We start from the raw sequence: 72,089 nt of genomic DNA on the forward strand, positions 1-72,089 counted from the left end.
CATATTAGTTTATTTTTTAAACCTTTATCATTATAAGAAGTCGTCGTGGTTTTCAACCTCTTATCTATAACTTATTCTGACCAAAAATTACAAATACACACTGAAAATAAAATAAAAGGTAAAATTTACCGAGAAGCAGCGGTGATTTTTTTTCACCCATCTTTCGAGGAAAATTTTCCCTTTTTCTCATTCAGCTAAGAAAAACATGAATTGTAACTTTTTTCGATTCACCTAAAAAAATAGGTAAATTTTACGTTTTCGGGATTCCCTGAGCAAAAAGGTAGATTGTACCGTTTTCCTATTCACTGACTAAAATGACTATGTTTCCGCTGGTTTCATCAACCTATCTTTATATGAAACACTTGGGATCAGAGGGGTGCAAGTGACTTTTTTTTTATCAAAACTGAGATAAACTGTTTTTTGGGGATTTAAAGTATAGATTAACATTCTGTAGAAGACGCAGGTGAAAAAATTATTTCGATATTTTTAAACTGTTTAGAAAATAACGTGTTAATGAAAATCCTGTTTCGTTTGGTGCCAGAAGGGTGCAGGTGCAGGCTGAATTCATTAGAACGTGTACATTTTTGTCAGTTGAAAACAAGTAGTGGAAAAACAAACATAGAATCAGGGTTGGTCGGCTCTTCTCAAACATCAAAGAGCCGGGAGAAAACAACACTGTTTTCAGTTCGGCTTCAGAGTGTAATCCTCTTTCGTCGATCGTGCTCCACTCGTTACCCGAGTTTACACGAGCTGTAAGTGACTCGGCAAGAGAATTCTAAACAAAGAGGGCCTGGGGTTCAGTCATACACCTCATTGTAAATGAAGAAAAAAATTATTTAGACACACAACGTAGAACAAATAACAACAATTTCTCCAGGTGGTTTCGTCAAAAAATCAGGACACCACGAAGAACAAAAAACAGGATTTTTCAGGACACCAGTAGATTGGTGGGAATGAAATGCAGCTCTTTCTTAGATTGCATAAATTAAGGTGAAATAGCGGTGCAGTATACGCCTTAATTTATTGTAGTTTATACCGAAATACACCGTCCTAATCTTAACCGTATAATCTTAACCGAAGATTACCATTGGTTTAAAAGGTTAAACTGTTTTTATTACAAAATCAATTGCAATTAAGATCAGAGGGCTTCAAAAAAAATCAGGACACCTCTGGGACCTTTGATTCGGAGAGCAGCATCTTTCCTCGTGAACGTACCAAGAATAAACTGAGTTAGCTCTCAGATTTCTCCTCAACACAATGCGCAACAGATTTTTCCGGAGAAGGGAGTTCTCTTCATCAGCGGATGTGAATGCTCTCGCTCATTCTTATGTGTTGACAATTTCACTCTTGATTTCAGTGCGATTTATCTCTCCCCGCACAGATTGGGGGAGCAGACGAAAAAAATTACGCTCTCTTTCACTGGACAAGCCGATCTGAAGAGTTTTGTCATCCATACATAGAATCATCATCTAGCTCCGACATTTTTAATTTTTTACTGGTTCTGACCAAAATAATCCAAAGTCCCCTGATTGAGAAGTGATTAAGGTTCAGGTGAAACTTCGTCGGCAGGCTAATAACACAGAGAACAGACGTACAAGCTCGAACAAAAAGTCGTCAAAAAAGTGTGTAAAATTTCAAATGCTATCACCCAAAAAATACGTTAGAAATTGACTACAAACAGTGCCATCTATTGCGCCGTTCAAAAGTTACAAATCAACTTTAAAGTGCCCAGTTTTCAAAAAGGCGTAATCGTATATGAACTCACAAAAAATGAATCCAATGTCTCAGTAAAATGGACTGTTTTAATGTATTGCTAAATAAATGAAATCAGAATTACTTTGTACTGGGCGAAATTTCACTTTCTTTAATTTTGCACTACTATGACAGTTAAGATAACTAACAGCTTCGGTTTAAGTTTTCGCACTTCTTGAACAGTAATTTATGTAAGAAAATGCATCACCTATATCCAGTCAAATACAAGAACATTCTTGATGATCAGTCTTACCCAGCAGTATTGATTCTGGGCATTTCAAAGCGGGTTACTTTCACATATCACTTTAGCATCCAGCTGTTTAAAACTATGTATTTCTAACAAATTTGAAGGAAAAAGATAATATCTAACTTTTATGATTTTTTTTTTATGCAACATGGTGAACGTTCGTTCATCAAGTTTCTAACGAAACTTCAACAGCGATTTTCTTGAAGCATGCTAAGCAGCAGATACGACCTATAGAAAACTGACTGAAACTTAGTCAGCTTTGTTTTGACAATTCTCTTTGGTGTGTTTGGAGACATCTGGTGGCCCAGCCAAAAGACAAAAATTGGTTCAAAAAGGGTGTTGGGATTTTTACACAACTTTCGTGGGCTAGCTTGTATGTCTGTTCTCTGTGCTAATAAGCATGAAAAATCTCATTGTTATGTATACGAAAATACTCGATACCTGGGGCAGGTAGACTGAATAAAAAAAGTAAAAAATCGTTCAAACGTCACATCTCCCATCAATCTACCAATTAGTGCAAAGGTTCAAAATCTACTTTCTTATTTAGTGATTTTCAATAAAACTTTTTGGATGCTGAAAAGCATTTGTTTTGCATCAAACAATTATTTAATTAGGTTTTGTTTTGTTCTGGAGAATTTTTGACAATAAGCATGCGTGAGACGTCAGTTGTGAGACGTGAGAAGGTAAGGTAGACATAATTTATGAAAAAAGGCATGCACCGCCAGATGTTTTATGTGAGACGCAAGATTCGAGATGTGAGACGTTCTGTTACGTCTTCATCTCACGGTGTATGTCTCAACTCACCTTCTCACGACTTACCTATGTTTCACCGTGTCACCTCACTTCCTTACGTATCTTATTTGGCATCTCGCGTATCTCGACGCAATCCAGGCGAGGTGAACGACCTTTTAAAATCGATCAAATGGACTTATTTCATAATGAGAGAGTGAAAACTGATTAGACCAAGTTCACTCCATTGCCGATCACCTTTTTGGAAACCTGTATGCAATTTCAAATCGAAGGTCTTCCTGGGAAGATGTTTTTCATCACAACTAATGTCAAGATGAGAGTTTTACTATTTCACAAAATTTAACCATTTTTCCCTCTTTACTCTACTTACAGTACACGCCAGAGGAATATACTCACGAAAGTCCAGTGTCCGGAGGTCCCCCGGGTGGGCCGGGTTCGGCTGCCGGACAAAGGTACACCTCCCCGAAGGCCGGAGGTGCCCTCTACCAGCCGGAAGCATACTACGACAGCCCCGGAGGTTCCTGGTACCCGTCGGCGTCGCCCAGTGGGCCCTACGGCGGTCATCCGGGGCCGGGCAGTTCTGCAGGTGGTGGCTACCACAACGTAACTCACGCATCACATCTGGCCGGTGCCGGACCACAGCACAGCCATGACCAGTACGCAATGTCGCCGGTCGGCGTTGCCCACATGGAGGGACACCTAAGCCAAGTGAGTTATCTTTTTTTTGGATCTTTTTATGGTAGATTCACTAATTTTTTCCTCTTTTGTTCTAGAATCAAACACAAGCACTTCCACCGATGAGCACGTTCCGTGGAAATACCAACCAGATACCGTCGATCGGTCCCCAAGGCCAAAACTCACCCGCAATCTACAACGCCCTCGCAGGCCACCACAATCAGCATGCACAACATAGTCCAATTGTACAAAGTGATACCCTCGTTGGCAATGCACTTAAAACGGTAAGTTATTCCCTACCCTAGAAATTCTCTAGAACCGTTACTTGATACTAACATTCCTCATCCGGTTGGTCGCGTAATCTCCCCTTAGATGTATCCCACTGATCAGAGCATCAGCAGTTATGGCTCGAACCCCACAACACCAGTGAACTCACCTCCTCCACTAACATCACAACAGCAGCAGCAGCAGGCCGCCGGTGTCAGTATACCCGGGTCCTCGCGAGGTTCCGCGGCCACAGACTCCTCGGCGGCTGCAGCAGCGGCGGCGGCAGCAGCAGCAGCAGCGGCAGCCGCCGCAGCCGGGACCCCCTGGCAACAAATCAACCCTGTGATCAACCCTAACGGTGGCTCCGTGGCGGCGGGCTCCTCGGCAGCTGCGGTGGCCGCGGCCGCTGCCCTCAACGGGCTACCGAACGGTTCCTACGCGCCCGAGCTGGTGCATCGAGGCCTACAGCACATGGTAATTTGATGCAATTGATGTTCTGTTCTTGTGATCCCTGTTTTCGGTGTCCCGTCGTCATTTGTCCCCAGAAAGCTTTCTTTCATTTCTTGATTTTGTTATTTTACTAAGAAAAAAAAATTGTATTTTTTTTTAAATCCCTTTGCAATATTCGACTCCTACTTGTTCAATTAACCTTTGCGCCCTGCGATTATGTTGAAGATGTTTTTCTCAAAATTCCTTTTTTTCGTTTGGTTGCGCACAGTTATTTAATTTTCCAAAAATATTTGTTGATTTTTTTGCTATCGAAGCTTCTCATGTGTCAGTGAAAAAAATTCAATACAAAACAAAAGATTCTTCTCCCACCTATTTAGTGTATCTACGTATTTACTCTAACCTCTAAAATATTGTTGTATTTTTATTTCCCCGTCTTGCACAAGAGTTGACCCTTATTTTTGATATGCATGTTTGTTTATTTTCTTTTTTTTCTTTTCTCTTATGTTTTTCCCACATCCCAAATTGTCACGAATGTACAGGCGAACTCGCCCGAGATCCAACCGCTGGATGATGCGATTGTATCGTTGCTCCGAGAACATTCGGAAAATGGAACGGTAAGTTTGTATTTTTTTAAGCTAGGGCCCAATCGGTCCTGTTGGTTGAGCCGTCGGATTAGACCTCGGAGATTGTAGGGATACTAGATTAGAATAGTGTGTATAGTTGGTGATTTATGTTTATTCCAAATTTTAGACACCTTTTGACGAAAGTTCAAAATTGTTCTAGCCCTTGAAATCTTCTAAATATTTTGAATTAGGATGCATACCAGTTTATTTTAGATCATTCTCGGAATAGTTGAAGTAGTATTCGTCGTCAACGATACAACGAATATCAACACTCGTCCTCCACACAGGCATTCGCAGTACGCCTTCATCTCGAGGGAGGACTCCAATTCCCTTTTTTCGGCTTCCTTTCCCGCGGCTCGACGACTTCTCAGCTGCTTCTTGGCTAGACGCCCTTCCAGTGGCTTACAGTCCGGTGACCTTTCAGTGGCTTTGAAAGAGCCGTGGACTGTATTTTGCTAGAATTTCGGGACCGTTCAAAAAGTTCGAAGACACACTTTACCGGATATCAAATGGGGGGAAAATTTAACTAAGAACGAGACACTAAATTGTTCTCTATTTACAGTTTTATTCACACTATTCACACTTGAACTTAATTGGAGGATTCATAACTCAATGAGAAAGGAAAACTTAACTTGGAAGGAACTTACATCAACTTGTAGGAAGGAATCTTAACTTGCAAAGAGAAATTCTTAACTTTTTAAAGAGCCACGTCTTGACTGGCCGGAAACCTTAATGGATCTGAATGGAAAGCCAAACACGCCGGTTGCTTGGATGGATGACCGATTCATTCACACGCACACATATATCTGTGTGCGCAACGGACATTTCCACTGCCTACTGGGTGACGCAACAGCAAGCAATTGTTGTTATACGCAGGGTTGCTAACATTTTTGTTTTTAAAACCAGGGACTGGTGAAATAAAAATCAGGATACGTCAAAGTATCGGAAAAAGGCCTCGAAAAATCAGTCAAATCCTGAAAAATCAGGCACATTGGTATCATTGGTTGTACGCCGACGCCGGTTGTACGCGGCGTTTATTATGCATGGCCTAGAATAGACAAACAAGTAGCAGGCGGTGATCGGTGATGATTTTTTCGTTGGTGGCTCAATTGCGACGTTGCCAATTCTTCGAGTTTGAATCGAACAGGCTTTGTCCCTTCGCCCTTCGATGGCTGCGGACCGACGAATTTCAAGTGGATCCGTCCTGACGGTTTCTATCTGACAACTTCTCACAACTTTTGTCCGAAAACCGTTTATGGATCCAGCCTGAAGATCACCTTCCTCCGGTAGCTCACCGATCCCTCTTATTTGGGTCAAAAATCCATTGGAAGGTCGTCGAACCGAAGATATTTGACCAGGTGCCATAGAAGGTCGTGGAGACGGAATTTCTAGGAGATTGTCAGATCATAATCATGGAAGATCCTCGAGCCAGAACCACTAGTCCAAAGCCACAATACCAAAGCCATGAAAGGTATTCTAGCTGGAGCCAGGTGGAGGTAATTGGATTGGGAATTACTGGAAAGTTGTCGACCTGAAAGAGAGTTGTCGTCGAAAACCTAACAAAGGTCTACCACGTACCTGTACTTAACTTTCTAGTCATCTGACGTCCGCTTTGAACGTCATGACAGATTATATCTCGACGCTCTGGGGTGAACATACTTCTTGATACACACGCCAGATCGCTCTGGAGTCCCAGATTTGAGTATGAGGTTATTTGCGTCATTAAATACCGAAAATAAACTGAACTTGAACTTTAAAATAAGCCAACAGAACGCAACGTCAGTCTCTGGCTAAAAATTATGCAGATTCAAACCACTGTATCTTTATTTACCGTAGCTGATTGACTGTCGCCATTTTTAATGTTATCTGGAAATTGAACAGGCCAGTTGTGCTAGCGATTCCTAGTCGCGAACTGGATTTGGGTACATACATTCTTTTGAAAGCTGTATTCCCAAGACAAAAACAAGGTCGGCCAACTAAACTCTAGAGCCAGCCTATGGTTCAATTATGTTTCGATAATCCTCTGTTTAGCTCTACTAAATGTCACCGGTTGCAAAGATTACCCAGCAAACATAACATCGCATTAGAAATGTCAGCTCAACTCGTTAACAATGTTAATGCGAATCGTAAATCCTACCAAACCAAGTAAATGATCGTAAAAATTGCGCCATGTTTGCAAATTTGTCTCCCGCGTGCGGGATTCAAGTGAGAAAACAACCTTGTTGTTCTCTCTGCGATTAGCAGTGCAACCAGATTTCTAAGATTTCTAAGTCCATTTGGTTAAACTGTCCAATGAGAGAAGCAGCAAATATTGTCGCTGGCAGCGGTTTGCATGCATTGAGAGCAAAACTTGCGCTCTCTCGCATACTGTCAGGATGTACGGTAAAAAGTGTTGTATATCGTCCAATTTTTACAACACTTATCGCATAAGCCAGAAGTTGTTTGCTGGGTACTTGCTTTATACATCGCGATTTAAGTACCTTCTAGCCCTAAGGCCTTTAAAAGTCACGTGTGTTATGACTTTATGACAGGCGTGAGTCTAGGTTAAGCGACACTAGACGTACAGAAGAACTGCGGGGTCAAAATCCCAGAGTTATCAAAGGGAATGGAGAAGACCGGACAACGGTCGGATTAGACTGGTCCCTTTGGCGGGGGACTGTCAGATAGTGTACGTCCTATTCCACGTTTTGAAGCTACAAGGATAAGACTAGACCTTCTGCGTAGTGAATGCCGTAGGTTCGCCGCGTTTAAACTCCACCTTTCGAGGGTATCTGAATGGAGCGTTTATCAATGATCTAACTTGTCGGATAACACTCAACCTTCTTCGTAGTGAAGGTTGTTGGAAAAACGTTATTCTACAGACGGGGAATACCCGATGAGTAGAGTGACTCTCGACTCCTAGTGAGTTATTTTAGTCGGTGAAGCATGACGTATTCGTGATAAGAAGTCGGATCTCGAGTCGTTAAAAAAGAAGTCAGGCCTCGAGTCGCCAAGAGTAGATGTGTGTGTTTAACTCCGAGTCTTAATGAGGAGAGGTCTTGATTCGCAAGAGGAGAGCTCAGGCCTTGATTCAACAAGAGGAGGGGAGGGGGGGGTATGCGTGTTAACCTCGAGTTGTTACGAGAAAATGTTATTTCTCGAGTCGTTAAAGGAGAGATCAGGTTTTAGTCGTGTAAAGGAGAAGTATGTGTGTGTTAACCTCGAGTCATTGCGAAAGGTGGTCGGATCACGAGTCATCAGAGAAAAGATGAGGCCTCGAGTCGCCAAGAGGAGAGGTTTATTTGCAAATTTATAAGTCATTACGATGAGACGTCGGTTCTCGAGCCGTTAGAGGAGAGTTCAGGCTCCGAATGGTAATGAGAAAAGATATTGAGTATGCTGTGTATGACCTTTCACCATTAAACTTACTTACTCATGGGTCCGGCGCCCTTTGTTTAACCAAGGCTGAACCACGTTACACAGAAGAACTGCGGAGTTAAATTCACAGGGTTACCAAAGGAAAAGAAGAAGTGTGCGTTCGATCCCACGTTTTGAAGCTACAAGGATAAGACTAGATCTTCGAGACCACGTTCGAGAGAAGGATAACTCCACCTCTCGAGGGTATCTGAGTGGTGCGTTTATCAACGATCTAACTTGTCGTATAAAACTCAACCTTCTTCGTAGTGGAGGTTGTTGGAAAAACGTTATTCTACTGGCGGAGAATATCCGAGGAGTAAAGTCGCTCTTGACACTGGACGAATCATTTGAGTTGGTGTAGGATTGTCGTATTCGTCGACACACGACGGGCAAAAGATGTCAAACCACAAATCTTGATGATAAGAGGGCGGATCTCGTGTCGTTAGAAAAGATGTCAGCCCTCAAGTCGCCAAGAGTAGAAGTGTGTTTGTTTAACCCCGATTCTTTATGAAGAGAGGTTTCGAGTCGCAAGAAGAGATATCAGGTCTTAAGTCAAGAAGAGTTGTGGTATGCTTGTTACCCTCGAGTTGTTACGAGAAAGGGTCAGTTCTCGAGTCGTGTAAAGGAGAAGTATGTGTACGTTAACCTCGAGTCATGGCGAAGAGGGATCGGATCTCGAATCGTCAGAAAAAAAGGTGAGGCCTCGAGGCGCCAAGAGGAGAGTTTTCTGTGGGAGCTACGAGTCATCAGGCTTAGAGTAGTCATGAGAAAAGACATTTAGTTTGTTGTGGAGCGCGCTAGCACGCGTATGTCCTTCCACTATTTCACCATTGATTCTTTTTTTAAATTTAGTTGGTAACCACAGGTGGTAAATCCCGGTTTACGGATGGTATTCCAAAGGCAAGGCGTACCCTTCGGCGTCTCCCCAGTTTGCTCTGGGTCTATGGGTCCCTCTACTTCGTAAACTCCACCTGGGACCGCAGACCTAGTTTCCACCTCGAACTGTTAAACACTATCCTTCAATAGTGGGAGGTCTATTCGCGGTAGTGCGCTCCAAGGCAATACTCTTAGACGAGACCACTTTCAGCAAAACCTGTCATCATTACGACTCAAAATCTGAACTCTCCTCTCACGACTTGATAAACGATATATCCTCGCAATGACTCGAGATTCCCACATAAACCTCTCCTCTTCGCGACTCGAGGCCTGATCTCTCCTTTTACGACTCAAGGCCCGATCTGATCTCTTCTCGTAATGACTTTAGGTAGCCAGTTATAACCCTCCTCTTGTTGATTAAAGACCTGATCTCTCCTCTTGAGGCTCGAGACCCGACCTCATGTCGTAACAAAGACTCGAGATTGACCACACAAACCACTCCTCCTGAAGACTTGACGCCTGACCTCATCATTGATTCTCATTAAACTAAACCGTAAGGTATAATGGTATCAGCACGTTTCACCTTCCATTGAATTTTTATTTTAGTAGAAAGGCGCTAAGTCGCTCCAACATTTGCATCAGTTCTTAATACCTATTGTAAAAGTCTTACTAACGAAATGAACCTGAATTTCTAAAGGTAAAACGGCACCAATAAGGTTCCCACTTTTGTCCCTATGTTGAGCCATTCAGTACCCACATCGAATCAGAAGTCTCCTGGAGAACTGTAACGTTGGATTGGTAAGGACTCGTACTACAGGACGTTTCAAAAGTTCAGTGGATCATTCCAAAACTATGTAATACGATTTTACCAAGATCATTAACCACGGTCTTTTAGAAGCATGTATGTGTGGTAGCTACCTTGGGTGTACGGTCGTTACGCAGTTATGGCTAAGGCCTCAGGTACCATAAATAACGAAGGTTTTCAAGGTTTTTGGAATTGGGAAGATATACTTAGTTTTTTCGATAATCATCTAAATGGATTTTAGGCAGAGTAGTTTTAACTAGCGATATAATTACTCATTTTCATTTTTCTGGAAAACGTAGGCCCGAATTTTTCTATTTGTTTCTCAAAATTTTAAGTGTCTACTGTCTATACAGCCTTGTTCGAAATAGCTGTTCTAGTTTTGATAAGCCTTGCATATATCCAGAAAAGCATACGAAATAATTTAATTATGTGTAGCTCTCAATTCAAGGAATGTTAACTTACCTACATGATCAAACATTCTTTTTTAGGATTTAGTAACGTTTTTTTATCCACTTCTGAAGTTATAACCCCGTTGCCCTTACAATAAAGATCGTTCCGTTACTGTATAGATTGAATACCTCCAAGACGTAACTTGCTTTAACTCGATTCTCTCTCAATTTTTCCATTCCAGGGCACCCGCATGGAGGAACGGCTGGACGACGCGATCAACATCCTGCGGAATCACTGCGAGCCCCAGGTCGGCGTGTCGCTGTCCTCCCTGGACGGGGCCGGTCCCTACGGTAGCAGTGTGGCGGCAGCGGCAGCAGCAGCAGTGGCCGCAGCATCCGGCGTATCGATCATTCCACCTCCCGGTGCCGGCGGAAGCAGCAGCAGTGGTCCCGGAAGCGGTGGCCCCAGCAGTTCTCAGCACCTTCACCCATCGCAGCAGCAGCACCACCCGCAGAACTCGTCAACCAGTGATCACCTAGCGACGGCCGGTTCCGGGATCGTGCCCGGCGGCGGTCTGGTCCCAGTGAAAACGGAACGGCTCCCTAGCACCCCCGGTGGCGGCAGTACCAGTAAGTTATTTATGATATTTTAGAGACACTAAAAATATTCAAATATTTGGCTTTTATTTTTTAGAAAAGCGCAAAGAACCCCCAGATTCGGACACCAAACCAAGCAGCTCTGTACCCGGATCAGCAAAAGGTGCCAAAAGGCCACGGAAATAGTAAGTTCAATCCTTTCGTTTTGTTCGGTTTTACTTCCTACGATTCTTTTTATGGGTTCTATAATTTACGAGTTAATTTCAGTTGGAATAGTCAAAGTAATTCCGATTTTTCCTTTTTCTTTCTTTTTCATTTCACAACTCCTGTGGTATGATTTTGTCGTTTGTTTGTTGTGTGATCGGATTTCCTTTCCTGTTACGATTTTGATTTCGTTTTATTTGCGAACACCATCTACTTGTCCCCCACCACCCCGTACATACTAACATCTCTAGTAAAAATTCGCGCAGCTGTTCCAGTGCTGACGACGACGACGATGACGATGACGATCTGGACCCGATGGAGAAGGACCGCAAGGAGAAGGAACGGAGACAGGCCAACAATGCGAGGGAAAGGTGAGTGATGAACAATTGTCTTTCTTTTCTACAAAAATTTTTGTTCATATTTAAGTTTATGGCACATCGGCAAATTCTAATTCTAATTAGAGAGTACCTAATGAGGACAGAAATGAATGTATTGATAGGTGGAAAGGTCAAAACTAGAGCACGTTGGGTAGAATAAACGAAAAGATGTTGAAAAATTTGAGTTATTGTACATTCCACAAACTTAAATAAGAAAATATCCCAGCGGCGACCTAAATAGGATCACAAATTTTTGTTCATTATAAAATCGTTAATATATTCGAGAAACTATTCCCAATTTCGGTAGCAAATCAATTGATGGTTTGAGGTTTGAAACACAACAACATAAAGCCATGTAGAAGAGAGTGCGAAAATTTGATTTACAGCTAAATACAAGTATGTTCTAGAAAAATATGCCAAATGGAGTCAAACAACAATGCTGTTTGGCCGCAACCAAGGTTGCCGAAAAAAATTCTGTGTTTTGGCGAAAAAAATTCTGACTTTCTGTGATTTTACCCATAAATTCTGTGTCGGTTTTCTGTGATGCTTTTCCAATAAATTTCATTCAAAAGTCATGTCAACATCACCAATTTAATCATAATTTTTCAATTCAAAGATAAATATACAAAATTAATATTGACACGAAAAATTGATTTTTGAAAAAACGTCTCTAATTTCAAAATTCTGTGAATATTCTAAAAATTCTGTGTTCTGTGACACAGATTCTGTGACGAAAATTGCCTCAAAATTCTGTGAAATTATAGATTTTTCGGCAACCTTGGCCGCAACAACTATAAATATTTTTTTTTTTGAATATTTCAACCTTGGTTGATATATTTTCTAAAATGTAGCTAAATCTTATTTAAACTTTTTCACATGTTCCGGGATCGACACTTTGGGTGCTGAAATTTTTTCTTGGCTTGCCAAAAGGCTCCACGCTAAATTGGAGCCCATTTTGATCAACTATAAGGGGTCGCTCAAGGATCCCTAAGTTAAGTTTGTATGAAAATTTGACTCCATTAATTGATCCAGCGAAACTGCAAAATCAAGTTTATCGCTCTAATTTTTATGCACATGAACCGACTGCTCTACAGATTTGGTTTCCTTAAAGAAGAAGTCATTTCCCATATTTCTTCCGAGAACCGCCAGTTAATACGAGTAAAGATAAAAAAGTTATTATGGGTACCATAAATGTATGTACTGCCCATTTCAAACATTCTCCTAATAATAGTTTTAATAAAACCGTCTTAAAGGAGATTTCAATATTTTAAATTATCAGTAACGCGAATCTATGCATTTTGTTTGTGTTTTAAGCTTTGTCTTATTTTCCTTATTTTATTTAAATTGTTTGAAATTTGAATTTCGTATTTGCACAATTTTCTATGTGTCCAGTGAATTTTGTTTTCCTTTTTTTTTTTTAAACAAACTAAGCATCTGTTCTGTATGAAAAAAACCGTAAAACAATTGTTAGTTAGAAATTTAACTCTTTTGATATTAACGGAAAAAAAATTTGTTTGAGTTCGAGATCTGTGGTTTGCTAAATGGAAAATCCCAATCTATTTAATAAGTTTTAAAGAAAAAATATCTTGCAAAAGGACAGGCTTCATCTATTTTGAAAAGTTATTATTTATTGATAGCTTGCAAGGAAATGTTAAAATTTTAATAATTTCGCTCAATAGGATGTTCATTGATTTTCTGATACACAGTAAATTTTATTGTGCTGGTTTTTATCCCGCTGGTTTTCCACTGAATTTCCCGCAGTTTTGATGGCTGGAAAATCCAGCAAACTTAATTGCTGGAATTCAACATATTCTTTAAAAAAAACTACCGGAAATTTTTGGATTCCAAATTAGATTAGAAATGAAAATTTCAATACTAAACGCCCGTGATAATCATATTCATAGAAAGAAATTTGTTTGTTAATTTTTCTTCAGCGATTTATTTAATTTTTTATAACAAAATTAAAATTATTTATGATATCTGCCAGTAGTGCCAGTGGGTTTTCACCGAGTATTGGACATCATGCTCAATCTGAAAAAAAAACTAACGAAATACTTTATCTCTTCGAAAAAGTATACTTTTGCTTCATCGCTGGAACATGGAGGCAAACATTTATCGCAACGCGCAACGAAAAATTATTGGCAAAAACAAAAATAAATTCGAGTTTGACAGCTGGTTTTCCAGAAATCTAGATCAAAGTGCTGGAAAATCAGAGCAAAAATTTGGATTGCTGGACGTTTTCAGCAATTTTTTTTGCTGGAAGTCGAGGCAAAAATTTACTGTGTAGATATCACATGGACACAAAATTTACATTTTCTCCGAGGTGCAAAAAACTTAAGAACGAATTTAGACTTATTTGGGGGCGCTGATCTTAAATATGCAATTACTTTTTTGCAGCTTTTGTTTTCGAAATAATTATAAAAAATGATTTTAAAAATCCTAGAATATTAAAAATATTGAAAAATTAAAGGTTTTTTCAATGATCCACTCTCCTGAAGATTGTGAGTAATTAAGACTTCTGAGAAAAAAGTTATAGAAGTTTTCATATTGTTTATTATTTCTAATTTTGCAAAATAAGTACGGCAATTTTGACGAAATTGTAACCCAAAATGAAACTTAGATATTTCTTAACCCGTCCAACCGTTCTTGAATGTATTAAAATATTTAATCTGCAGCGGTGTCAGAAATAGTTGTAGTGTTATATTTTAAAATTTCTAAAAGTTGTAGAATTCATTGTTTTTAAGCTATATATCTCTGAATCTATAATATCTAGACAAAATCTGAATACTTAATAAATAGATTCAAATCAAGCATTTGTTTTTGCATGTAGGTTTGTTGGTTCAATCAATTTCAAAATTTCGAATATAAAAAAAAATCTGGCAAATGATTCGAACTCAGGAGGCCAAAACCTTTCCAAAACATTTATTAAATCATAGGCACCATAGGCATGCTGTTTCCTAGAGCAGATCTTGCTAGAGGACAAATTTCCATTTGATAAGTTTCAATTGAAAAAAAAGTAGACTTGCAAGAGGGCAAGTCCCAATTGATTTTGAATAGTTTTCACCTAAAGATGGCTTCCAAGAGGACAAGTCTCGATTGATTTGGAATAGTTTCAACTTAAACAAGCATCCGTTGATTTGATAAATTTCATACAAAAACGGTGGGTTATTGGTAGACCGACCTCATTGATAGGGAATAGTTTTGACCAAAAGATGGCTTGTTAGAGGACAAGTCCGTATTGACTTGATAAGCTTCAATAGAAAAAATAGCTTGCAAAAGGACAAGTCTCGATTAATTTTGAATACAGACCCCGTTCGTTTTTTGCAACACGCCCGTAAATTTTATGTTGCCAAAATCGAATGATGCCAAAATCGAACGGGGTCTGTATATGGTTTCGACTAAAACAAACCTCCGTTCATATAATAGATTTCAAATAAAAAAGGTGGATTATTATTCAACATGATGGCTTGCTCGAGTACAAGTCCGTATTTATTTGAAAAGTTTCAATGAGAAAAAACACGCAAGAGGACAAGTCCCCATCAATTTTTGATAGTTCTCACTAAAAGATGGCTTTCAGGGGAAAAAGTCCTCATTGGTTATTGGAAAGTTTTCACCTAAAGAAGGCTTGCAAGAGGACAAGTCTTGATTGATTAAGGATAATTTTGACCTGATCGTGGGTTTTGGTCAATCCGATCCCATGTTTTGTCAGAAGAAAACTTAGAAGAGTTCCAGCAAAAGTGGAACCGCTGGTTACGTGAACGGACACGCTATAGAAGTTGGCTTGACTGGTGGATTGAATGCGCTAAACCCAAAATACGAAGCTTCTTCAAGTGGAAAACTAATGAACTCTTCAAAGAGTTTCATACCAAAAACGAATTACTATATCGCAATTTGACGGTCGCATATAATAATCTTTTGAATAATCCCCAATCAACTACCGAGGTGAACAAAGTCAAAGCTGAAATGTTATTGCATCAAAATCGATTCTCAAGATTTTTCCAGCGCCTGAACGATGTGTACATAGGAGGTGAAAAGATTTCTTCGTTTCATCTTGGCGAACGAATGCAACGTAGAAAAAAGAGTAATATTTCAACTATCCAAAATCAAAATACAGTTTTGACTGATCCAGCCGAAATAGAAAACTATGTTACAGAATATTTTCGTAATTTGTATAGTAGACAGAGTGTCACTACCAGTTCGAGTTTTCCTGTTAACAGGGAGATTCCGCCAGATTCTGAAACCAATCGTCAACTGATGCGAGATATCACAACTGAAGAAATCTATTTTGCAATTAAATCAAGTGCCTCTAGAAAATCTCCTGGAAATGATGGTATCCCCAAAGAATTTTATTGGAAAGCTTTTGATATCATTCATAGACAACTAAACTTGATTTTGAATGAAGCTCTAAATGGGAACATTACGGAAAGTTTTATGGAAGGAGTCATAGTGATGACCAAGAAGAAAACAACTGATGATACAATCAAAGCTTACCGTCCGATTTCTTTGTTGAACTATGATTATAAGTTGCTATCACGGATTCTCAAGCAGCGTGTGGAGATGGTAATAGAACAACATCATATTTTGAATTCATCTCAAAAATGTTCAAACAGAAATCGCAACATATTCGAAGCATTGACAGCAATCAAAGACCGTGTTGTAGAATACAACTGTCGAAGAAAATCAGGAAGACTCATCTCTTTTGACCTTGATCATGCCTTTGATCGTGTTGATCAATCCTATCTATTGTGTGTTTTGAGAAGTTTGCATTTGCACCCTTTGTTTGTTTCTTTGTTGGATAAAATCATGTCGAAGTCGACTTCTAAAATACTAATAAACGGAAATCTGTCCCCCTCCTTTCCCATCCAACGATCCGTAAGGCAAGGTGATCCTCTAAGCATGCACCTTTTTGTCCTGTATTTGCACCCTCTCCTTGAAAAGCTCCTACCTATATGTAACCACCCACAAGAGCTGGTATTGGCGTACGCTGATGACATTTCGATTATCGTGGAGAACGATAACAAATTGCAAAGGATTTGGGACACATTTATCGAGTTTGGGCTATGCTCTGGAGCAGTCCTGAACACCAACAAGACAATGGCAATCAACATCGGAACACAACAAAGTACGAGATCCCCTGGATGGTTCAACCTCTGTGACTCAGTGAAAATTCTTGGTGTAATTTTCTTCAATTCTTCGAAGCGTACCGTTGAAGAGAACTGGGGTGATGTCATCAGAAAAACATCGCAACTCATGTGGAAATTTAAACCACGAATCCTGTCGTTGTTTCAAAAAGTAACTTTAATCAACACTTTCGTAACGTCAAAATTGTGGTTCATGGCATCAATCCTTGGTATCCCAAACGCATCAGCAGCTCGGATAACGTCTCAAATTGGAAACTTTATCTGGGAACGGCATCCAACCAGAGTTTCAATGGAGCAGCTTGGTCTTCCAGTCGAGAAAGGTGGTCTAAATCTTCATCTCCCAGTTCAAAAATGCAAAGCACTTTTGCTTAACCGTTTTGTACGCTGTCGAGAACACATGCCTTTTGCTTCAACATTTGATGTGTTGCTGGCTAATCCACCTTACCCTGGAGGTATTCCTGCATTATATCCGTGTCTCAAAATGATTTCTCGTGTGCTGTCGTACATCCCTGACCAAGTCCGAGCAAACCCATCTTCCACAACATTTCTAGAGATCTTCAGAGGAAAAATAAAAACACCAAAAATCGTCGAGGAGAACCCAACGGTGGAGTGGAAACGAGTTTGGCGAAATATTCGTAATCGACATCTATCTTCAATGGAGAAATCACTATATTACCTGATGGTTAATCGAAGAATACCGCACGCAGAGTTAATGTTTCGACAGAATAGAGCGGATAGTGCTATTTGTGAGCATTGTTTGGTAGCTACCGAAGATTTGGAACATAAATTTTCCAGATGTAGTAGGATAGATCACCTGTGGTCTTTTCTTAAGCCCAAATTAGAATCCATTTTGAATAGGAGAATAGGTTTCCGTGATTTCGCCATTCCTGAATTGAGAAATACTAGAGCAGAGAGTAGAAAGAAAGCGCTAAAACTGTTTATAGTTTATATAAACTTCATCTTAGATGCTAGCAATGACTTAACTGTAGGCGCACTAGATTTTAGGTTGTATTGCGAAAATCTGTAAAATGTATGCTTTGTAGTGAAGAAAATCTAAAATAAATCTGTTTACAAAAAAAAAAACCTACAGAAGGTTTGGTAGAGGAAAAGTCTCCCTTGATTGGATAAATTTCAATTGAAAAAGATGAATTGCTAGTGAAAATTAGGGTTGTCAGATTGCCCGGCTTTATCCGGGTTTTCCTGGATACTTAACACAAGACTTGGGAAAAATCCGGTCCGACACGGTTGCCGGCCTTCATTGAAAAAATCCCGGATTTATTCACTTAATTTATCAAAAAATACAAAAAAAAATGTGTCGAAAATAGTTTTTTTTAATCATCATAAAGGTCTTTTTGAAGCCTAGAAAACTATTTGAAATCTGCTGATAAGTGCTCTTGAAAAAAAAAATCGTTTTTTTTTCTTGATTTTTATTGAGGAATTCTTGGATTTTTACAAAATTTGCCGGATTTTAGGGCGACAATTTCGAAATCAAATGTCCGGTTTTTTTCACAGGTTTTTAGATAAAATTGCCCGGATACGTGCTGAACAAATTCTGGCAAACTTAGTGAATCATGTTTCCGGTGATTTTCAACAGTTCTAACTAAGAGATGGCTTGCTAGAGGACAAGTCTAATTTAAATTGAAGCTTCAATTTTGCTCGAGGAAGAGTTCCTATTTTCGATTTCATTCGGAAAACAGATGACTTGTAGGAGGACAAGTGTCCATTGTTTCTGAATAGTTTTCACCGGAAGGTGGCTTCCTAGTATACAAGTCCTATTGGCTTAAGCAGTTCGATAAAGAAGATGGCTTGTTAAAGGACATGTCTTCATTTATTTTGAATAGTTAGGACATAAAGATGACTTGCAAAAAGATAAGCTCCAATTGATTGGATGCATTTAAAATATGAGCTAGTCCTGGCGATAAAAGGGATCTACTCCTTAATGAAGAACTTGCTTTCTACAGAATAGTGTTTGGCTGGACTATAGACACAATTTTGTACAATTAATGTACAAATCAACTTGCTCACCTTCTATTCAAAATCATTCGCTCGCTAGAAGTTTTGATCTTCTCAACAACCGTCACATCACCACAAGTAAAACAAGTTGAATACTGTCAATATTACGCTGGAAAATTTCCAAATAATTTGTTGGAGTCATGACATGATTGGAATCGAAGTGTCTTATGTCTCTTGAATTATCCTCTTGCACTACAGATTTTTATATGAGCACTTTTGCTCTATGCGTCAAAGGCCAACATTGACTACATGACGCAAGGCAAGCTCATACGAAATTTCCTTATCTGACAAATGAGTGAAATCCATGCTGAATTATTAAAATTATGATAATCTTCAATAAAACTAAACTAAAACGTGGTTGTTGGAAAAAAAAACCAAATCCACGAAATCACAAAACTTAGCATAAATCACCAAAACAAAGCATTAATCACAAATTCAAAACATATTTCTTCGTATACGGTAGCACAAATAAATGGGTTTCTATTGTTGGGCGCAAATGAAACAAGTTGAGCACCGCTGATTTTTAGTGTGTGCTGCACGGCTAACTTTACCCAAAACACAAACACTCAAAATCCAAAACTTTGCAGTAATAATCACAATTTACTCTTACGACATATTAAAAACCTAAGCTGGCTTAACATTTTTAAGCCTAGTCCACACACGGCAACTTGAACTGCGATTTCGGTTGCTGAGACTTGTTTATGTTTACATCTTGGTTGCTGAAGGTCTCCCGTACCTGTCGGGAGACTTGAGACGCGACATCATCAAATGTAAACAAAAACAAGTCTCAGCAAACGAAATCGCAGTCCAAGTTGCCTAGTGTGGACTAGGCTTTACTCACGGGCCCGTATCCTACTAAAACATCCAAACAATAACAACATAATCACAGCTCGGACACAGGTTTATCACAGCTTAACATCACGGAATTTCTGGCAACTCTGCCTGGTTGCACTGCTCCACGGGCACGCACCACTGCCTGGAGCACCTCCGCTGTCTGCTTCCGGCTGGTTCTGTTCCGGCTTGGCCAAAAGAATGAGCTGGGCACCATAGTGCGTTGAGCTCCCGAACAACGACACTCGGCTCTCCAACAACGACCTGCCGTTCAACAATCATGGCTTTACTTTCGTTTTTTATCAGACAAACAAAATTACTACTCACCCACGAGGGGTCGTTGTCTTCTTCCAATAAAAACTTCCAACGAACCGGATGATAGCCGAGCTAGTGGTTACGTTCTGGCACTGGAAATCGGAACGAAAATTAAGCTCATTTGAGCGAGCTTCATAGCTCTTTATTTCCATAGCTCCGCTTACAAAGCAATTGACGAAGCTCCTATCGTTTTTGTCTCCGGAGCTTCGTATTGCTAAGCTCTTATTGGGAAGAAACCTTAGCTCTTTTTTGCCTCGTGAGCCCGTTAGCTCATGCCTCCAGAGGAGCTTGAGCTTGTTGGCTCAACCGATTCAAATTCGTTGAGCTTGTTTTCACTGCTGCCGTTCGAGCCAACGCCTACTTTTTTGTGCACAAGTGAAATAACTAAAAAAGGGCTTGTCGCATGGATTTTTAAAATAAATGTTGGACAGTTTTAGTAACTAGTAAAAGTTACCAGCACTAGTAACTATGAAATAGTAAAATTTACATATTTTCGGGAAAAACGCCAAATGAAAGTGCTTTTTGCGAGGATTATTAAAATCAATGTTAGAGAGTTCTAGTAACTATGAAATAGTAAAATTTACAAATTTTCGGGAAAAATGCCAAATGAAAGGGCTTTTTGTGAGGATTATTTAAATCAATGTTAGAGAGTTTTAGTAACTAGTAAAAGTTACCAGCAGTAGTAACTATGAAATAATAAAATTTACAATTTTTCGAGAAAAACGCCAAATGAAAGGGCTTTTTGCGAGGATTTTTAATATCAATGTTAGAGAGTTCTAGTTACTAGTTAAAGTTACCAGCGCTAGTAACTATGAAATAGTAAAATTTACAATTTTTCGGGAAAAACGCTAAATGAAAGGGGTTTTTGCGAGGATTATTTAAATCAATGTTAGAGAGTTCTAGTTACTAGTTAAAGTTACCAGCACTAGTAACTATGGAATAGTAAAAATTACAAATTTTCGGGAAAAGCGCCAAATGAAAGGGCTTGTTGCGAGTATTATTAAAATCAATGTTAGAGAGTTCTAGTTACTAGTTAACATTACCAGCACTAGTAACTATGAAATAGTAAAATTTATAAATTTTCGGGAAAAATGCCAAATGAAAGGACTTTTTGCGAGGATTATTAAAATCAATGTTAGAGAGTTCTAGTGACTAGTAAAAGTTACCAGCACTAGTAACTATGAAATAATAAAATTTACAATTTTTCAGGAAAAACCCCCAAAGGAAGGGCTTGTTGTGAGGATTTTTAAAATCAATGTTAGAGAGTTTTAGTAACTAGTAAAAGTTACCAGCACTAGTAACTATGAAATAGTAAAATTTAAATTTTCGGGAAAAACGCCAAATGAAAGGGCTTTTTGCGAGGATTATTAAAATCAATGTTAGAGAGTTCTAGTTACTAGTAAAAGTTACCAGCACTAGTAACTATGAAATAGTTACTACTTACTTTACAAATTTTCAAGAAAAACGCCAAAAGAAAGGGCTTGTTGTGAGGATTTTGAAAATCAATGTTAGAGAGTTTTAGTAACTAGTTAAAGTTACCAGTACTAGTAACTATGAAATAGTTAAATTGACAAATTTTTTAACGCATTTGCTTTGATTTTATTAATCCTCGCAACAAGCCCTTTTATTTGGCGTTTTTCCCGAAAAATTGTAAATTTTAATATTTCATAGTTACGAGTGCTGGTAACTTTCACTAGTAACTAGAACTCTCTTACATTGATTTTATTAATCCTCGCAACAAGCCCTTTCATTTGGCGTTTTTCCAGAAAAATTGTAAATTTTACCATTTTCATAGTTACTAGTGCAGGTAACTTTTACCAGTTACAAGAAATCTTTAACATTCATTTTATTAATCCCAACAAGCCCTTCCACAGTTCCTGGTGCATAAAAAAAGCCGTTGGCTCACACAGCATCAAAATAGCAAAGTCAATACACATCATTTGGCTCAAGTGTTACAATTTTGCTGAGCCATCAAACTCAAGAAATTTCGGCTCTTTGAGCTAACAAACTCAAAGCAAAATGCAAAACCGTGGCTCCTAGAGCCAGAAGAGGTCTGAGCTTAATTTGAGCATTTATTGGTGGGCTAGAATTGGCTCCAGCATTCTTCGCTCTCGAGCTTCAAGAGCTTTGATGCTCAGCCGCTTGAGCAAGAGCATTTCAATCCCTGATTTTGATGCAATTTGGAAGGAAAACTTCGAATTGATTCACTCAGCAAATTTTTCTTTCGTCTTCTTGTTCCGTTTTTACAACCGGCACCGTACTGTCAACCTACGGCTTTAATTCCGCTCGGGTAGGCTCTATTGCTCCTAGGGTGGATTGTTCTGCGCTCGATCTTGCTTTGCCTTTCAATCAGTCAACACGATTTATCCTCCTTCGTTGGTGGCTTCTGATCCAGAATGTGGCGGGATGGCGAATTTCTTGATTCACCAAAAACTGTTGAAAGAGCAATGGCGATTCCAACTGCTCAAGGTGTTCGATTCTTTCAACGATGTGTTTTGGTTTTTGTTCCTCCTTGTTTATGTTGTTCTTTTCCATGTGCGAGTTTGACAATTACACTCTTATTTCTAAACACTCATTCTTTGGTAGGTTTTTGACTCACTCACTACACGTTAAAAACAAAATAGCTAGACAAACTTAATTATAATGCTACACAAGAATGATTTGTAAGACGAACATTTGGAGAGTTTTTTAATTAGGATGTCCGTGTTAGTGGTAACCATTTCAGAACTATGCGAAAATAATTAACCTAAAGTTATCATGAAAGTGTTTCAAATTGTTTATTTTTCGATTTATTCCAGGATCCGCATCCGGGACATCAACGAAGCGCTCAAGGAGCTGGGACGGATGTGCATGTCGCACCTGAAGTCGGACAAACCGCAAACCAAGCTCGGCATACTGAACATGGCCGTCGAGGTGATAATGACGCTGGAGCAGCAAGTGCGAGGTAAGATCCTACTGTCTTAAAAGTGTGGAATGAAGAAGTTCATAAGTGTTGTTTGTTGTTATCAATTTTCAGAACGCAACCTGAACCCCAAGGCCGCCTGTCTGAAGCGGCGCGAGGAAGAGAAGGCCGAAGACGGACCCAAGCTCCCGCCACACATACTGCACCAAACACCGTACCCGTCACTACCCGTAAGTAATCTGAAGCAAGAACGAGAGTGAACGAACGATACTGAATAGTGGGACGGTGTTGCGAGTGTGGGTTTTATCCGTACCGATCGACGTGGCGCATTTCTTGTAAATAGGAAAAAAAACTTGATTCTGCATTGATTGGCGATAAGCAAAAGGGAAAGAACGCGTGGGATTCGACGGCTAATCGGTGGGATGGTGTCCCGTGTCGAGAGTATGCAATAGGCCGAAACCAACCGGAGAATGCTAGTTGTATCTTCTTTTTACACACGCTGTGTATAGATTTTAAGTCAGCAAGGTTAATCTTACTACTACATGTGAATGTTAAATGCAATCTTTTTCTTCTTCAATTTCTTCCTACTTGCCTACCCCATCAAACACTGGCTGATCCCGGTCTGATTTGGATCACAACACCTGTGTGGCCTGTGTAATCGACCACACACGCCTTCCATCAATCAACACACTACCTACTACTACTACTTCTACTTTTACTCTACTACTACGTTCAAATCAAACCAATCGACGACTACCTTAATAACCACTACCTGTATCAAAAAAACAAACAACAACGCAACGACGAATTTTGATATAAGTAGGGTCCACCGCCAAATCTACCGCACAACCCCGGACCACCACAATAGCACACTACTAGTAGCATAAATAACTCAATTATTCGAAGATAACACAGTGGCGCTGCTAGCGGTGGCACAAATTTAAAGCTACTGCAACAACAACGCTCGTTGCTATCACTACCACTACAACTGAAAAGAGAAGAACAAGAAGAAGGACAGCGAGACGATGAAGCGAAGCTGCTGCAGCAACAGCAACAGCATCATCAACTACAACTACAGCGACTACACGACAACACATGTACATATTATTTTAGCAACAACAACATCAACAGTAGTGTTAGTAGTAACGTTGCAGCAGGGAGGGGGACGACTTGTGAGTGTGTGCCGGGTCCCTCCTCCTCCTCGGCAATGTCCAAGGCAATGGCCCTACCCGAGTGGTGGATGTGGCTGTGAGGATTGGATCTAAACAATGGAAGAAACGAAACAAAGCAACAAACTCTCTTGGTATGCGAGATTGAGAGTGTGTGTGGGTGTGAGTCGGAACATTTGTTTGAAAGTTTGTCCATATCACTACGTCAGAGTTTTGGAGGAATTATTTTCGAAGCGTTTGTCAATACGACGTTTCGACCAGTTTTGAAGGTCTTCTTCAAGGCAACTTTCTGTAAGCAGTTTCATCCTTGAGAAAGACCACCACAATCGATCGAAACGTCGGTTAATTTGTCAAAGAAGATGTTAGATGGGTTCAATAAAAAAAAGCCAAATAATTATCATTTCCATCTTACCTCAGATTTCAAAATTTTAACAGAAAGAGAAGTACAGTTTTTCACGAAAAAAAAAAACGACAAGCTCAAACAGCGCCAAACTTGTTCATTGCACTTTTATACACATATTTATTCAAGCACAAAAACGCTGCGAACACTTGAACTTATTTATTGCAGTGAGGTCAACTGCTCTGAATGATTTCGACTGTTTCGAACGGTATTTAATTTATTTATAATTTATAACATGGTACACACCCTCCTTAAATAGACACCTAAATACTTTCGCCAAAAATTCGAAAGGCTATGATTTCAATAAATTATTTCTGTTGTGCCATGTTTTGGGTTTTTGTTTTGAGCTTGCTTCTGTGGATTTGAAATATCAAAACTCTTGTACAAAATTCAATAATATTACGGTAGAATTTATAAAAAAAAAGATACTAGTTGTCACTTTTTCGAAAAAAAAATTACGACTGGCTTCCTTCAGATTGTACTGTGATATTATTAAAAAAAATTTCTTTGTAGACATGTTCTCACTTTCTTGCTAATGCTTCAAAAGAAGACTTCATTTTCCTTTGAGAGGGATTCGGGAAGTTTTTTGGGAAGTATAACAGATTTAATCTATCAATCGAAGGTGGCTATGAATCTACGTTTAAAATAAAAAAAATGTTTAATTTTTTAATTTTTTTTTTTCTGTAAAAGTGTACTTTCTTCAATAGTTAAAAATCTAGCTTTAGTTTTATATTTTTAAATAAAATTAAAATGAACCACAGTTCAAATTTAATTTGAAATCAGATTTCATATTCCATGTTTAAACAAAATTTCCAACGTTTCGATTAAAATTGGTTATATTTTCAAGGTTTTGTAAACCTAATAACGAGCCTTCTTCAACATTGACAAACAAAAACGGTATTGAAACATCAAGAAATAAATCTAACAAATGTTCGAGAGCGGAATGAAAAAGAGAGAATGCACAAATGTGGAGCGAGCGAGAGAAAACCAAAATTTGGCACAGTGAAATAAAAAACAAATCACTACAAAAGTGTGGCACAATTCAAAACTTTTGGGAAAAAACAGAAACCAAAATTCACAACACATAAACACACACAGACACAGATGGGAAGTGTCTTTTCCATTTGCGATGACAGATGTAGGGTTAAAGAATTTCGTTTAATTTAGATTAAATATTTTATATTAAAAAAATAAAGGAAAACGAAAGAAGGAAACAAAATGGTAGCTAGAGTATTAAAGCATCACAACTATATGTAAATTATAGAAAAAACAAAAAAGATTTCCACAAACAAACAAACGAAAAAGCGAACACTGGGAAGAAGAATGCCATTTTCATTTCCATTGCAAGTGGAAAAGATAGTTTTCGTTTGGAAGGTTGCTTGGATTCCGACAAACCTAAACCGAGAAAATTTACTTAATGTTTTATTTTTTTTTTTAACTTTAGTTTTTAAGTAGTTGACACAGGACGACATAAAATTTATTACAATACAGACCATTGCAAAAGAGGAAAAAAAATAGCGGAAAAAACGCAGCAGCAGCAAACGAAACTTATAGCAAAAATTTTATCATTAGTTATTATTAATTTTATTTTAGTTTTCATTTTAAAAGCATCTATTGATACATGTATTTTATATTGATAGTTTTATTATTATTTTTCAATGGAAAAAAGAGACGGCATATTCTTAAAAAAAAATAAAGAAGAGAAAAATACAAAAAATGAATCAACAAACGTGCTAAACTTTTATTGTAGAAAATACAGTCGATCGAAGTGGATCGCATTTCACCACGTCACCTGGAAATTTCCGCGCAATAATAGTGCAAAATTTCGACAGAAAAGAAAGAAACGAAAGGCAAGACAAACTTAAAGGAAGCGAAAAAAAAAGTTCAAGCGCAAGAAAAATATATTATTGATTGTATAAATAAAGTCGAGCAACTTGAACACTCGGTGAAAGTGAAACTATAGACCTTAGTTCTCTTTCCGACAAGAAACGTTTATTTTCATTTACTTAATTTTACTAAGCTCTCCAAACTTGAACCGAAAGAGAAGAAAAATTCCGTTCGGAAAGTGATCGGCAGGAGACTTTAAGCGAGAAAGCAAAACAAAGTATTTTATGTGGAAAAAAAATCCTATTTTATAACAGTTTTATATTTGAATGAGAGGAAGAAAAAAGAAGCAACACAAAAACACAACTGAGAGCGCATGAATGTTGATGTAGGGTAAATATTTCTGAGATAGGAATTGTTTTTTTTTTTTTTTTTCAAATTCTTGATTGGTTGGAAAAATCCAAACTAGAAGAAGGGAAAAGAAAGTGAAATTCTGTGCACATAATCGACGTGTTCTAATAAATCCATCCGCGCATACCCTTGTGAGCGAGAGAACGAGAGAGAATATAAACGAAAGAGAGCGAGCGAGCGAGAGAAAGCGGTAGCGAGCAATCAAAACCAGAGGCACATTATTTTTAATGGCAATTATTGGAAGGAACAAAAAGATTTCTGACAGCACTGGCGGGCGTTTAATTTCGTATTGTTTTATATTAGTTTTCCCTTTACCTTGACTTCGATTAAAATCAGGACAAATTTATGCTCGCAGAGACTTATGAAGAGTTGAAGATTTAAATTTGTTTTGAGCTTATCGTTGTTGAACTGTTAGGTATGTTTTTAACTGAGTAACAGAAACAGAAACGGCCATTTTAAATCAACTAGTGTTAAAAACGGAAGAAAAAAAACATCACAACGTGAACGAACGTAGCTACTCAATGTGAAATCAAAACAAGCACAGCATAAATTTGTGCAAAAGAAAAAACCAAACAGAACGAAAACAGACACAAAACACTAAATAGATCAGTATCAAAAACAAACAAACTTTAGCCAGTAAGCAACTATTTCAAGAATTCACTCAAAACTCTTTTGAAAATCAATGAAACAAGAAAATCAAAACATACAGAAAAGGTGAAGTTAATGCTCCTTCTATATACATATATACATAAGAAGGAACGGCAAAGGAAACCCAAGTGAAGAATCGATGAACAAACAAAAAAAAACTATTGAAATCTAAATCAAGACAGAGAAGCAAAACCTACAGAAAAGTATTTATCACAACCCCCCAACAATCAACAAATAAACCAATCAAACGTTTCTGTGTATAAATAAGAAAAGCAAAATCTAATAAAAGAGAAAGTGAAACAGATAAAAAAAATCCCCAGAAACTTAGTATAAAACGATTGATAATTGAAAATGACTCACCCGGGCAGCACTGATGATATAGTTCAGTGCTGCCGATCCACCAGTGTATAGGTAAATACAGAAAAAAAACAAAAAGCTAAGATAAAAGCGAACGGACGACGACTAAAGCAAGATCAACTTAGCGAGAGAGTGGATAAAAACGGAAAATCAGCAAAAAGCAAAACAAAATCACAGTGTATATTATGTTATGAAAATAAATGTGCCATTTTTCCATAATAATCGAACCGCGCCCCCAACGCTTTATCATTATTGATCCGAAAACCAGGCAACACTGCTTTCCTTTCCACCAGAGATAAGAACAAGAATCCGAAACAATGAATGGCCCTTATTCTGCGCCGCGCATGAGGTGACGATTGTCACCTCACCTCGAGTCACCGTGAGATTTGTCACCTTATTCCCGGAGTCGTTGTGGGTAAAGTGACAGAGGTTCACTCTAGGTGAGTGACCGAATGAACACATGTCAAAATGGTAGAATTTTGCTGGTGTTGTTTGGATTTTGCTCTCGCTTCGGATTTTCCGAAGTAAGTTTTTAGAATTTCGGGTTAGAATTTCGGTTCGAAAATGGCCATCATCGGATGGCACGGTTACAGCAAGCTGCTTCAGGAAGAAAAACGGACGATTTGTGCGACGTAAGTGGAAATTTCGTTCATCAAAGCTAAGTTCGGATCTGGGTCATATTGCCGGGGAAAAAAAATCAGATGCCGACGGCTGCTGCTCCAAAAACCCAGCGCACAAAAAGGCGGTGTTTGTTAAACATTTCCAAAGGTTTATCAGGTATGTAAAATAATTTGTGTTTTGTACCTGAAACTGTTCGATCATCCAAGAGAAGTTAAGTTTTTTTTTTCGTTTTCAGTAATGGCGAATGCTGCCGGCTTATATATTTTCCTCAACTGAAGTTACCCCCGTGGCATGCCGGAAGTTGTTTCGCCTGCCAGATAGGAGATCATGGAATGCCGAGCATTTATCGAAACCAACGAAATAGCAGCAGCATCAGATTCAAACGACAAATTTCGGTCACATAAACCTAAATCCGGTTTCTTTGCATAGCATATTATTAAAAAGTGAAAATAAAATTAAAAGTACTATAATATTTGAATTCCAAAGTTTTCGTCATTTCATCGTTTTAACGGTTCGAAAAACAAACTTCAATTAAATCTGAATTTTAGATTTCATTAGAAGGTCATACTTTCCATTCAGTATTCCAATCCAAATTACATATTTGAGATAGCAATGAAAAAGTTTCAATATATTTAAAAATCACATTTGCTAATAAATTTGCTTAATTTTATTTTCAAAACTATCATTCATTAGTATAATTAACCATTTAGAGCCTAACATTGTGATTTACATAAATTCTCGATTAAATTTCTATCTCGTCACCACCTGAAGAGGTACCGACAATTGTCACCTAAAATCGTCACCCGAATGCGACGATTCTCACCCACGGTGACTACGAGAATAGGGTAAGAACTCACAAAGTTCATCCGAAGTGACGTTTCTCACCTAAACCGACTGCTGGAATAGAGTGACTTGGGTGACTCTACTATCGTCACGTCACTCGAGGCGCAGAATAAGGGCCAATGTGTCCGTAAGTTGGACTTTATTTTGTAATTTATCGATATGTTTAAAAAAATATTTCTTTTTCGAAATGAGTTGAGTAAGCATCTCGACATGTTTGTTTTTTAATTTTTAACAACGATTGAGCGGAACAGATTAATTTCTTGTGCACAATTAAAAAGCAATAGATCAGAAAAAGAGGTTTGGGCCTAGGGTGCTAAGTGTCAAGTCAACTTTTTATGCGGAATCTCTGGAGCCACCACTAATGTGCCGATTAAATGTGAAGGATCTTGAGTTTTAGTCATAAATTTGGTAATAAAAAAAAAAGCAGTCCCATCTCAGCTCTAATCGTTTCCATCGTGGAGCCCTAATTCAGCTCTCAAAACAAGGCCAGCAGGTGGAAATGTTTTAAAGCTTGTAATAACTTAAGAGACAGATAATTCTGAATGGTGGTATCAAAAAAGATATTGAATTAGAATAAAAAAGCTTGCTCAGGATTTCTTATGTTGCGTCGGATCTTTCTTCTTACGAAAATCTGGATTTTTTTACTCAAACGCCAATATCCCTGCTAAATCATGTTGATTCTAATTCACCCCAGATTTAATTGTCTGCTCGTTCTGTTCGAGGAACAAAGTGTTGTAAATTCCAGAAAACTAGTCAAATAGCATAAGCTCTTCTTGGACGCAGCTTTCACAGTTGGCTCAACTGTGACAGCCCATGATGCGCTTAAGGTCTTCATTTTTTAATCTCGTCTCTTTATTTATAAAAGCTCATAGGGTATATTCTTCACGGCGCGTGATGAGAGATAATTCAAAATACTCTCATTATCCTACTTACTCGGGTAAAAACTGCTTAACGTTTGCAAATATTCGATTTGCTCAACTGTTCAACGCTTTTATTAGTAACACTAAACTGTTGTTCAAGTTCTCTCGAAAAAAGTATATTCTAGTCTCTGGAGCCACCAGCGTTGCAGGTTGATACAAAATATGCCTGAAAACATGCTTAATAATCAAATGTGTCAGGTTAGTTTGATTCTGTCGAACAGTTTTGAGCGTCTAGCTTCTTTAAATACCTACCACCTACTTAATCCAGAATACACAGGAAGTCAATTCCCAAAGAAAGCGTGATTTTTCTAGTGTTCTGCCAAATTTAAAATTCTTTTTGTGCAGAGATACGATAAATATTCTTGTATATATATGCGCTAAGCTTCGCATGCTTCTTTAAAAATTGATATTATGATGTTTACAATAGTTCTTTAAAAAAAACTAAAGTGAAGTGGGATAACTCTAAACTAAATTACTTGAACTCAAGTAACCATTCTAGAACTGATCAACATAAAAAAGTATCTTTGATTCCAATCATTTCAGAATTGTTGGCTTATTTTTAAAACAACACATACAGAATGTTTCGATAATTATAAATACACTATAGAATAACCGTCATTCAATAAATCGTGTAGTGTTCAACCAAATTTAGGCTGCGTACTGTTGTTTACATCCAAGTAAAGTAAGCGTTGCAATTTTTTATCCTTTTCGTCTTTAAATCAGAAAACTATTTAGCTAAGGAAGAAGGTGTGAGTTTCGGAGCAGTTTAAACCGCGTTGAGGAAGTATGGAGACGCAGTATCGGAAACCAGGCGCTGTTGGCCCTACAATGGACAACAAAAGCAAGGATTACTACAAACGACATCCTTCGGCATCAGTACGGGATGAGGCCAAGAAACCTCATAGACTAAGGCCGATGACATAGTGAGTGCGATGCGATGCGAATTGGCGGAAAATTTACGGACGCAGCCTATGCGAACTCGAGCGGCGGAACAAATTGACATCTCCTTCGCCGCGTTGAGTATGTCAGGTTTAAGCGATTCACATACATTTTCATCAAATGTGGTTCACCGCATTGAATCGCATTCACCGCATCGCATCGCATCGTATTCACTATGTCATCGGCCTAACGATATGTTGAATCCGTGAAACCGAGGGTTCGTAAATTCTACGACAAACTTCTGACCAAGAAATCGGGTTGTATTACCATGGATGATGAAACCTACGTTAAACTCGACTATAAAACTCTGCCTGGACCACAATTTTAGACCTCACCGAAGGGAAAGGATGCTCCTGTCTCAGTGAAGGTCATTTGCACTGAAAATTTTGGAAAGAAGGTTATGGTGCGGCAAGCTATATGTGAATGCGGTAAAGTTTCTCGTCTATTCATAACCACAGATACAATGAACGACAAAATTTAATGGCAAGAATGTTTACAAAAAAGGATTGCTACCTTTTATCAACACTCTAAGAGCAAGTTCACTGGTGTTGGGAAAATGTGGTATACATTTTGAAAATTTTACCATGCAAAAATGTTTTCAAGATCATTGGGCGTTGTATTTTTTTACAGCACTGTTTCTATTTCAGCCGTATGTGTTAGAAATATGGCTCTTGTTGCATCACAGCATCCGGAACTACAACACGTGTTGTTAAAAAACTTGAAGGCCACAGATCTTGAAAATGTTTTTGCATGGCAAAATTTTCGAAATGTGTAAGGAGCATATTTCTGAAAATGATCATTTTTGCTTCAGAATCAAGCCGCTTCAACATTTTTTAAGCTGATTTACCAAAACTTTGACTTTGATAAAAAAAAACCCCGGTGAAAAAATTTATTCAAGAGGTTTTTTTATTTGTTTTTTTTAGTAGTTCTTGAACTTAGCTCAAATTTGCTCGATATGACCCGTATTTTTGATTGAACATTGTGAAATCAAATGCCCAGATATTGATTGGTTTTTAGATAAAAAAAAAAACCCGGATTTTCCTGGCCCGGATACGTGCGTGGAAAATTTCTGAAACCCTCATTTTACCCCGTTATTTCGTTATTTTCCGGCCATATTAGAGAATGTCAATGTTACTCAAGGAAAATAATGTTTCACGATACGACTGTAAAAGTTTTTTGACATATCCAAAACAACTAATCAGATAAAAATAAGATATTCCATTACAAAATCTTCTGTACATATTTATGGTACCACCAAGAGAACGTCTTATTTTAAACTGATTAATTTAAGACAACCATTTTTATTTCATTAGCATGGGTTTTCTAAAACGTTAATAATGTATTGAGTTAGTTTGAGATAAAAATCATATCAACTTTGTGATTCCATGAGAATTTCATCAATGTAAAAAAAAACAATTAGAAAATTTTCAAACGTTAGATAATCTCCTTTTCTTCTTTTCATGCTTAGATGCTTCAAACTGAACAAAATTCAAGATATAAATAAGGTTAACATAGTAGAACTAAAACTTATCATTCGGAGTTGTGCCTCGCTCGTGAACGGACGCGTTTATGTTTCAGCGTAGTATAATTTGAAATATGGAATTGTCGAAAACATTGAATTGGTGAAGTGCAGTGAAACAATCGAGAAAGGTGCTAGGAAGCTGAAGGTTTATCAAAGTGATAAGTTTTTAAATGAATGAGGTCCATAAAATGATACCTACAAGTGCGCATCTAGAAAATTGCTAAAGCAACCATTGTGGTGGCATAGCCCGTTGTTTTTTGCTGATTCCAGGTGGAAGAAGTTGAGTGGAAACTGGGAACGGATGTGGTGGGTTGGGAGAAGGCGAAGAGAAAGTGTATATACGAAAAGTGGGAAAATAATAGAGAAATATGTATTTTTTGTATGTGGTTTCCAAGAATGTACTGAGCTTAACGAGAAAATGAGTGGATCAGTGAAAATGTGCATGTTTGTTAAGCGGGCCACAGACTACACAACATTTGTACAAATGCGATGAAATTCGATGAAATTTTGTCGCTGTGAGCACGATTTGCATAGTGTATGGCACTGCTTGAATGAGCGCTAAAACGGTTGGAGTAAAATCGGTCGGGATCGAAATATTTTGTACAAAACATTCTCCCACCCGGGGTGGAGATGGTTTTTTTTTTTGTTGCTGTTGCTGTTTTCGCCAGCAATCATTTGTGTTCGCGTGAAATATGTTTGTATAGTGTGTGGGCGAGCATAGATCAAACAATCGACGCGGAATCATCGAATTTGTACAGGCCAATTTGTGTAGTCTATGGCCCGCTTTAGAAGAAATGAATCACTCGTGGTCGGCAGAATTTCTATGCCCTGCAAATTGATTGTGGTGGGGACTATAGAATGAGAGGGAAAGAGAAACATAACGTAGAGGTGCTCGAAGTAGAATTCGAGCAGATTCAAAATTCAAAATAGCGCAGCTTGCTATGCCTTGACGATAAATTGTGGAAGAAAAGTTCTACTGATATTTTCATCATTTTTCCTTTCTGAAGAATGAACTAACGCAAAGATAAGTACATTTTTTAATATAGAAAGACCTTGTAATTTTTCTTGGATATAATTCGCTAGTAATTTTTTTTACAGTAGCAATTTCGAAAAATATAGGATTTTTAGAACGTATACATGAAAATATTGCATACAGCAGTCTTGAAAAGTGCCTTTGAATACCTTTGTACATTTTATTGAATAACTCCTTACTTTTCTCATATTTGTGTGTGGTCCCCCAATAAAATTCAACATTCAAGCTTACGAATTTAAAGTAAGATATATTCATCTCAGTTTGAAATTCAGATCAGATTCAAATTAAACAAAGTTCTATTTTGAAAAATTAACTTTTCTTGTAGTTTACCCCTTTTAATCTTTATTCCTACAGCAGTTCTAATCTTACAATTGACAAAGGAAGGAATATTTTTATCAATCATTTAAATATAATAATCTCTATACTTTCTCTTAAACTGTTTTGATGATAAAATTAGAAGATGAAAACAGTCCCTGGTATTTTAAATTTTGATAATGCTTGAGCAAGGGACTGAAATAAGATGAAAGGTTGGGCTAGGTTTGTGCAAGGCGTCACGAAGTACATGTGTAGATGTAGAGTTTTGATGATTTATTTTTTTCAATTTCATTATATTTTACTGATTTTAAACAAATGTTGAATATATTTATATTAACCATTATTAGTTCTTGAATGAGAAAAGGACAATGAGTTGAATTTGTGGGTGATTATCAACCTTATCGAATATTAAAATGTACCAAATTAACTTTTTTTTTTATTCTTTTTTCTCAGGGATTTTAAATACCAAATTAACTGTTGGTTTGTGCTGTGTCGTGATTTAGTCTGAGTTAAGTAGTCCCATTTCTTCATCATTGATATTAATATCAATATGCACCTACTTTATGTAACTGACTTTAATATCAAGATATTGAGGACACATCAGGGCACCAGTTATTCTTTATTCTAACGTTTTCATCCGAATTATCATCAAAGAAATTCTTAACTGTTTTTTTATTACTTTGTACTTTTATTACTTTTTTCAGGATCAAAAACCTGTTAATTTTAAAACATTTATCGATTCCTTTCCACACACATACCTACATTCAAATTATAATTAAATGTTTTACTTGCATTATTAGGTTTTATTGCATAGATGGGTGATGATTTTTAATAATATAAAAATTGTTTCTTTTAGATCAGATGAAAATTGAAATCGTTATGAAATTGAATAAGGTCGATTACAGCTACAGGTAAGCTGAGAGTGTCTAGAGGTAAGATAGGTAAAAAGGTAAGATTATTTTACCGTACAACTATTTCATTGATTGAATATATTATATAAGTACGTAAAAACAGTTGCCAGCTGGGCAGGTATCTACACGAATGCGGAATACCTGTCGTAGATTCTTAACTCTCAATATGTTATGAATTTTATACGGTTGCGAAACTGTTTGTTCGTTCTACAAATAAGACAAACACCCACACGAAACATTTTCATTACATGACAGTTCACACGAAGCCATGGTGTCGGGTATGTGGTGATTTGCATTGAAGATTGGCCGAACTAATAATCTAAAGGATGCAAGTTAACTCATGCGTTTGCAAAACTGCGGTGAATCCGTGCACCCATGGTGGATTATCTACATACATGTATGTATGTATGTAGATAATCCACCATGGGTGTACCTTCTTATATAATATATTCAATCAATGAAATATTTGTATGGTAAAATAATCTTACCTTTTTACCTGTCTTACCTCTTGACACTCTCAGCTTACCTGTAGCTGGAACCCACCTTGTTCATTTCATAACCTGTTCATTTTCCGTCCGATCTAAAACAAACATCTTTTATATTATTACAAATCATCATCCCTCTATTCAATAAAACCAAAAAATGCTAGTAAACTATTGACTTATAATTTGAATGCGTTGAACACTAGGAAACTAAAATTATACACATTATTTTTTTCAATTATTTTTCAACACATTTTTTAACGTATTTTATTTGTAAATTATCTGATTTATAAACTTTTAATTTTTAGGAGCTTTGCAACTTTTTTTTGCTATGTAAAACTGTTGGAACTTTTATTGGATTTTGAGCGAAACTGTATCAGCGATAAAGCATTCGAGGCACTAACCGTGAAATTATTTAATTATTTATAAATCTATGTGAAAAATATATTCAAGCAATATACACTTATTTACTAAAACACGTATTATATAATATTCAAGTTTCAACTTAAAATAGATTTCAGATTTGAAATTATTATTCACTAATTATTCTGTCTTGGGGAGAGTAATGCGAAAAAAAATCTGTAATTAAATTGGATTCTTTATGGAACATTTTGGTGCAAATAGTTGTTTCTAAAGTCTCTTATGACTTCTACTAATTATGGGAAAAAAATAACGTTTCCTGTACTTCATGTTAATAGTTCTTTGAATTTGATAAGATTCTTTTGGATACTTAATTTTGCAATATTTTTAATATTAGTCCTAGAAAATTTAATTGATTTTTTAGCGTTTTTCATAAGGCTTTTTGACGAAGCTAACTCATATTTATCAATAAAAGAATACCACCTTATGACAAAACTAATGACGTAATAAGAAATAGATACTTAGCTGTACGATGATTCATGAAGATTTTTTATAATGACTCATAATATTCATCAGCAAATAACCCTACCAAAACAATTTCCAATCTTATGTTTCAAAATGAATATTTCATTTTTCTTTCTTGATTTATTCTTTGGAATTGGTTCTATATGTTGCCATCACTGAATTTTGCCCAATCTTATTGAATATTTTTAATTGAAGAAGCACGCAGTTAATTTTTTTTACAAAAACTGATAAATTTAAAATTTTACTTGATTCGATTTAGTGGGATGGAAATCGTGACCCGTTTTCCTAACATTTTTTAAATAATCGATTTTCAAATTCTTTGACGTGTTAGGACGACTCTAAGTATGATAACTTTTTTTTAAATATAACAAAATAAATTTATTGATTTATACATTGTTTTTATTTTATAGTGAATTTTAAAATTCGTCTGATAGACTTTCTAATGAAACTTTTTTTTAAATAAATTCATTCGTCAAAAAAAGTTCGATTATAAAGAATCGCACGACATGGCCTGAGATTAAAAACATCGTATTATCCAGCCAGCCCAATAAAAAACACCCAATTGGCAATCATACAAGAAAAAAAAATGCTTTAAGCGTCCAGTGTAAATCCGAATGAGTGTCTTCATTTTGTCATTTGCTGCTCGCGACATAATATTTTTTATATATAAATATGCAGCTTAGCCCTATCCAACAATTTTTCTCGTTCTCCTTCAAAGTCATTCGATTTGATTGTCAGGTGACCCACAGAATTGTGAAGGAAAAAAGATAAGATTAGCATTATTTCGTTTTTAATAACTATGAAAAAATGAATACAAATTTTAAAGTATAATTTAACAGAACAAAAAATTCATAGTTGCTAATTTAATCGTTAAGACATCGTTATTAAAGTACGCATATTTCAAGAGAATTATGTTGAAAATCGAAATCAGATGGAAAGAATAACTTGGTCCTGATATAAAACTTACAATTCCAAAACAAACCTGCTTGTGCTCTTCAGTGAGTCCAAGAAAAATATCAGCCATTAAGCCTTGATACATTTCAAAATCAATAAATATTTAGTAAGAACGAATGACATCTAAAGCTCTTCCACAACAACCAAGTTTCCAAAGCAATCAAAGTAGAATCGGATTAAAACAAAATTCTTCACCAGGCGACGTCTGCGCCCTTCTGACCACTGCTACGTATCGCAGGTCTCTGATGCTGCCCGGGAAACCCCAAACAACACGGGAGACCCGCGACCACCCACAGCAACCAAAATAGTACCGTCGACATTCTCCATCAAATTGCAGCGAACATAAATTGAATGGACTATGTCCTAAACTGTATGAGATACTTACTGCACATTTTAACATTCTATTCTAATCAGGTGAACTTTAAAAATGTTGAAATATAAGGCAAATTGGATTAGATATCAAATCGATAACAAATGAAAAAAAAACCACTTATCTTTCGTCTTGTTGATAGTTTCGGACATCAGCAGCAATCGATTTTCATCGTTTTGCCATGGTGGATTATCTACATACATACATACATAGTAGAACTCAAACTTATTATTTGATAAAATACTCAGTATCAGAAAACAGAGACACATATTCGATTCAATAACATTCTCGAACACAAGGAGCTTAGAAAATTCGAATTTTAGTTCCGAGAAAAATATGATCCAAGATCTAATACAAAGAAAAAGAAAGTTATTAAGATTCGCGAAGAATTGTTTTTCATTTCATTTCTGATTTTGAATTCAGGACGAAAATGTTAAAAATGAAGCTAATGTGAGTAGAAAATCGATGAAGATATTTCATGTTCTAATTTTCTTTGTTCAGAGCTTTGGCATTCATATCTTGATAAATATGTGATAGAATTGTAATAAAAAAGATGATCATTAAAGTCAAAATAGATTATCTAATGCAGAGTACATATCAAAATCATAATAGCCAACGAAAAACAGAATGGAATATGAAAATTTGCGCAAAAATGCGTTTGGAAACACTGCAAATAGTGATATGTCTGCAAATTTGGAGTACGGAACATAAGATTTTGGCGAAGAAAGAAAGACAATTGATTAAAACTGCATGAAATGACGACGATGACTACATATTTCCACAAAGCATTCTTTGGGCACTTATCTTGGGGTTAATAGAAAATGATCCTAGTTACTAGGGATCCTCTGTAAATTAAGAAAATAATGTTAAACGGAAGAAAATTCATTTTAAAGTTTATCCTAGAAGATCATCGCTTTCAACTTTCTCTAGAACTCTCTTTCCAATAATTTTTGCCCCTGGAGGTAGGCACTATCATTAACATTTCTTTGAATATAATTGGGTAACGAAAAAGTTTTGATGGAATTGAAATAAACAAAAAAAAAATAGGAAAAAGCCTAACTTTAATGAGTTAAAATATCTGCGGACGAAAAACAACACTCTTATCTACGTTCAATATGATGGAAGCTCCAATGACATTTTCATCGGTTACTAATAAGCCACTGTCCCTTTCCAACAAAAATATCTGTTTAAAAATTGATAGTAGAAAGTCATAACTCCTTTTTTTTTCTTTGATCGAGTTTTGTTAAGTTCCACTTAATGTTATTTGGCAGTAATATTTTGAAAACAGTTCGAAAACTGTCCCGATTCACCCCATTTTACGGTACCAATCCAGTTTCATGAACACAAATAATGATATACCTTCTGCTTACGTGAACATTATTTTTGTAAAAATTCAAAGGCTCAACAAACAAACAAAGTTTGCCGGGTCAGCTAGTAAATTATATAATTTTCGGAACAGTCTATAGTAGTTGTGGTTGCTGCTCCCGGATGTGGGTTGTCCAGTCCATTTCCTTTTGGGTCCTTGTCACTACACGCCCGATGACCGCTGAGTACGCTTTCGGTTGCGTCTTGCCGGGTGACGCGCTTGCCGAGATTGGTCTTGTTGCGCGTGATGATGTGAAAGGATGAAGGGCGAAGGAGACGACAATAGTTCAACAACGTGTGACAGTCGAGGGGCTATCGGATGTCGATGGGCTCACTGTGTAATCACTCCGTTTTGATAGATAATTAAAGAATAGTGATTAATCGCCATTCCACAGTAGTCTGAAAATAGTATAAGTAATTAACCCACTGTACAGGGAATTGTTATAAACATTGATGACTTTGATGATTTTGAAAAAAAAGTGAAAAATTTCGACTGAATCAAAGCAATTGAAAGATTCCTTTTAATTCAACCACGGTAAATGAAAAGTTCAGATACCGGTATTTCGATAGCAACTTACTATCTTCTTCAGTGAGCGTTTTCGATTGATAAAACGCTCACTGAAAAAGATAGTAAGTTATCGAAAAGATAGTAAGTTATCCAAATACCGGTATCTGAACTTTTCATTTACCATGGTTGAATTAAAAGGAATCTTTCGATTGCTTTGATTCAGCCAAGGTTTTTAGAAACACGAGGTTTCACGACTTTCACAGTAAGTAGGCGAGGAGTGAGCGAGGCGCTCAATGAGGTTGTTTACAAACATAACATTATTTGCTAAGCTTTTCTGTGGTTTGTTTCGCAGTTGCTAAGGCAAAATGGCCAAAATAGCTGAATCGGGAATTTGAAATACAGTAACACCTCCTATACATACACACCTTGGATTTAGTTGAATTATTCAACCAAGTAGGTTCACAACACAATAGAGGGAAAAATTTCGAATAAACCGGGAACATGGCTGAAAAAGCGGAGAGTTAATAAAACTCAAAATCATTCATGCCAAAAATGTTGAAAGTAATTTGAACAAAAGGAAATAATTATTTTGGATCAATTTCGTCAACTCGGTAACTGATGTGCATAAGGATAATGATAATTTCATTAAAAAAAATTTAAAATTTTAATTCAATTTGATGAAATCGAAAACCAAAGATTCATCTCTTCAACATAAATTGGTGCCTGTTTGTTTCTGCTCTACTGAATTTATGTCTGTTTGTTTTTGCCAGATTTTCCAAACTTGTCTTAAGCATAAATGGTAGAAAAAGTTCAAGTTAGTGCATATAATCAGGGATTCAAGAATCTTAGATTTTTTCTTATAGTTTTTAAGGATTTCGAAAATAAATGCGAAAATAAATTGTCGTAATGTAATCAATGCATTTACCTTCTAACATTTACCTTCTAACTTTATTTGCATCGGTCTTAGGAACACTTGATTAGATTTTTAAAGATTAATGATTTATGCATAGTGGTTTGAGCTATTTAACAGTGTCTTTTCTTGGACCATTGAAAAGAAAAGAAATCGGCATCTCTGAAAATTTGTCACATTATAGAGGAGACCCTTTCCTATCAAACGCACAATTTGAGGAAAAAACATCGATTTTTGGATCTAGAAAAACTTTTTCTTCAAGATTTTCGCTAAAAAAAATTCCTAACAACATGGAATTTTACATTTTATAACTTAGATGTGTTGAGATTCTTTCAAAAATAAACAATAAGTTCAATAAATTTCATAAAAATGATTTTATTCAAAAATGTTGTCAAAAATGTTTAATATCGAAGAAAATTTTATAATTACAATATAAATTATCTAGAGTCAACCTTAAAATTAACTGGCAACACTGTAGAAAATTAACAAAAGCACCGCAATAAAGGTGTATAAGGCATTTCCTCACTTGTCAGACGAACAGCTGATTCCTCATGTTTACATTTTCTCGGCATATCATGGTAGGGCAAACATAACAACAACATTACGTATGTTCAATGACCAGATAGTAACGATATGATATTGGCAATGCAATTGTAGTGGTTTTGCAAGCACACCTTGGTGAGGAGCATATAAATTCTTTGTTTAATGATTTGTAAATTCATAACTAGTTGAGACATGAAGGTTTGTTGATGCTTTTAATTAAAGAAGTTTTTAAAAGAAAGTATTGAACAGTGCTTATCATCAAAGATCAAAATGGCGACTAGTTGGTGTTTACATTTTTCAAAACAAAAACAAAAAGCTACCCTACAACAATCTGTCTCAGGAAATACTCTATTCTCTTCATTGAATTTCCCGTAGAGTGCTTTTAACACACTTAAAATATATACCGTAAACTGTGGGAACTTTGATCAACATGATTCTGTTTAAGATAATCATCTTAACTATGTCTGAAGTTAAAATATCTGAAAACTGTTTTCTACATTTAAAAGCCTATGAACTGAATTTCAAATAGCTGGTTCGTAGTTGGAGATTTTTTTATTTTACTTAAAATGTAGCTTTAAAGTTTTAAAATATCTGATTTTTCGAAGACTCACAAACAAACACCACTCCAATGATGGCATTTAGAAGCAAATGGGTTATTTTATATGGAAGTCTAACTTTTCTTCTTTGTATGGGTGTAGTTTTAAAGTTATTTTATAGTCATTCTATGATAATTTCTGGATATTTATAAAAACGAACATTTTCTATGAGAAAGCCTGTATAGAACAAATGGCTTAAAATCGAATTTTTTAAAATTATTGTTTATTTTTGAACGAATCTAAACACCGCTGGGCTGAAAAATGTATAATTTGAAGATTTTTTGGAAAAATTATAAGCATTAACTTTAAAATTTTGCTTGTGTATTTTGTTCGCGAAACTTAAAGAAAAAGTTGTCTAGACCCACTGATCGATTTTTTTTTTCAAATTGTGCGTTGGATAGGGGGAGTCTCCTCTGAAATGTGGCAAATTTTCAGAGATGTCGTTTTTTCTCGAATTTGTTTAAAAACGCGTTTTGTATTATCAGATTATTTTTTCTTCAAATTGGTGTTTATTGTATAGTGTAAACTGAACACAAGTTCTCGTCTTTTTAGAAGTGGATCAAATGTTCAGTAGATTTTATGCTACAAATATTTTAAATCTAATCAAATTTTCAATTTGTTCAATTTAACTCAACTCATGCTTCAAATTATCAAACTTTTTTGATATGGATTCTTGATTGAATGATCAAAACTAATCTTATTTGAATGAGAAATTTTGCCTGGAATTGAAATGAAGCCGAGATTAAATTATCCTACAACAGGCGTACAAACTTCCTAAACAAAACTGTTAGATAAAAAAAAATGGGACTGCTGGACATGTTGAAAAAAAGTGGCAAATGTTCCCTCAAAACAATTTAAAAAAAAAACACCAAACAAAATTGCTATTTTGAGTTTAAATAAATTTTGAAAAAGATTAAGGCAGAATATTTCAAAACTAAAAAACATCCGGAAGGTTTCTAAAACTTGCGATGATGTAAAGAGAATTTTTAAGCCTTCCAAATGATTTTAAAGCTTCATTCAAAAGGTGTACCTTTTAGCAATGTATCCATTTTTCGAGCAACAGAAGAGTTTTTTTTAATATCAACTGTGGACGTTTTTACAAAAAATTTACACAAGCGAAGGAAAAAACTTCAAAGTTTAAGGTTTATATTCGTTTTTAGATTTTTGGGTAGGGATGAATCATCCAAAAGGATGAAAATCCCAGAAAAAAAATAATCGTTTTTAGTTCTATTTTTATTAACAAAAAAAAATAATAAAAAAATATAGGTATATTTAAAATATGTTTTACACAATTGAAAACTGCATTTTTAAGTTTAATTTCTAGGCAAAATAAGAAAAAGAAATTTTCAGATCTTGAATCAACTAATTTCTTTATTCCATAAAAATCGTAGCCGAGTATTAGACTGAAGTTTCCAGTTCTGTAGCTCAATGCTCAAAAAAAGCATTGAAATTGAATTAGAAACGAGCCTCTGGAGCCACCAGTCAGTGATGTCATTCAAGCAGATGCCACGTTTTAAGTCTGAATCCTTTTTTCAGCCACGTGGACCAATGTGAGAGTAGGTATATAATGTATTGGTGGTTTTTAAAACTCCTTGAAAATATTTTGTAGTTTTCTAACACATGTAAGTTAATTATTGAAGCAAGTTCACCTTTTCATTTGTTGAGAGACGTCATCAAAGCCTTGAGAAGACTTTGGAATGTAGGTATAATTTAAACATATCAACAAGCCAGTTTTACTCTACACATCCTTAACTCGAATGCTCCAATCGTCATTCTGGTAAAGTTGGGTTTTACCTTCAACAATGCGATTGATACCTTACACCAATTTTCCTTTTCATCGAAGAACCATTTCGTGGAACTAAATCAAATCAACATAAACAAAGCCGTAAAAAGAAAGGGGTGCCCTTTCTTCGGCATTGAAACAAGTAGGCTGATTGAAAAAAAAGGATAAAATCCTAAATAATAACAACCAACCGGAATCGCAGGAAACCATGCGGCTACAGGATTGCTTGGTGATGCGACTCATGCTCATTCCGAATCCAGCCGGCAAAAGTGAATCATGAACGGTTGTAGTGTTGCTTGTCGTGTTGCTTTTTTCACCGGGAAACTAACGTCGGCTCGCTATTAGCAACGGTTTCCATTCATTCCGCGCGGTATCTACAACGAGTTGCGGTGGAAAAAATAAACCAAAAACAACAGTGATTGTCCTCGAAACCAATTTAAAAAAAAAACTAATTGAGACGGTTCCCTTTGGTCGAAAATTCAAAACCCCTCATTACGCAGCCACAAATTTCCGATTACCGATTAAATTGTTTATGAAGAAGTGGTTTATTGTAGACGCAAATTATTGACATTCCTTGCCGAAAACAGGATTCTTCCACTGGAGCCCCGAGGATGAAGCAGAAAAAAATAGCAAAGAAACAAAGCTCTACCCTGACGCACATCTATCAGAATGATAAAAATCTCACCCAAATCGTAAGTTAATTTCTTTTCTTTTTTTTTAAATATAAGTTTAAAAATCAAGAATCGAAAATTGTAACTGAGAGGAATGAATTTATTAAGAATTGATTGGATTGATTCTTCCAGAACGGGTTAAAATATGCCGCTGTACAATTTCGGTCATCAGTTGAGGAATTTAGATTTCGAGAACATGAAGGAGTTCAAGGTTTTAAATCAGCTTGCGAGAGGGAAAAAACATTGAACCTCACAATTTTTTACTATGAAAAATTCCCAAGTTCTCATAAATGATTTTAAATATTTTTAAAAGTTTTTATTCTTCATTTTTGACTATCATTTTTCTCTTCTGATCTTTTTGTAAACCGGGTTCAACGCTTTTACTTAATTTTTTTTTTATTGACAGTTTGGTTTGGTTTCCAAATTTCAGAGTTTTTTAAAAACAGGCAAATTTGGATCCTCATAAAAAATTTTCAGTGAACTTGGAATGAAATTCAATAAACGCTTGGCGGTTTATTGATTTCCGGTTCACTCAAAGTTTGCAACCGTTGGCAACGAACGCATCAAACCGGAACGGAAGTGCAAGGTTAATGCGTCACATGTGTTCTATTTAATACCTATCCCCCTTATTTTTCTCCGCCTACACACAGAACACCATCTATCCGACGAAGCGGGTTCTGGTGCTGTACCTGCACAACAATCAGATTGGCAAGGTCGAGAACCTGTCCCAGTTTGTGCACCTGACGCACCTGTACCTGCAATGGAACAACATCCGCAAGATTGAAAACCTCGAGGGGTTGCGGAATCTGAAGCAGCTGTATCTGGGCTACAACAAACTGACGCGCCTGGAGAATCTTGAAGGACTCACCAAACTGGAGCAGATCCACGTGGAAAGGCAACAACTGGATGGGATTCCGGCTGCCCGGTTCGAGTTCGATCCCGACTGTATGAAGTCGTTGGCGGTGAATATGATGATTATTATTGTATTTTTTGCGTTTTGATCGAATAGAAATATTTATTATGAATGCAATCAGAATGCAATTCCAGATTTCGTGTAAAAAAAATAATTAACGTTTATCTAAAAAAATTAAATCTGTTCCAGTTCCAGGTCCCTTAAAGAGTCAATTCAAGACTTGGTCTATCAAAGTTGTATCATTAAAGAAAATTCTGTTTTCTATTATTAAACTGGATTTATTGACATTATAAAACATGCTGAACCTTTTTAAAGGTGAAATTTTTACTCTGCTAGAAACTCTTGATTTAACTTGCTTTACCCAAAGCTGACTTATTTTGAGCAAATATTTTTCAACATAACAATATCAGTTAGAAGCACGCCAACCTCGAGTAATCAAATTGTATAATTTTCGTTGATCTGATTGTGGAATGGTGGCTCCAGAGATCGTTGTGATAGGTACTCATAGGAGTGCCCATGAATTTTCGTTTCGATTTTTCAAACGATGTTGATAACTCCGGGACTTTCACTTAAATTAGTAGGTTTAGCTTTGCTGCGAATAGCGAACCTGGGTTTGATAAATAATCTTGCTCTGAATTATTTATGGCACACAATTTCTTGATTCTGCGTAAATTGGCTAAGACAATGATCAACATTTTCATATATATTTTATCACTACTGGCAAGCAACATGAATTTCAAAGTGATCATATTACATGAGACACTTAAAACCAGAGGGATAATTTTACCATTTTTAGTTGTTAATGTCAAACGATTCTTTATCTCTTGTTCTGGAATAGGTGCAACTTTTAGGTTTTTAGGTTTAACTACCACCACGACCACCCCTTTGTTCTTAAATGTTCAAATACAGCATTTCGTATTCGTTATCAATCAATCCTCCATGCAAAATTTATTGTATGAAAATTTTTCATATAAAATCAATTTAAAGACTTTGTTTTATATTTCATATTGAAAATAGCACCCTTTTTCTGAGTCAGGGTTCAATCAGATAAAAAAAAGTTTGTTTTAAATGCTTTTGACGATTTCGACGAACAAATAAAGTTTCTTGGCTTTATTTCTTTCACAACTCTTTGAGCAGCAAATGGTCAATTTTAGTGTTTTCGGATGATTTTTTTCGCCGAATACATACGCTGATTTTGAAAACTTTTTCGAGCTTTTTTATAGACTTTTCATGTAGAAGTTTACTACATTTTTTCCAAATACTAGCTGACCCGGCAAACTTTGTTGAACTTTTGAATTTTTACAAAAATAATGTTCAAGTTGACGGCAAATCATTATTTATGTTCATGGAACTGGATTGGTACCGTAAAATGGATTGAATCGGGACAGTTTACGGACTATTTTCGTTATATTTCTGTCAAATTATGCATCAATTGTTTTTTGAGCAAATTTCCACATTACATTCGATTTCTGGTTATCTGTAACCTGAAATGCATTGGATTATCTACTTTGAATTATTTGATCATCTTTCAATTGACATTTTATAATATTTGTCAAAATGAAAATACTGAAGTTTTGAAAAGGATAAATTAGAACATTAAAAACATTCATCGAATTATGATTCACAGCAACTTGAAGTCATATGGTTATAAAATCACATTAAAAAAAGTTTGTTTTTAATTTAAAAAAAAAACAAAATTTATGAATGAATAATGAACATAAGTTTTACGATAAAAACTTTAAAATCATTACCGTTTTTTTTTTTCTAAATTTTGGATATTTAAAAAAAATCTATTTCTGGTTACCATTATCTTAGCACAAGGATTCTCTTCTGGATCGTCAATTCTTCTAACATGGTTTGAATTTTAATGCGTTTGCAAATATAGTGTCAAAAAAGTTCAGAATTCATGTTAGGCTTAAATGAATTCTTTGCATGGTGTTACTGAGAACAGTTAAACATATTTACATACGCAGAATATTTATAATTGATTCGGCAAAAATAAACTTTAAAAATAACAATGTCAAGGAAATAATTTTTCTTAAAAATATCAAGCTTTTTCATGACATTTTCTCAGATTAAGCTAATCCTTTTCAAAATCCATAAGTATAAGATTAAATTCAACTAAAATTTATGTATCCGAAAATTTTAATCTTCAAAAATTATGCTCCTGATAGGTAACTGATTAGATTTGAATCTAAATGACATTTATATTTGAATCTATTCACTTTTTAACTCTTTATTTATTGAGTAGGCTTTCCACATAAAGCGATATATCTGGATATAAATTGTAAAATTGGGCTTAACAAAAATCTTCTTTTGTCATTTGTCTTCCCGCTAGTTCATACAGAGGATGCAATTTCAAAATTTTCTTCTTGACCTATAAAAATTCGTGTGCCAGGACACAAGACTCAAATATCAAATTAGCATGATTTTTTTTAAATATTTTATTCAAAAATATTTATAATATTTGTTCAGTGAACTAAAGAGTCGCATACCCAAAGAGCTGCAGGTTACCGACCTATGTCCTGGTTTGATATAGAATAATAAGAAATCTAATTAAAAATTGTAAAACTTTATTCTGAATATTTTGTTATTTCTCATAAATGTCGAAAATCTAGCTTTAAGAATATGTATTTATTTTCTTTTAACGTTGATTCCATAATTTGTTTTAATTGTGATGTTGAATAAAAAACCAGCAATGAATCTCAAAAGAATTCTTCGAAAATCTTAATTATTTTTTATTATTTTTCACATTTGAATGTTAACCAATGTTTAGTTTAACATATTATCAAAATTTTATTATTAGTACTGATATTCGGTTTTAAACTGTCTTTTGTGCGATAGATTCATATTTTTCTTGAGACAAAAAAATCTCTTTATGGCTTCTTATAACTAAGTGTTGGATCAAATTTTGAGTTTAAGTTCTACAAAGTTAACCTTTTTTATATCCTAAATTTCGATGAAGAATGAAGAAAAGGGTTTTTTTTAACGTTTCCTAATTTTCCAATTGTTCCAATTTCAAATTCAATTATGAAATTTTCATGGAATCACAAAGTTGATACCGTTCTATTCTCAAACTTACTAAATACATTCTTAACATTTTATAAAAAAAATCTTTTATAATAATTTAAGGTTCCCTTCTACTAAAAAGGTACAAATAAGACGTTCTCGTGGTGTACCGTAAACTGGGTGAACTTTGATTATCGGGGTAGCTTTGATCAACATGAAATTTTTGCAGATAATCATCATTAACTAAGTCTGAAGTTAAAATATTTGAAAACTGTTTTTTACGTTTGAGAGCCAAAAAATTGAGTTTTAAATATCCTCAATTTGGTTTTGTAGTTGGAGTTTTAAAGTTTAAAAATATCTGTTTTTTCGAAGACTCACAAACAAACACCCCTTCTGATAAAATGATAGCATTTTGAAGCAAATGGGTTGTTTTATATGAAAGTTTAACTTTTTTACTTTGTAAAGGTATAATTTTAGAGTTATTTTTTGGTCATTATATGATAATTTTTGGATTTTAAAAAATTGACATTTTCTATGAGAAACCCTGTATAGAAAAAATGGCTAAAAACCCTATCAAATGGTTAAGTTTCAATAAAAAAAAAGAACATAAGAATAAAAGGAGGACCTAAAGGATTGCATGATGGTAGAATTTGATTTGTTTCAGGCCTAAAAAAATTTATAATTCTAGCTCCTAAATGTATGCAGCAACATTGTGCATCTTTTAAGTATATTTGTTTTTGAAAGAAAACGTTAAAAATTTAATTGGATCCAAACAATAAATTATTGTTATTGATGTTGTAAGCCATCTGTGATAATTGGCATCAAAACAATTATTTTTAAAGATATTGAGATACGTTAAAAGCATGATGATCGAAGTTACCCCTAAACATGAAATCTGGTTTTGTAACAAACATTTAGTTATAGCCACTAATGCCGTTTGAATGTTCTGCTATCAATGATCATGCTTTATACTTTTTTCCTCAGTAAGTATTTTAAAAATTTTTGGTGTTACAAAAAAGCAACCCCTTTCCAAAACATTCAAAAATGAACTAAAAAAGTGATCAATGTTCCCCCAGTTTACGGTAACCATAAATATGCAATGAAATACATATTTAATCGCGTTCTGTTTAGTTGTTTGGAGTATGTCAAAATTTGTACAGTCATATCGTTGAATATTATTTTTCTGAAGTTAAATAACATTCTTTAATATGACCGCAAAACTGATCCGGGCCATGCCAATCCGGATAATTTTATCAAAATTTAGACAATTTTTTTTCACCAAAGAAAAATAAAAAAATCATCAAAGTAATTTAATAGTGCCACGAGAAGAGTAAAGTGGCTATAAAAATGGGCGCCAAAACTTCCTACATACAGATGAATGAGTATCATTAAGCCTTGATTGCTTTCGGAGCCTTCCTTTATTGGGTGATTTGATTGAAAAAAAAAAATTGATTGAAATTTGGTGTCATGGCTTTTAATTTATTCGAATTAAAAAAAAACTAAAAAATTAATCATAAAATTCCACAAAATTATTTTCTAAAGTCTTCTCGCCGTTTTTCGCGAAGACTAACACAACAACAAAAATTGCATGCCTATGGACCAAGGTTTATAGTCATGCATGGCCGTAGGGACGGGGGGGGGGGGGGTTTAGGGGTTAAACCCCCCCCATGACGGTCCAAAAATGTCAAGTGAATTTTGTTAATAAACATAAAATTTGAAATTTCTAATCAAAATTTGATAAACTAGGTACTATAATTATTAAAGAGTAACAATAGTGTAATAATCTCGACTCCGAACCCTCAAAATTTCATTCCAGGACAACAATTCTACAACAGTTTTTCAAAAAAATTCTCATTTGTTAATAGTAATTGAGTCCCAAATATTAGATCCCAATGAAGCTAGACTTAGCTTACCAGATTGTCCGGATTTTGACCAGGTTTTCTCACTCTATTTGCAAAATATAACGAAAATTTCAATTGAATCCTTAGAATTATGTATCTTGCGTCAAAATATTTTTTTAACAAATTTTGTCGAAATAATCAAAAACGATTTTTTGGAAGCCTTATTCTCATGATGATTCTGAATCGGCTGATGTGTTTCGAACAAATTTAAAACAGTTTTCCATGTGTTTTTCTTCTTGGTTTTAATGGAATAATTCCGAAATGTGCCAGTATATTGACCGGTTTTTTGAGAAAATTTTCTGGATTTGCCCAGCCCGGATACTTGCGGAAAAATGTGTAGTGAGTATCCAGTATAATTTTCTTGATTTTCAATATGCATGTTTTGGAGTTGCATTTCAATCTAAAATGTGATGAATTTTCCATATTCGAATCTCAGTCTTAATTACGGAATATGAAAAGAAATTATTTAAAATTTAAATCAATTTTAAGATTTGGATCCAAAATTTTTATCCTAAATTTATAAGCAGAATTGAAACATAAGAAAGTTTCCTGAGTCGAGAAATGAAAAATGTGAAACAATTTCATCATTCAAAATTTTATTTAAATTGATAGGTTATTAATTGAAAAAAAAAATTCAAATTGAAAACAATAAATTCAAAATCAAATTAAAGATTTCTTGTCAAAGGCTCTGATACAAATTTCGCTTTTTGGTTTCAAATTCAAAGGATTTCTCATCTGGAATCAAGAATTTCAGACTTGGAACTAAAATTCAAAGTTTGTATTCAGATTTAGCTCAAATTTAAGTTTTATAATAAATATTAAAATATGAATTTTAAAATTCCGTTAAGGATTCAAATTGAAGGAGATCGCGGTTTCATAATTTTGATTTTTGATTGAAAATTGAAATTTTTAATTAAAGCAAAGTCAGTTTAGAAACACAAACCTCGAGAAAATCACATATAAAATAAGATTTGGATTTATTGAAAAGAATTAATTTTTTTTTTAAATCTGGAATTAATTTTGAAAACTTTAACTACAGGATTTAAATTATGAATTTTAAAATAATAAATGATAATTTTTGAACTTGTTTTTTATCCTCAGGTGAAAATTCAGCTGGAGTTTTTATTTAACATTATTTACACATATATTGAAAATTCTTCAAATTTAAAGGTAGAAGATAAAACAGCAGTTGATCATATAATTTACGAGCTCTTGGTTTGACGGAAGCGGCTTATTTTTGACTCGGCTTTGGCATTTTCTACTTTATATATGTCTTCAGACCCATCTTTATCTTGGCACGTTGGACGGTGCTGAAAGGATATCCCACTTTTTGGCCACATTCTGAACTTAGGCACTCTTCTTCGTGGCATAAGCACGCATGACTTTCCGGTCTGAAGTTTTGTCCACCGGACCCGATTTGTGCCCAGATATTCTAGAAGCTTCTATTTATAAAAAAAAAATGCAGGAATGACAGTTAATATTTTTATAGGATTTATTTTTATTTTTATTAAAATGTGGAACTTTTAAAAGAAAACCGTGATCAAACTGAACTCCAAAAATTCTATAAGATAACTGGTGACTCCAGCGATGTTTTTTTAAAACAAATATTCAACCTTGATATCCAAGTTCCTACACTGAACTCATGATTCTGAGTCGAATCACTTAAGTCATTCCATTCTGAAATTCGTGGTTCTATTCTGTTTTCTTTCCTTTCTATTTTCCAGAATCACCTCAAAGTGCTCAACATCAAAAAGTTGAAACTGTCCAACATGGCCGCCCTCGAGCCATTATGGAAACTAGAAGTTCTGCTAGCATCCGAGAATACCTTCAAATCAACGGAAGATTTAACACCAGTCATCAGTGCCCTCTACTCCTTGCGAGTTCTGGACCTTCAGGGATGCGTTGCTCAAAAGGACGTCCATTATCGCGAGAAAGTTACTGCCGCGGCGGGTCATAAACTATGTAGGTTTTAACGAATTTGAAAAATAAAGTTGGAATCATTTTTTTTTGTAATTTTCAGTATTGCTCGACGGAAAAATGATTTCCCAGTCAACGAGAAACTTCATCAAAAACTTTCAAATGATTAAACAGGAAAAGAAACGCCGTGCCATGGCCGAATGTGCGGAAAAAGTCAAAACTGCAGACGGCGGCACCGGAGCTAGTGACACCTCGCTTGGCAGCCACTTTCCGGCCAACTCGCTGCTGCAGGTTTCCACCCGGAGAGCCTTCTGTACCCGGACTCCTCGAAAGCCGGTTCTTCGCTCCCCGGTTCTGATGAAAACGATGTCCGCCCCATTTACCGATGAGCTCACGCTGTCCGGCATTCGAGAGCTGGCCCCCTCGGCACTGGAAGTGGGTGGCCATTCAACACCCGTTATGCTCCAGGGGAAGCTGTTCCGTACCGAGGTACCGGTCTTCAAGGAAAAGATTCGGATCCAGCGGAAGGTGCAGTCGTTGCCATCGATTGAATGAATAAATTAGAAAGATAGAAAGAAGGTTGATTTCATCGTAGCAGTTTTGAAGTCAGGTTCAAAACGTCAAAACGTGTTAATTCAATCGTTTGTATTGAATCGGTTTGGTGTGATAATAAAATGCGTGCAATAATAAATTAGTAGTTTTGGAGAATCAATCATGTTTTAAAAACTAAAGAATATTGCCTTTTGATTTAATCATTAAAGAACAAATCATTATCATCATCTTTGATGAAGGAACTAATTATTTCGATCATATCTTTCATAATATGATTGAGTATTATATCAAAAAAACAAAGTGGACATCGTTGAATTTAAACAAATCCGTTAACAAGAAATAACCGTCAATTTAAATTACCATCTCATCAGTACCCCTCGTTCGGTGGCCTTCATTGAACGTCTTCATTGGGCACCCAAAGAACTCATTCCGCTTTGCCAGTGTGAGAGCTGTCAATCGAATGAAAAATTTAAAATCGCACGCACACACATATGATGATGACCACCCTCTTTCATGTTTTGGGCCCATTCAAGTGACAAGCACGGATCTGCTGGTGGAAGGGAACGGCGAAAGTTGTACGGCCGAATGAATGAAAGAACAGTAATTTTTACACTCGCCAAAAGGAGCGAATGAGCAACTTGTGTGTGACTCCTTGTGTGTTGGTAAGAGAATTTGGCATTTAACTTCAATGAAAAGAGGAAAAACTCTTGGAATGGCTAGTGTGGCCAACATAAATTTCAAATTCCTAAACATCTTAATCTAAATAAGTCGGTAAATTAAAAATCGATAATACATAAGGTAATTTTTCAAATGAAATACAGACCCCGTTCGTTTTTGGCAACATGCTCGAACATTTTGTGTTGCCAAAATCGAATGTTGCCAAAATCGAACGGTTTTTTTCTGAAACTTTTTTCTCTTAACTTTACAAAATAACTATTTTTATTATCATTAACGTTATTTTAAGTCAATTTCCGACCATTTTTAGTTTTTTTAATAGTTTTTTTTCTCAGGTTTTTGATGCATTTTGCACTACTTTTGTTTTGTTTATAATCTTTGTTTTTTTTTTTGTAATTTTTGCTGATTTTGTCATTCTTCATCATTTTTAAGATGATTTTGACATTTTTAGTCTTTTGTATGTATTTGTTTTTAATTTTTTTAAATTTTTCATTTTTTTGTAATTTTTGAGTACTTTATAAATTTTATAAAAAACTTTTGTATTTGTTGTTGTATTCTATCACCACTTCTGAACGTAAAAACGTTTTTTCGATGTTTGTCTAAATTATATTGGTCCTGTTATAGAGTAAACTAAAAGGTAATGTCGCTTCTAAAAACCGTTCGATTTTGGCACATGTGCCAAAATCGGATGTTGCCAAAATCGAATGTTGCCAAAATTGAATAATGCCAAAAACGAACGGGGTCTGTATTGGAAAAAAAACAATTAAGTTAAAAAACACATCTGTCGGATTCGGTGATGCTGAAGTTCAGAAGCACAACCGAAAGCATCTATAGCCTCGAAAAATCGTCAATAGACTGACCATTTACGTTGGTCGTTACTCGTTCGTGTTTTTCCGTTAATCGTCCTTTTCGTTCGTCCTTCTCTTTCATTCATGCACTCATCGCATTCATGCGACTCTCAATTTCTTGCACGCTTAGAAAATAGTCAGCAATAAATACCATTTTCTACACTGATCATTTTAGCTTGCTCATCTGTATCCTACAATCTCCCTTGCCTCTACTCTCCAAGAGAAGTATTGAGTAGTATTTTAAAGGGATTTCCCGCTGGTATATAAATAGTAGTAACCTATTGTGTTTTACAAGAATGAAACAACTTTTCAGCAACAATTTGTGATGTATAAGGTAACTTTGAAAATCAGCGAAAAGTTATCCCGTTTCACCGCTGTAGTAACCGTGATTATTCAATATTTTCAGAGCTTTACAAAATCTGACTTGCTTCATAGGATGTCTGATTTTCCAGTTCCTCTCTTTCATTTTTTTCTCTAACAATTCCGTTTACATTAAAATTAAACTTTAAACGATGGCAGAATTTTGACCATCAACCATGCATAAAAAATCTTTCATCTAATAACATTCATGATTTGAAATCAAATACGTATTTTTCATCTGATCAACCTACTTTTTACACGCAACGGAAAAAAAGGAATTTTAAATATTTTTGCTCCTAGGACAAATCAAAATTATTTTGTTTCTAATCCGTTTTCCTTTACTTTATAGAATTTTTTTAAACCTCTGGAATTAATTTTTTTTAAATCAAAATCAATTTTGTTTTAGTTCAAATATTAAGTTTTATCTCAGCATACATTTCTTTTTTTTTTCATAACCACGATTCGAAAATAGAAAAAAAATTGATTACAATAATTTAAACCGTTTTTTTTTTGGTTTTAAAGAACTGAATTGTAAAGTGCGCTATGCATTTTTTTAAGCATCCTTCTTTCCTCCAGTTCACAATTAATATTTAAAACATTCATTTAACACAATTGATGGCTTTTGATATTTTTTGAGAAAAAACGATAATCAGAACACCTCTGCATTTTATCAACCGAGAATATGAAGAATCGAGCGTTGGAGTGGTTGGAGTGCAAAGACTTCTGATAATAATACAGCAAGTGTCAACTTTTCAAAATTCTTTCTTCAATTTCGGATTCTGTATACCGATATATGTTTCTATACAGACTAAGGCCCATGAATTGTTGGATTCAGAATTCCATTTATGATTAGAAGCTCGGATATTACTTCTTTTTTTTATATTTTAAATTGTTTTTTTTTTTGGATTCATAGATTTGTAGCTCTAATAAGTAGTTTGGATTCTTAGTTTACCTTTAATTTTTTTCAAAACTCATACTTGTATAAATCATAGACGTTTTTATATATTGAATTCAGACACAGATTCGGAAAGAAATTTACGGTCAGAAATATGTTTACTTTTAAGATTCAGGTTCATATTCATATTCCAGCTAGGAATATCTTACTTTCTGTAGTAATCAAATCTTTGATGTCATTATTTATCATTGCAAATTCAGTATTCACATTTGACGTTTGTTAATTCCGGTTTTAGACTTGAATTCATCTGATCATACAGCTTCGTAGTCTCATACAGCATACAGCTTCGTAGCCTCAATAAGTCTATTCAACTAACAAACTCAAATTTCTCGTCTCATACCCATTCCGTTTCAAGACTGTACAACTCTGGTTCTATTATAGATATAAAATATGATTCAATTAGGTTCCAGTGCTCTTTTCTTTGTATTTTGAATTCCCAGACTTAAGGGTTTAGATTCAAATTGAAATCTGTTTCGATTCGTAGATACAAGTTGTTGTTCAAATTCAGATCTCAAGTACTATTATTCTTGAATAGATATATTAAGTTTAAAGACTCAAATTTTGGGTATCATACCTATTCAGATCTCAGATAATAACGATTGTTACTCTAATTGTTCAACTGCAGTTTCAGTATTCGAATTCACATATTTTTTTTGTAATAGTTACGTATTCTAGATTCCCAGAAAATTATTTACGTTTATGCCTTTTTGGATTCCGACACGAATTCAAATAGGAATTCATTTTCAGAACTAGTTTTGGATGATCAAATATAGGTCCTTTTAAATCCAAATCCCGAATACCATTATTCCGAGATAGGTTTTTTTTTTTATCTTTACCACAAATTTGAGATTTCTTGATAGAAGCTTGATATTAAAGACATCCAACATAACTTAAATCAAATTTACGATGAAACCTGTTGTAACAGATTTCGACTTTAGATTCGGATGCAGATTTCAGATTTGTTGTCTCAGTTTCATTCGAAATTCAGAGAAAGTATATTGATGAGTTATTTAAAAAAAATCGAGTCTAGTTCCGAAGCTAAGATAATTTGAAAATATGAAATTGAATTTTAATTAGAGCAGATTTCGTACAGTTCAGCTATTCTTTTTGAATACAACTTATATTTTTTTTAAACATTTTTTTTATGTGCCCATGATAACTTCGTAATGATCTAAAAGTTTTTCGGTACTTCATTAAAAAAAATTCCTAAGTTATGAAGTAAATATTAACTTGCTTTCTCACTTGTTATATCCAAATCAAATTTCTTGGTATCTTAAACAGAATGGTGTTTTAAAACGTTAGTATCATTTTCAACTACCTGAATCCCATAGCTAAAAAAAAAATTAAGTTCGTAATTCGAATAAAATACGCAATAAATTAGAATGATCCTCAATTTTAATATCATTTGTAGTATTCCACTATTTTTCATTATTTATTTATTTATTTATTTTTTTTGACAAAATACTTCACAACTTCACAATATGAAAAGCTTTTTAAATTTGTAAATACTAAAATAATGTATGGAATATTTAGCTTAATCATGCTTTTTAGTTGTTCATCTTCACTATGACTAAGGCTTTTTTCTCAAAACTTTTTTTTTTTTTTAAATACTTTCTTTTACTTTTTTGGATCTCCGCCTTCCCATCGAAGTCCATCAAAATTTTTTTTCTTCATTTTTTTTTAATTTCATTTATTTTTCATAACTTTTTTTTTGTTTTGCAAAGAACTATAATTTATTCATTCAATTTTCCTTCTTTTTCAGAAACTTCGCCTTCTCATCGAAGTCCTTTAAATTTTTTTATCAAATATTTTTTCATCTTATTTTGGATCTTCGCCTTCCCATCGAAGTCCATCAATTTTATTTATTTACTTTTCAACAGGATCTCCGCCTTCCCATCGAAGTCCTTTTTTTTTTTCTTTTTCATATAATTTTTCTTTTTTTTCTCTTTATATTTTTGGATCTTCGCCTTCTCATCGAAGTCCATTTTGTTTTACTTTTATCAGGAACTCCGCCTTCCCATCGGAGTCCCATATTTTATTTTATTTTTTTTTTCTCAATGATTTTTTTTTCTCAATGATTTAGCAAGGATCTCCGCCTTCTCATCGAAGTCCTTTATAAACGATTTAATTTCCAAATATTCAATTCCGTTTCTATTTCGTTTTATTCCTCACAATACTCACCCGATCCATGGAGTCACGACTGCGCCATTGTCGGATTCGGTGATGCTGAAGTTCAGAAGCACAACCGAAAGCATCTATAGCCTCGAAAAATCGTCAATAGACTGACCATTTACGTTGGTCGTTACTCGTTCGTGTTTTTCCGTTAATCGTCCTTTTCGTTCGTCCTTCTCTTTCATTCATGCACTCATCGCATTCATGCGACTCTCAATTTCTTGCACGCTTAGAAAATAGTCAGCAATAAATACCATTTTCTACACTGATCATTTTAGCTTGCTCATCTGTATCCTACAACATCAATCAAAATATGAATTATTATAATAATAATAAACACAAATGACCAAACGAAAAACTGTCAAAACGACATAATGATGCATATGTCATCTTGGAATTCTTGTAATTCATTTTGTCATATTGACCATTTTTCCATGTAAGTAGTTTTTGTAATTTTTGATTTTTGTACTTTTAATAACTATGGAATGTTATTAATTTTAAACATTCAAGTTGCATTTTTTGTAAATTTTGGTCATTTTTGTAATTTCATCATTTTTGCCATTTTTGTCATTTTTGTCATTTTTGTCATTTTTGTCATTTTTGTCATTTCTGTTATTTTTGTCATTTTTGTCATTTTTTTTATATTTTTGTCATTTTTGTCATTCTTGTCATTTTTGTCCTTTTGTCATTTTTGTCATTTTTGTCATTTTTGTCATTTTTGTCATTTTTGTCATTTTTGTCATTTTTGTCATTTTTGTCATTTTTGTCATTTTTGTCATTTTTGTCATTTTTGTCATTTTTGTCATTTTTGTCATTTTTGTCATTTTTGTCATTTTTGTCATTTTTGTCATTTTTGTCATTTTTGTCATTTTTGTCATTTTTGTCATTTTTGTCATTTTTGTCATTTTTGTCATTTTTGTCATTTTTGTCATTTTTGTCATTTTTGTCATTTTTGTCATTTTCGTCATTTTTGTCATTTTTGTCATTTTTGTCATTTTTGTCATTTTTGTCATTTTTGTCATTTTTGTCATTTTTGTCATTTTTGTCATTTTTGTCATTTTTGTCATTTTTGTCATTTTTGTCATTTTTGTCATTTTTGTCATTTTTGTCATTTTTGTCATTTTTGTCATTTTTGTCATTTTTGTCATTTTTGTCATTTTTGTCATTTTTGTCATTTTTGTCATTTTTGTCATTTTTGTCATTTTTGTCATTTTTGTCATTTTTGTCATTTTTGTCATTTTTGTCATTTTTGTCATTTTTGTCATTTTTGTCATTTTTGTCATTTTTGTCATTTTTGTCATTTTTGTCATTTTTGTCATTTTTGTCATTTTTGTCATTTTTGTTATTTTTGTCATTTTTGTCATTTTTGTCATTTTTGTCATTTTTGTCATTTTTGTCATTTTTGTCATTTTTGTCATTTTTGTCATTTTTGTCATTTTTGTCATTTTTGTCATTTTTGTCATTTTTGTCATTATTGTCATTTTTGCCATTTTTGTCATTTTTGTCATTTTTGTCATTTTTGTCATTTTTGTCATTTTTGTCATTTTTGTCATTTTTGTCATTTTTGTCATTTTTGTCATTTTTGTCATTTTTGTCATTTTTGTCATTTTTGTCATTTTTGTCATTTTTGTCATTTTTGTCATTTTTGTCATTTTTGTCATTTTTGTCATTTTTGTCATTTTTGTCATTTTTGTCATTTTTGTCATTTTTGTCATTTTTGTCATTTTTGTCATTTTTGTCATTTTTGTCATTTTTGTCATTTTTGTCATTTTTGTCATTTTTGTCATTTTTGTCATTTTTGTCATTTTTGTCATTTTTGTCATTTTTGTCATTTTTGTCATTTTTGTCATTTTTGTCATTTTTGTCATTTTTGTCATTTTTGTCATTTTTGTCATTTTTGTCATTTTTGTCATTTTTGTCATTTTTGTCATTTTTGTCATTTTTGTAATTTTTGTCATTTTTGTCATTTTTGTCATTTTTGTCATTTTTGTCATTTTTGTCATTTTTGTCATTTTTGTCATTTTTGTCATTTTTGTCATTTTTGTCATTTTTGTCATTTTTGTCATTTTTGTCATTTTTGTCATTTTTGTCATTTTTGTCATTTTTGTCATTTTTGTCATTTTCGTCATTATTTTGATTTTTGGCATTTTTGTCAGTTTTGTTATTTTTGTCATTTTTGTCATTATTGTGATTTTTGTGATTTTTGTCCTTTTTGTCATTTTCGTCATTTTTGTCATTTTTTTCATTTTTGTCATTTTTGTCAATTTTGTCAATTTTGTCATTTTTGTCATTTTTGTCATTTTTGTCATTTTTGTCATTTTTATCATTTTTGTCATTTTTGTCATTTTTGTCATTTTTGTCATTTTTGTCATTTTTGTCATTTTTGTCATTTTTGTCATTTTTGTCATTTTTGTCATTTTTGTCATTTTTGTCAATTTTGTCATTTTTGTCATTTTTGTCATTTTTGTCATTTTTGTCATTTTTGTCATTTTTGTCATTTTTGTCATTTTTGTCATTTCTGTCATTTCTGTCATTTTTGTCATTTTTGTCATTTTTGTCATTTTTGTCATTTTTGTCATTTTTGTCATTTTTGTCATTTTTGTCATTTTTGTCATTTTTGTCATTTTTGTCATTTTTGTCATTTTTGTCATTTTTGTCATTTTTGTCATTTTTGTCATTTTTGTCATTTTTGTCATTTTTGTCATTTTTGTCATTTTTGTCATTTTTGTCATTTTTGTCATTTTTGTCATTTTTGTCATTTTTGTCATTTTTGTCATTTTTGTCATTTTTGTCATTTTTGTCATTTTTGTCATTTTTGTCATTTTTGTCATTTTTGTCATTTTTGTCATTTTTGTCATTTTTGTCATTTTTGTCATTTTTGTCATTTTTGTCATTTTTGTCATTTTTGTCATTTTTGTCATTTTTGTCATTTTTGTCATTTTTTACATTTTTGTCATTTTTGTCAATTTATATTATTTTTTGTCATTTTTGTCATTTTTGTCATTTTTGTTATTTTTGTCATTTTTGTCATTTTTGTCATTTTTGTCATTTTTGTCATTTTTGTCATTTTTGTCATTTTTGTCATTTTTGTCATTTTTGTCATTTTTGTCATTTTTGTCATTTTTGTCATTTTTGTCATTTTTGTCATTTTTGTCATTTTTGTCATTTTTGTCATTTTTGTCATTTTTGTCATTTTTGTCATTTTTGTCATTTTTGTCATTTTTGTCATTTTTGTTATATTTGTCATTTTTGTCATTTTTGTCATTTTTTTCATTATTGTCATTTTTGTCATTTTTGTCATTTTTGTCATTTTTGTCATTTTTGTCATTTTTGTCATTTTTGTCATTTTTGTCATTTTTGTCATTTTTGTCATTTTTGTCATTTTTGTCATTTTTGTCATTTTTGTCAATTTTGTCATTTTTGTCATTTTTGTCATTTTTGTCCTTTTTGTCATTTTTGTCATTTTTGTCATTTTTGTCATTTTTGCCATATTTTTTGTTTTTTTGGTTTTTTGGTTTTTTTCCATTTTTGTATTAAAGGATAAAAACAGAACGAATTATTACAATACAAAGCTTATATAATTAATTCAAAGAAGGACTGAAACTTGAGTTGTTGAATAACTATTGTTTGACAGCTTTATTTTTTTAATTTGGAATATTTGTTGGGCAAGATAATAACTTGTGTTTGCTTGAAACTCTAAAGGTAACTTAATATATTAAATAATGTGATTTTTAATATTCTAGGATGACAGAAAGGTATGATAATTAATTAATGACTTTAATTTTTTATGCTCAAAATATTTGATAATTTTCTTCTTCTTCTTCTCTTTCTTCTTCTTGGCTGGCTGATTAAGCTAAACATAATTTTGAAATTTGAATTTGAAAAAACAAAAATGGCAACCTTGTCCAATCGGACGGTACCTCACTCACACATATCTGAAAATTCCACTCAAAACACTCAAAAAACGCATGCATGCACTCACACTCACCCATCGAATGATGAGCAAGTAGCAAGCAAACTGGATGTGGTTGTTGGGCAAAGGAATCTGTGCATAGTGCTTGTGCGAACGAACGGTGACGGAACGGAATTGAATTGGCCAGGCAGGCAAGGCAGGCTTCTCATTCGCGAGCAGAATAAGTTATTGATTTGCCATAGTGCTAACCGGACCGATTGTGTGACGACGGAACACTTGCTAGCTAGTTTGAAAAGAGTATAATTCCGGGAATCGGGTTTTCACGGTAAAATTAGGATGGTTCTAGGGTGCCCCGAAACCAGTTGACCAGTTGCGGATTTTGGTGGCTGGCTAGTGTCCCCGAGAAGGCAATCGCAAGGTGAATTGGAACTTTTTTTTCCTTTACTCTCTTCACATTCGGCTCTGATCTGCTGACAGCAAGTGGTAGTGATTGTTCATTTCGGGGCGGATTCTCGGGCTGACGGATTACGGAATTCGGAATGGGAATCTGTCCTGATAGTCTGGGTGTTGAGTTGTGATACTTTCGGAGGAGCGGCGATCCTACTCCGATGGCGATTGGAAATTTTTCTTCGATGGAATGTGAACAAGAGTAATTTTGCAGTAGGGTTGTGTACGCGTAAGTGATTCACGAGGAGAGGGCTGGAGGAACGACGACGGTATCAGTGGATTCCAGTGAGAATTAGCTAGCAGCAGCAGTGCCAACTCGTGCAAATGATAAGCGAATAGCCTGGTGCGATAATAAGCGATCAACACCTAACCCAGCATAATATTTTATTTTCAAGGTTCCCTTGAAGTGTCAAATACAACACAGGAGAGGTGAAGTTCAGTGGAAATTTTGTTCTTTTTTCTCTAGTCTAGGAAAGATTTGCATATCCCCGGAGTTGACAATTAGCAAGTTCTTCTGATTGAGAGCCAGGAGCAGTAGAATATCGATCCTTCCCCCAGAAAAGCAGCCGGAACGTCGACAGGAATGTGAAGTAATCATTCGACATACTCCCGGTGGTTCCATTGAGGTAACCTTTCTTGGAAATACACCCAGCAGAGTGTAGTGTGTACACACCGAGTGGGTTCTGCTGGAAGCAAAAGGGGGGTCCGCTGGCCACAACCCGATACGAAGAGGAATGTGCCAAGGGTGTGGGGCCACGAAGAAAAATCCAATAAAAGAAAAGAGTTTGTGTATTAGTTTAGCGTCTTGCGTGGCGAGAAGAAAGTGTGAAAGAAAGCTATTACACTCTACAAGCGAATAGAGCGAAGCAAAAGGCAACAACACAGCAAAGTCTAGTTTCACTTCCCCGCGACCGATTAGTTAGCTGGCCCCTACTAAGTGGCGGGCAGCAGAAAATTGCATTTCTAGTGCCCCAGTACGGAATCGGTCCCATGCCCAAAAGTATAGTGGGTGTATGTGTGTTTGAGTGAATGTGTCGTGCAACACCTATCCTAGAAGTGCTTCTCCGTTTTTCATTCAGTAAATAATAATAATCCTCGAAAGCGACGGCGAAAACGGTATCACGGAGTCTTGCCCAAGGAAAATCAAATTAACAACCGACCAACACGGAAACCGGAAGCTAGCGGAAGGTAACGTTCGAAGATGGCTTCCGGTGACACAGCGGCGATCGATACGATCGATGTGGACGCGGCCACCACGCTGTCGACCAAGAATTCCGAGTTCACGACCAGCAGCAGCGGCTACCAGAAGGACTCGCTGCCGGATCACGACGAATATGGTAGGTTGATCTCTTCACCGGAAGACTCTTCATAACATTAGTATGGCGTAATTGGGGAATAATTTAAATTTTTGCCAAATAAACTAGATCAATCAACAACAATCTAAGCACGATCATGAATATTCTCAAAATTTCACGTCTGTAGGTATATTATATACAAAAAAAAACAGTGAAACGATCTATTTTGTCATTTCACCAAAATAGAATGATTACGTTCAAAATCCTCCAGAGAGGCGATAACCAATCTTGCTGCTTACGTTTGCAAGATAAACGTAGAACTTCGGTTACAACGAAGATTTAGATAGTACATCTCACGTTTGTGCAATCGAAAGATAATCTTTTAATATTGTTGTCATTAAGTTTACAAACTGAGATAGCTGAATTTTGTTCAAGTTTTTTTTAAAACATTCGATGACCAAATCAGATGATTTTAGTTCATATTGTGAAGCTCTCGATGCACCAAACATGGATGTCCAGAACGCATTTATTACTTCAAAGTAGACCACAAATGTAGAATCTGTTTCAGGAGCTGGCACTTATTGCTCTGCTTTGCTGCATTAGTACGGGCTAGAAATTTCCAAGAGTATTAACAAGCTTCGATGGACTGACGTTGTTTGATACGGGCCGTGGGTACTGTGCCATATACCTGCTGGATACCCTCGGTAAACTACTAGAGAGAATAATCTTCGACTAACTATCTGCACCGAGGGTAAGAGTGGACTATCGGAAAGTATCCTGATTTTCGAAAGATGATCAACAGCGGACGCTATTCGAATAGTACAAAGTACGCGAAACGCGGAACTAGAAAGCTATTGCCAAAGCGCTTCACAGGATGCTTGTTTCTCAATACCCTCTGCAGAAAATCTTCAACAAGCAAGCTTATTTGAAAATCGAGCCTAGACCTACGAAACCGAATTCGGGGTACTAAAAAGTGTCCACGATGAAACTGCTTTAACTCTTTAACCATTCTGTAGAATTTAAAAAAAATTTGGGTGGATTTAGTTCATAGTGCATTGTTTACATTCCGCATGTTTTAAAGTCCTGTAATCAAAACTCGCGGAAATGGAGTCGAAAGAACAGCTCGTGCGTGATAAAATCTTGCGCATTCATCACGAGAACAAGGATCTCTCGTATCGTTACATCGCTAAAACGTTGGGAATTGCGAATTCCACGGTGTCGTCACAAAAAATCACAACCGTGTAGTTGGGGCCTTCAACCGAAACCCGAACGTCCCCGTTCGGGATGTGGGTAAGAAGCTGCACCTGCAGTATTGTACCCTTTCATATATATGATGCTCGACGGCTTAGGCCTCTGGATCTGCTCTTTACAGCAGAAGTATGAACATAACGGCAGTCGTATTTCCGAGAGCAGCGGAGAACGACATGCCTTCTCCTTGACGTCTATCAGCGGACACTACAGCACCTAAGCCGAAGTTTTGTCCAGAGGCCAAAACTAAGACTAGGCTTCGAACGTTCAAGGTACAAAAGGCTTCTAAACGCGATGAACAAGTCCACAAAAACACGTGCCAGGAAGTTGTACCTCAACATGCTGACGAAAGTTGAATGCTGCATCATGGACGACGAAACTGTTAGAGGTGCTTGTAGAATAAAGAACAACTGTTCTGTTAAATGGTACAAACTAGAATGATTTATTTTCTTAATTTCTCTCCTTTTTATACCCGCCAACTGACGTGTGTTGTTTATTTAAAAGATTACTTTGATGTACTCCATCACTCCTCCTCAGCACATGTTGGTTGGAGTCCCATCTTCGCTCGCAGTTGTTTCAAACGGACACGGTTCAATGGTTTCGTCAAGATGTCCGCCAGCATTAGTTCTGTTGGGCAATACTCAAGAGAGATCACCTTTCGTTCCGCCAAGTTCTTGATGAAGTGGTACTTGGTTTCCACGTGCTTGGACCTTTTTCCGCTACTTCCGGTTACCAATTTGATGCAGCTCTGATTGTCTTCCTTCATTCGAGTTGGACCTTTCACCGATTCCCCGAAATCTAGAAGCAGCTTCCGCAACCACAGTAGTTCCTGGCAGCCTTGAGCAAGGGATATGTATTCCGCTTCGGTTGAAGAAAGAGCCACGCATGTTTGTTTCTTGGCTACCCACAGAATGGTACCGCCACCGAGCCGGAACAGGTAACCTGAGTTGGATTTCCGGTCTTGTACCGTGCTTGCCCAGTCTGCGTCGGCATATCCTTATAATTCACCTGAGCCACCTCCCAGATGAAGCTTGAGTTCCACAGTTTCCTTGAGGTACCGCAGGGCTCGCTTTGCCTCCGTCCAGTCCGCCTTGGTTGGTTTTGACACCTTCCTCCCAAGAATCGATGCGCAAATCCCGAGGTCTGACCGCGTGTTCACCGCTAGATACAGCAAACTTCCAACAAGGCTCTGATATTGGTCGGAATTGGGAAGATCCTCCGTCTCCTCCTTTTGTTGTATGTAGCCGGGATCCATCGGAATTCTTGACCCTTTCGCATCGCTCATGTTGAACCTCTCCAGCAGCTTCTCGATGTACGCCTTTTGACCCAGATCGAAAACTTTCCTTGACCGGACCACCTGGATACCAAGGAACTGCTTCACATCTCCGAGGGACGTTATCTGGAAATTCATCTCCAAATATCTGAAGACCTGTTGATACTCAGCTTCACTGGATGTTGCGACCAACATATCGTCCACATATACGATGATGTAGGCCAGCTTCCCGTTTTGATTCCGAACATAGAGGCATGGATCCGCTTCCGACGGTTTGAATCCAGCTTTCCGCATAACATCATCCAGCTTGAGGTTCCACATTCGTGCCGACTGGTTTAGACCGTAAAGACTTTTAAGCAGATGGCACACTTGTCCCTTTGCAGCAGAGACACCAGGCGGGGGCTTCATGTAGATGGTTTCATCCAAATCACCGTTTAGATAGGCCGTCTTCACGTCCACATGTTTCACCAGCATTCCACGACGAGCAGCAATTGTCAGTAGTAAGCGTAACGTAGCTTGCTTAACTACCGGAGCAAAAACCTCGTCGTAATCTAAACCTTCGCGTTGATTGAAACCTTGTGCCACCAAACGAGCCTTGTACCGGATCGTCCTTCCGAACTCGTCTTCCTTCCTCTTGAAGATCCAACGACAACCAATGACCTTTTTCCCGGGAGGTAACGCAGCAAGTTCCCAGACGCCGTTCTGATGTAGTGATTTGAGTTCGTCGGATATGGCTGCTTTCCAGAGTTCTCGGTTCGGACCACCCAAGGCTTCCTGATAATTCTTGGGATCAGTCGACGATTCTTGAGCGACCACCACTCGAAACCGCTTCGGTAGGATACCCTTTGTTGAACGTTCGGAACGCCGCTTTCTGCTGTTCACAACCTTTTCAGTGGATTTTGGTTGCTCCTCCTCAAGATCGAGTGGCTCCACCTGAACGTCGAGTTGCTCCTCCTGAATTTGGCCATTCTCGTCTGCAAGCGGACCATCACCATCGCCATCGGTATCACCAAAACCTCGGAAATCGTTGTCTTCATCGATGCGTTGTTCTTCGGTGCCAATCGGATTGAGGACTATCGGTGGCAGCTCTTGGACCTCGGTTTTCTCAGATTCCAGCCTCTTCGAAGAACCATCTTGTGTCGTAAGGAACCGGACATCTCTGCTGAAGACCACCTTTTTAGTTTTCCTGTCGATGAAACGCCACGCTTTGTGTTGCTGAGAATAGCCAACGAATGTCAACTTCTTCGCCTTGGGCTCCAATTTCGATCTGGTTTCTTTCGGGATCAGCACAAACGCATCTGTACCAAAAACTTGCAGGTGCTCCACATCAGGCTTGCTTCCATGCCACAGTTCGTATGGCGTCTCACGGATCGATTTTGTTGGTAACCTGTTCTGGAGATAATTGGCCGTGTTGATGGCCTCACCCCAGTAACGGTACTCCATGCCAGCTTCCTGGAGCATACACCTCGCCATCTCGACCAGCGAACGGTTCTTTCGCTCAGCGACACCGTTCTGTTGAGGAGTGTATGCCGTTGTAAACTGCTGCAGGATTCCTTCGCTTCTGAGGAACTTAGCCATCGCATGCCCTCGGTACTCGCCACCTTGATCGGACCTGATCACCTTCGGCGGCCGGCCGAATTGCGTCTTCATCTCACGGACAAAATCTTGGACAGCTTCCAACGTTCCAGACTTCTTACTCAGAAAATACAGCTTAGTGTAGCGGCTGTAATCGTCGATAAGAGTAAGGAAGTACCGTCGCCTTGCAGGCGTCGCCGTGTTCATTGGCCCACACAAGTCGCTGTGAACCAGATCCAGAATTTGTTTCGATGACCTCTGCGTCTTCTTGGGAAAAGGTAGCCTCGCCATTTTGCCGCCGAAACAAACCTCGCAAGTAATTTGATTGCCACAATCGTATACTTCCATGCCAGAAACCAGATTTGCCAACCGCTTGATGTCGTCAATGTTTCGATGACCCAACTTGCGATGCCATTCGTGCACGCAATTTTTCTTGCTGCACTGGTCCGAGACTGCATTCACCCGTTCCACCAACTGGATGTGGTACAACCCGTTTCTGTGTTGAGCCGTGGTTGCGATACGACTATTTTTCGAAATGGAGCAACCATCTTGATTGAACAATACCTCGGCTCCTTTCTACACAAGCTTGCCAACCGAAACCAGGTTCATATGGAGATCAGGAACGTAGAGGACCTCGCCCAATGTCAAAGTATTTTCGGTACCTTGGCTACCATAGCAAAGGATTTTGCATGAGCCAACTCCTTCGACCACTGCTTGCTTGCCATCAGCAACCGTCACCGTCCTCGGAATGCTTTGGTTCGACTCCATCTCATGGAACAGATTCTTATCGGCACACATGTATGAGCTTGCACCCGAATCGACGATCCAATTCCGGACACCCCGTAAGGAAAACGCAAAATCTTCGTTGCCACTCGAGATATATTTTGCCTTCTCAGTTGCCTTGGAAAACAACTTTGCTCGATTTTTGTGCGTGCCGTCCTTCTTGGTTTTGAGCCACGCCGCACAATCTCGTTTTCGATGACCAGATTCACCGCAGAAGTAGCAAACGATGTCTTGATTGCCACGACTTTTGGTCTGCACCTTCAGGACCGATGGACCAACCGTAACAGCTTCACGACGTTTTTGGACCTCGTTGATAATCCTGTCCTTCACCAAAGCCAGTGTCAACTCTTCAGCTGACCGATTCTCCAACGTCGTTGTCAGGGCATCGAAGGCATTCGGTAGACTACGGAAAACCAAAATCACCTGCAGATCGTCAGCCAGAACGGTTCCAGCATTCGCCAACTTCTCAAAAAGGCCCTCGAACTCGAGTAAGTGCTCCTCGACGTCGTCACCTTCTTCGTATTTCAGGTCGCAAATCTTCTTCAAGATGTGGACCTTGGAACTAAGGGTCTTAGTTTCGTGTTGCCGCTTGAGCTTCTCCCATACATCCTTCGCCGTGGTAGTATTCCGGATGTGCCCGTGTTGGCTGCGACTCAGCAGCAACCCAATCGTCGCCCGTGCTCTTTGGTCTCCTTCATCCCAGGCAGCCAGTTCAGCAACGTTTCGATTGTCGGCAGCAGCTTCCGGTTTCACCCCTGGCGAAATGTACCTCCAGAGACCTTCCCTCACAAGCAGGAATTCGACCTCCAACTTCCAGGAGTCGTAGTTCTCGTTAGTGAGCTTCGCTATTCCGTTTCTTTCCATTTCAACTTCTTCCAAAGCGCAGGCCCATAACCTGTTAGAGGTGCTTGTAGAATAAAGAACAACTGTTCTGTTAAATGGTACAAACTAGAATGATTTATTTTCTTAATTTCTCTCCTTTTTATACCCGCCAACTGACGTGTGTTGTTTATTTAAAAGATTGCTTTGATGTACTCCATCAGAAACATATGTGAAGGCCGACTTCAAACGGACACCCGGCAACCTGTTTTTCACGGCCAAGGATAAGTTCAGCGTTCTGGAGCATGTCCGCACTCAGAAGATGTCCAAATTTGCGAAGAAATTCTTGGCTTGGCAAGCCATCTGCACGTGCAGGAAGCGGAGTGCACCTTTTGTGACCCAGGACACGATGAACGGACAGGTGTACATGAAAGAGTTCCTCCAGAAGCGGCTGCTTCCTCTCCTGAAGGCTCACAACGTCTCAACAATCTTCTGGCCGGATGTGGCCCTATGCCACTACTCCAAGGATGTGCTGAAGTGGTATGCGGGCAATAAGTTCAATTTCGTGTCGAAAATGTTCAATCCTACCAACACTCCGGAGCTCCGTCCCATCGAGAAGTACTAGGCGATTATGAAGCAGCACCTTCTTAAACGACCTAAGGTAGTGAAGATAGTCGAGGAACTGAAGAAAAATTGGGTTTACATGCAAAAAAAAACGATTGATTCACAGGTTGTGCAGAATCTTGTGGCCGGAGTTAAGGCCGAGATGCGGGCATTTGCGTACGGACTGTAAATAAAATACGAGTAAAAAGGTAAAATGAAGTTTAATAGTTACAGTGGTACCTCGACATACGAGTTTAATTCGTTCCGCAACCTTGCTCGTACAAATTACTCGTATCTCGAAGATCCAGACAAAATCGGGCCGAACCGAACTCGTATTTCGAATTTCGCTCGTAACTAAAAGCAAAAAATCACTTGCTCGTCGGCTCGTATCTCGAAAAACTCATATGTTGGGGCACTCGTATGTCGAGGTACCACTGTATTTTTCAATCCCTGAAAATTTGATGCCAATCTGATAAAAACTCGAATTTTGGGAATTAATTTCCTGTGTTACAATTTCATCGTGGACACCCTTTAGATGTAGTGCACAATAGAAATAAATTATGGAGCACACATCGGCTAATAGCCATGCAAGTTCATCACATTAGATACAGATTTTACCATCGCGGGCATCATGTGCGATCTTATACGGATTAGAAGAGGAGAAATAGTCAACCAACCCTAAAAAGCTATAGGATGGTCTTGGACCAGCGTATGATTTAGTTTAGAGAAACGACAGAGGAAGTTCTAGAGAAAAGTTTGCTGGACTTCAAAGGTCTATTGCCCAGACAAGGCCACATTAGTATCTACGTTTCAAGATTCGTGTCCATGAAGCAATGTTCGGAAAATCGCTCAAGAAAAGCAATCAGGATTCGTTTCAAGCTAGAATACTTTTACCTCCGAGTGCTGTGATAGGCACGTGGTGAACGTATCCGTTGAATATTTGTCGAACATCAACACTAACTAGATACATAAAAATATACTATGCCCCATCGGGGGCTAACGTTGATGGAAAATGGTTGATTTTCGGAACATTGCCATGAAGCCATCCTTGTTCTAAAGCTGATTTCACCGCGATTTGAATTACGTTTACACAGTACAATTGTAGGTGGCTGCGACAATATGCAACTCGAAACCTCATACACCAAAACTTCGAGAAGTGGTCGCCTTTTGTCTTGCAACTCCAATTCTCTACCTCCCTGTGGTGCTAGCTGGGGTGCGAGCTACCTAAGCGGAGTTCGGGTACCTAACCCCGATGGATGCTTTGGTCGCATGCTAACTGAGTTAGAGGGCTCCGTACGTCTCCATGTCAGGGGCGGAATGCGGAGTGCAACAACATCCTGGTGGTGTTCGGGACCCAAAACAGCAACATGACGACGGTCCTCCTGCGAGATAGTGGGGTTAGCTGCGGGCCCTGCGAACCCGTGACTAATAAAAACAACCTGTGAAGAGCCTCAAATTCGTCATCTTAGCGCTACAGTAGGTATGCTGGAAGAGCTCTAGGGTACGTGCGTACCGCGATGGTCACACCATCTACCACACAAGCTTGGAACAGCTTTTATAGTGATGGGGAAGACGCAAAAGCGCGTGTTCGGGTGTTGGTCGATCGACCCACGAATGTCCCGGTTGAGAATCAAGGACCGCTTCTTCAACATCAGCATCATCAACGTGCACAACCCTCACCAAGTACAGGTGACGACAAAGACGAATTCTATGCGCAGCTGGTGTGTAAATAAGACCGCTGCCCAAAACATGATTTCAAGATCGTCATCGGGGATTTTAACGCGAAATCGGCCTTCGACTCCCTTTGTCGCCTCCAAACAAATGGCCGTAAGTAGTACCTTTTCCAGCACCGCCTTCCAGACAAGTACACCTGGAGATCACCGTACCAAACGCAATCACAGATCGACCACGTTTTGATAGACAGCCGGCATTTCTCGGACATCATCGACGTCAGATCCTTTCGAGGCGTCAACATAGAGTCAGACCACTGTCTGGTGATGGTTAAGATGCGCCAAAAACTCTTCGTAGTGAACAACATACGAAACCGACTTCCGCCTCGGTTAAATATCGCACAACTTAAGCAACCTGAAGTCGCGGCAGACTACGCACAATCCCTCAAGGCGGTGCTGCCGGCAGAGGGCGAGCTTGACGACGCTCCTCTCGAGGACTCTCAAGACAGCCATCAACAGCGTTTCGACGAACGTTATCTAAAGTTCTATTAAAAGCTCAACCCATATAGCAAAGGCTTCGTGACGCAAACCGAAACATGTCGTAATCAAGACGGTGGCATCCTGACGAACAATCGTGAGGTAATCAAAAGGTGGAAGCTGCACTTCGATGAACACTTGAAAGGCGCACATGTAGGAGACCAAGACGATGGGAGAAGGTAAAGTTTAGGAAGACATAAGCCAGTTGTATAGCAACAAGTCGGCTGGGAAGAATGGCATCGCAGCTGAACTCATCAAAATGGGCCCGGACAAGTTGGCTAATTGCCTACACCGGTTGATGGTCCGGATCTGGGACACAGAACAGCTACCGAAGGAGTGGAAGGAGGGGGTAATATGCTCCATCTACAAGAAGGGTGACAAATTGGACTGTGAAAACTACCGAGCGATCACTGTCCTAAATTCAGCCTACAAATTGTTGTCCCGAATCCTACTCCGCCGCCTAACGCCACAAGCAAACAGATTCGTGGGAAGTCATCAGGCCGGCTTCATGGAGGGACGGTCAACGACCAGATCTTCACATTACGGCGAATCCTTCAAAAATGCCGTGAACACCATGTTCTTACTTACCATCTATTCATCGACTTCTAAGTAGCATACGATGACTACGGCTATTAACTCCACAAGCAAGTGCGATCGAGCGGCCTAGCCCTCGCTCAAAGTGTAACCTATACATGTACATGTACTGTAACCAGTACGTTAATCTGTCTACCTATTTTAGTGGGATTCTTAAGTTTGTACGCGTAACGTGCCAAGGAGGTGACTTGGTAAGGAGGAGGAAGTACTGCCCTGAGCCTTCCCGAACACGTCAACACTGGAGTTTGGCACCGGATGGTGCTAAGATTAGCGAGGATCTTCAACGAAGAAAATGGCAAACGAAGACAATATAGCGTGATGGGAAGAATTGATGGATGAAGATTGTATACGGTGTCAATGCCCTCAAGTTAACGCAGCCTCATTTGGATTCGAGCGCTCAGACCCGTCACTACGTCCCTTGAAGGAAAGCAAAGCTTAGT

At 36.6% G+C, this 72,089-nt stretch overlaps 2 protein-coding genes across 5 annotated transcripts; both read left to right on the forward strand.

The window, feature by feature from the left end:
* The first annotated feature begins 3,262 nt into the window (after positions 1-3,262).
* On the forward strand, positions 3,263-27,646 carry LOC129746403 (protein daughterless-like). Of its 4 annotated transcripts, none has more exons than XM_055740045.1 (10): positions 3,263-3,457; positions 3,523-3,708; positions 3,797-4,165; positions 4,681-4,755; positions 10,473-10,860; positions 10,925-11,012; positions 11,283-11,402; positions 22,507-22,652; positions 22,725-22,840; positions 23,431-27,646. In XM_055740045.1, the coding sequence occupies exons 1-10, from the start codon at positions 3,413-3,415 to the stop codon at positions 23,431-23,433; spliced, it is 1,536 nt and encodes a 511-aa protein (XP_055596020.1). In that variant the 5' UTR covers positions 3,263-3,412; the 3' UTR covers positions 23,434-27,646. The 4 variants fall into 4 exon arrangements, with proteins under 4 accessions (XP_055596020.1, XP_055596018.1, XP_055596021.1 ...); XM_055740043.1 differs by having other exon boundaries at positions 11,298-11,402; positions 23,434-27,646; XM_055740046.1 differs by lacking the exon at positions 4,681-4,755 and having other exon boundaries at positions 23,434-27,646.
* A 15,542-nt stretch (positions 27,647-43,188) lies between these two features.
* Positions 43,189-52,019, forward strand: LOC129748869 (protein phosphatase 1 regulatory subunit 42-like). Its single transcript, XM_055743636.1, has 4 exons — positions 43,189-43,611; positions 44,241-44,552; positions 51,138-51,375; positions 51,434-52,019. Exons 1-4 carry the CDS (start codon positions 43,531-43,533, stop codon positions 51,883-51,885), a joined length of 1,083 nt encoding a protein of 360 aa, XP_055599611.1. The 5' UTR covers positions 43,189-43,530; the 3' UTR covers positions 51,886-52,019.
* The last annotated feature ends 20,070 nt before the right edge of the window (positions 52,020-72,089 follow it).

This window comes from Uranotaenia lowii, chromosome 2 (assembly GCF_029784155.1).
Source record: "Uranotaenia lowii strain MFRU-FL chromosome 2, ASM2978415v1, whole genome shotgun sequence".
NCBI classification, from domain to species: Eukaryota; Metazoa; Arthropoda; class Insecta; order Diptera; family Culicidae; genus Uranotaenia; species Uranotaenia lowii.

What these genes read in the sequence shown, in the direction of transcription:
- LOC129746403 (XM_055740043.1), top strand. Translation starts at nt 3,413, where the DNA reads ATGTCGCCGGTCGGCGTTGCCCACATGGAGGGACACCTAAGCCAA. An exon ending in GCCAAAAGGCCACGGAAATA is followed by an intron (nt 11,013 to 11,297) that starts GTAAGTTCAATC and finishes AAATTCGCGCAG; the next exon opens with CTGTTCCAGTGCTGACGACG. An exon ending in GCCAACAATGCGAGGGAAAG is followed by an intron (nt 11,403 to 22,506) that starts GTGAGTGATGAA and finishes GATTTATTCCAG; the next exon opens with GATCCGCATCCGGGACATCA.
- LOC129748869 (XM_055743636.1), top strand. Translation starts at nt 43,531, where the DNA reads ATGAAGCAGAAAAAAATAGCAAAGAAACAAAGCTCTACCCTGACGCAC. An exon ending in ATAAAAATCTCACCCAAATC is followed by an intron (nt 43,612 to 44,240) that starts GTAAGTTAATTT and finishes GCCTACACACAG; the next exon opens with AACACCATCTATCCGACGAA. An exon ending in ACTGTATGAAGTCGTTGGCG is followed by an intron (nt 44,553 to 51,137) that starts GTGAATATGATG and finishes TCTATTTTCCAG; the next exon opens with AATCACCTCAAAGTGCTCAA.